The 72,089-nt window shown below is 42.8% G+C and overlaps 1 protein-coding gene across 1 annotated transcript; it reads left to right on the forward strand.

Annotated features, from left to right (window-relative positions):
• Positions 1-21,367: 21,367 nt before the first annotated feature.
• BAG3 (BCL2 associated athanogene 3) lies at positions 21,368-49,494 on the forward strand. Its single transcript, XM_024206233.2, has 4 exons — positions 21,368-21,589; positions 41,394-41,741; positions 43,736-44,122; positions 48,198-49,494. Exons 1-4 carry the CDS (start codon positions 21,413-21,415, stop codon positions 48,966-48,968), a joined length of 1,683 nt encoding a protein of 560 aa, XP_024062001.2. The 5' UTR covers positions 21,368-21,412; the 3' UTR covers positions 48,969-49,494.
• The last annotated feature ends 22,595 nt before the right edge of the window (positions 49,495-72,089 follow it).

Here is a 72,089-nt window from a genome sequence, read left to right on the forward strand (position 1 = left end):
CAGTGAACATGAGCTATTCAAAGGGTGTGCAGGCCATGTTTAGGCAAGATACACTTGAGCTTGCTATACATCATCTCAAAAACTTGACTCCTGTCTTAAATAGTTATACTTTATTAATTTTTAACACTGAAGAGTGATAAAGTTATAATTCAGCTGTTGCCCATTTGAACATAACACAGAAACTCAGTCAGGGCTGTCATAGTCCATGTTAGGGGCATTCTATTCAGTTAAGACAGGGAAATTTGTGGGGAAAATTGTATTTCATGTGACTGAAGTCTCTTTGATTTTTCAAGGAGAGCATCTCTTGTGTGTGAAAATTCATGATTTTGGCACTCACAACAAGGAAAAACATCCTGGCCCCTTTGTCTGCAAACTTATTCTTACAGATGGTAAATTTGAAGAGATAAACCTTTCTGGGCCTTTAGAGTATGTCTATGCTGCAATAAAAGACCCGCAGCAGTGAGTCTCAGAGCTTGGCAAGGCCTTGGCAAGGCTTGGGCTGCACGTCTAAAAATAATACCGCGGGGAGTGGAGGGAGGTCTTTTGGAGATAAAACTTCAGGAAAAAAAATCAGAAGCTGACTTTGAACATATGGGTGTCAGACTTACCAGGATCTAGTAACCACCATTCATCTGATTTCTTTGCACTGCTGGAGCAGTGCAAACTGGACAGCCCAGGGACCAGGAAATGCCTTGAGGTCAACTTCAGCACTGCGCACTGAGCATTTTCACAGCTGCATGTCGCCACTTAAATTCATTACATAACACTTAGCATTTTATGGCTTCAAAACACTATTCACTCATTCATTAATCCAACAAGACTCCTTCCAATTAGGTAAATAAGTATAATTAACTCTGTTTTACAGATAGGGAAACATACAAAAGGCTTAAGTGAATTACCTGAGCTCACGCAGCAAGCCAGAGATGGGACCAGAACACAGAATGTATTCAGCTGTTCTATTTAAATGATTATCAGTTTGTATGGTGTGGTTTCTTTCTCCATTCCCCCCTTTTAGCTGGAACAAAGCTACTGAAAATCAGACGCACAGAATCTTCTGTGTGATTGAGATCCTTATTCAGGAATATCTCTAATCTCCTAATTAAATAGTGACATCTGTGAGAAAGACTTCTTCCATTGTGGATATATCATCAATGTATCATGCTGAACCTTCGGCAGCAGAAGGCAAGCAGAGTCTCTAGGATGCTCAGTTGGTGGTCAGCAGACCAATGCTTCAACGAATCAGCTACTCTGACTAATCCATGCCAGTTAATTCTGTTTCTGGGACTAAATAAGTAGTTAACATAGTCCCGGAAATGTATCAGTCATCCAGTCCTACACGCATTGGCCCACACGTGTAATATCAGTTGTCCAGCACCACTGCACATTGATTCCAATGGAAAGCTGATAGAGTCCTGCAAATCCGAAGATATTCATGTGTGCAGATGTGGTTGTATTGTTTACCATCTTTGCGGATCGGATGCAGATCCAAATGTTTGTATCTGTGCAGGGCTCTAACGGTGAGATAGAAAGGGTGCTGATGCAGATACATATAAATGGTGGAGTGCGGATCGCGGGTCGGACAGAAGTTAATTATTGTGGATGTGGATCCAAATTATTGTATCCAGCAGGGATAGCACAATAAGGCCCACTTGGGGGTACCTTCACTGGCTATAGACTCTACTGGGGGAATTTTATGAAGAAACTTCTTGATTTCTCTCTTTATATGTGCAGTTTATATTATAAAACTTGTTTGGCTTCTACGCCCTCATTTTTAATTATATCCTTACCCATGACAGGCCTGGAAGCTACTTTGCAATTGTGAAACTTTGGGATGAGATGATTTCCCAGCTCTGATATCTTCTTAGTTTTCACCTCATCTCTAAAAGTGAAATGTTTGTTGATGAAACAGACACATTTCTGGTTTATGGAGGAAACTGACCCACTGCGAGGAGTTAATGTCTTGATCAAGACCTCGGGCCGGAGGCTGCACCCCTGACACTGTCCAGTTTGCACTGATCTGCTGAGTCAAAGGGGACAGAGAGATGCCCCAAGAGAGAAACCTGGAATTCCCTTGATGTCAGGGGAATCCTCAGGTGGCACAAAGCCAGCATAGCCTCTACACCAGTGGTCTCCAACGCGGTGCCCACAGGCGCCATGGCGCCCGCCGGAGCATCTATGTGCGCCTGCGTACTGGCCAGTGGACGAGCATCCACCGAAATGCCGCCGCCAAACAGCGTCATCCAGAGGCGTCGCCGCCGAAATGCCGCCGGCAGCATTTCGGCAGCGACGCCTCTGGATGATGCAGCTTGTCGGCGGCATTTCAGCAGCAACGCCTGTTGACGTTGCCGCTTCTCGGCGGCATTTCAGCGGATGCTTGTCCACCAGCCACGGTCCGCGGTGGCTTGTCGTCTGGCGCCCACCAGACGAAAAAGGTTGGGGACCACTGCTCTACACCATCTGCTTCCCCTCAGGCATATTGAGTGAGCTGCAGATAGGAGGGGGTAGAGTCAGAGTGTAGTGCACTCTTGTGATCCCCAGCCAGGTGAGTGGTCTGTAAGGGAACACTCTAGCAGGCATAGTAGCGGGGCTACTCTAAGGCTACATCTACACTACAGGGGGGAGTCGATTTAAGATACGCAAATTCAGCTACGTGAATAGCGTAGCTGAATTCGACGTATCACAGCCGACTTACCCCGTTGTGAGGACGGCGGCAAAATCGACTTCTGCGGCTTTTTGTCGGCGGCGCTTACTACCACCTCCCCTGGTGGAGTTAGAGCGCCGATTCGGGGATCGATTGTCGCGTCCCAACGGGACGCGATAAATCGATCCCCGAGAGGTCGATTTCTACCCGCCGATTCAGGCGGGTAGTATAGACCAGACCTTAGACAAACTGGGGACTAATTCAACACCAGGTTAATCCAAGAATCACCTTTCCTTCCACCCAACCTAAATCCTGTACCAACTGCAACTAGGCTGGACCTGGGGATCTGGCCCCTTCTCTTAAACCTAATTACTTTTGTAGATATTCCCTTCCCAACTGAACAATCCTCTCAAAAGACACCACGTACAATGAGATATAACAAAGCTCTTATAATCTGTGAGAGCTCATAGTAATAATAAAAAAAACTAGTGCCAAATCCTGAAGTCCTTACATTGGTTTTACTTAGTCCTTATTCACACAAACTTCTATGGAAGCTAATGGGAGTTTACCAGAGTAACTATGGAGTAACAACAGAAGGGAACTTGGACTTGACCCCTAATTAGGAAATTAAACTCTGTACACACATCCTTCTCCTCCTCTACTGCATACAAAATGATCTCTTTTTCTTGATCACACTCTTAGAAATCAGAATGCTTGATTTAAATAAAATATCTTCTGAGATCAAATTTATGCTATAGCTCATTCCAGTTAAAGGCTGACATTTCTCTAAAGCAGTGGTCCCCAACGTTTTCCGTGGGATGGGTGCCGGACGACTAGCCGCCGAGGACCGTGGCCCCCGGACAAGCAGCCGCCGAAATGCCGCCGTGAAGCGGCAATGTCAAGAGGCATCGCCGCCGAAAACTGGCGGCATTTCGGCGGTACCGCTTCTTGACGTTGCCGCTTCTCGGCGGCTGCTTCTCCGGCGGCTAGTAGGCGGGCACACATGGATGCCCCAGCGGACCCCTGCTCTAAAGAGTTGGGGCCGGTAGCCTGTGATATTTCACCTTTGCAGTACACGCACAGATACACACACCTCTTCTGAACTAATTGCTTTCCTAAACACAGGTATGTAGTAAGTCACAGCTGGGTCAGAACATGGAACTGAATATTCTGAGCTGATTAGCATTAGTGCACAAGAGAGGAGGAAATTAATTTGCAACTGTCTGAAGATTAAAAAATGTAAAAACACAAGAAGGGCTCAAACTGCTGCCTGCAGGCACTGTTTGCCTTTTGACACCAATTATCTTTTGCTTTGAGGAAGAAACTTGTCTACAGAGCAAGCTAAAACAAGAAGAATCATAACTCTTCTAAGTCATCTGGCCATGATGACAGATAGCAATGAAAGCTGCAACTTGGACAAAGAAAATTACCATTGGATCTTATGGTTTAAGTTCATGTTCCTCCAGACATCCCACAATACATACCAGGAGTCTGTGGAGAAGACACAGGATCTTTGTCTCCTGGTTATATCTTATATTTTGATTTTAGTAAAGCTTTTGACACAGTCCCACATGACATTCTTATAAGAAAACGAGGGGAAATGTGGTCTAGATAAAATTACTCTAAAGCCTGTGCAAAACTGGTTGAAAGACTGCAATCAAAGATTTCAGAGTAGCAGTCGTGTTAGTCTGTATCCGCAAAAAGAACAGCAGTACTTGTGGCACCTTAGAGACTAACAAATTTATTTGAGCATAAGCTTTCGTGGGCTACAGCCCACTTCATCGGATGCATGTAGTGGAAAATACAGTAGGAAGAAATATATATACACAGAGAACTTGAAACAATGGGTGTTACCATACACACTATAAGGAAGAGTGATCAGTTAAGGTGAGTTTTTATCAGCAGGAGAGAAAAAGAACTGTTTGTAGTGGTAATGAAAATGGCCCATTTCCGGCAATTGACAAGGAGATATGAGGAACTGTGAGGGCATGGGGGAAAGAGTAGTTATCAATGGTTCTCTGTCTATGTCCTGAGTCTGGTACTATTCAATATTTTCATTAACGATTTGGATAAAATGGAGTGGAGCATATACTTATAAAATCTGTGGTTGGCACCAAGCTGGGACGGGTTGCTAGAACTCTTTGAGGACAGGATTAGAATCCAAAACAATCTTGGTAAATTGGAAAACTGGCCTTAAATGAACAAAATGCAATTCAATAAAGACAAATGCAAAGTACTACACTTAGGAAGGAAAAAATAAAAATGCACAACTACAAACTGGGGAATAACTGGCTAGGTGGTAGAACTGCTGAAAAGGATCTGGGGGTTATAGTAGATCACAAATTGACTATTAGTCAATAATGCAATGCAGTTGCAAAAAAGGCTAATGTTGTTCAGGGGTGTATTAATACGAGTGTTGTATATAAGACATGGGTGGTAATTGTCCCACTCTACTTGGCACTGGTGAAGTTTCAGCTGGAGTACTGTGTCCAGTTCTGACTGCCACGCTTTAGGAAAGATGTGGACAAACTTGGGGAGAGTCCAGAAGACAGCAACAAAAATTATAAAAGGCTTAAAAAACCTGACCCATAAGGAAAGGTTAAAAAACTGGGCATGTTTAGTCTTGAGAAAAGAAGACTGGTGGGGGATCTGACAGCAGTCTTCAAGTATGTAAAGGGCTGTTATAAAAAGATGGTGATCAATTGTTCTCCGTGTCTAGAAGGTAGGACCTGACATAATTGGCTTAAATTGCAGCAAGGGAGATTTAGATTAGATATTAGGGGGGAAATTCTAATTATAAGGATAGTTAAGCTCTGGAATAGGCTCCCAAGGGAGGTTGTAGAATCCCCATCACTGGGAGTTTTTAAGAACAGGTTAGAGAGACACCTGTCAGGGATGGTCTAGATTTACTCAGTCCTGCCTCAGTGTCGGGCGCTGGACTGAGGTCCCTTTCAGCCCTACATTTCTATAATTCCATGACTGTTTCCAATACCAATTTCCTCATCATTGAAAGTGTTATTCAACAGGAAGTATAATTTAATAAGGAAACATCTTCTAGAGCCTTTATGCCTCTAAAGGTCATTCCACCAAAAATAAACATCATGATTATGGGTACGTCTACACTTACTTCCTGGTTCGGCGGCAGGCAATCGATCTTCTGGGATCGATCCCGGAAGTGCTCGCCGTCGACGCCGGTACTCCAGCTCGGCGAGAGGAGTACGCGGCATCAACGGGGGAGCCTGCCTGCCGCGTCTGGAACCGCGGTAAGTTCAGACTAAGGTACTTCGAATTCAGCTACGTTATTAACGTAGCTGAATTTGCGTACCTTAGTCCGAAGTTGGGGGTTAGTGTGGACCAGGCCTTTGACAGTGTAAATGAAAGTTGTCTGTGCTTTGGTATCTATTGCTTCCAATAACAACCCCTCTCCCCAAGACCCAGATCCCACAAATTACAAAATACCTTTTGAGATGCAATGTTGTCCCCATTTGATCACAGTCTACAATTTGGAAAAAAAAATAACTTGGATGCAGAGTTAACAGGACCAAAATGTGATCTGCCAAAATCAGTGAGCTAAGTATATTAATAGACTGGTGCACTTTTGCTTTCCTGAACATAACAAAAAAAAAATTGCAGGACCACATGATGAGTTTCTGCCTTAACAGAATTCAGGCTCTTTCTGTAGCATTAGCCTAGTCTCAAATATTAGCATGCTCACAGTTCTTTAATTTATTGTTTTGTTAAACCCAACTAAAACAGTCTCACAGCACATGATCCCCTGAAAATCTTGGTTCTCAGTAGCATATCGGCAGAAATATTACTACAGATCTATTTCCAACTAACGGAATATGGACCAGATCCAAAATAAAATCTCTTATTGCAGTGTACAGCTACTAAAATCCTAATGGAATGGGCCAATTCTAATATGCTCAGAGCTTAGATGTAGACTGCTGTAACCTCATGTGCTTGACTCTAGTTCCAAGTAATCCTTGCCAAATGTGCCAACATCTGGCATATTATTTCTCCAAGTCTGATCATAAAATGTACATCTGATATAACCCCCATCCCTTTGAAACTCTCCTGACACTTGATCTGGATATTGATCTTCTTAGCCCTGCTCTTCAAAATTTCCCCATATCTTTGGATATATTGTTCCACTGATTTTTAAGAACTCCCCATTGAAGTCAATAGTATGATATGGCACTGTAATCAGATATGCTCTTATTTGATTTTATTACACTGTTCAGGACCATTCCCCGAACTCCCAGGTTTACACTAAGATAAGTTTAAAAAGAGACTTGTATAATATGTAATATTTATCAAATGGATTTGTTTCTATCATGTGAAGTTCATATTTGTTCTTGCAATTTTTGTTAATTATGAAAAATGTTTGTAGCATCCAAAATGCTGTACTCAGTTCAAATGCCTTAGCTATACTCCTTCCTGATTAATCCTGCAGTTAAAAAGTAACTGGTGGTCCCGTTATTCCCATAAGTAATACTATAAATGCAGCATATTGGGCCAGATCCTAAACTGGCATAAATCAGCCACGATTCCCAAAAATCATGCTGAGGAACTGGCCTTGTGATTTCCGTGCTGGATCAGGCAGAAAGAAAAGCTGGGCTGTGAGGGAAAAGGCTTTAAAATGTACACAACACAACGGCTTACAAAATAGAAATGGGAGCTCAAAACGTTTCTGGCATTGTTCTGTGTACACTATAAAAGCAGCTGTGTTAAGAAAGCATGCAGGTTTCTTAGCTAAGCACTCGAAAGTCAAGGAAAGCCACAATTTCTAGTTATCCAGGTGTAGCATCTTTACTACTCCCTGAAGAGGCACGGGGTAAAGTTACATGGAACAGCTTATAGGATTGGGGCCTCAAAGTCTTGATCCTGTTCCCATTGAAGTCAGTGGCAAAACTCTCATAGATTCAGTGGTGCAAAATCAGGGCCTTAATGCGCTAATACTTCATTCAGTGCACATCTTCGGAAATGCACAGTTATAGAACCTGCCTTCTGTGAATACTTGTGTATGCAGCTAAATTAGCCAAACACACACACACACAGCACCCTTTCCTTCCTAATGCTCAGGGACCATTACAAATATCACTGACATAAAAAAATTACTGGGCATGCAATTTTCAAAGTCTCATAATTCAGTTGTATTACAACCCATGTATACTTCACACTGGGTTATTTCTCTGCCAAACTTAATTTTCTTCCCAGCCATTATGGTGCAAGGGCTTTTTTTTAAAAAAAATCACCATTTTTATTTATTTATAACAAGGAAGATTATTTTGAAACTTCTTTTGTAACATCTGAATCTTTTTGGCTCCAACTTTAAATAAAAAAATTCACTTTCAGGCAGAGATAAAATTTGGTAAATTTCAATCTGCTGGTCAAAAGATTTGGAAAATTATAAATGACTGAAAAGATACAATGGATATATTTAGCAGCTTTAACTATAGCTTTTACTAGGGCTACAACTATAACAAATATTCTCTTCTTTTTCCCCTTAAACTTGGCCTTTTGTGGAAGTTCCTCTTAAATATATTTTGGGTTCCTTCCCTTGTTATTGACTAAGGTCTTGTCTACACTGAAGGGAAAAGTCGATCTAAGCTATGCAATTTGAGTTACATGAATAGCGTAACTCAAATCGACGTAGCTTAGATCTACTTACCGCAGGGTCCACACTATGCGACGTCAACGGGAGACGTCAACTCCTCTTACTCTTCTCAATCAGGTGGTGTACAGGAGTCGACAGGAGAGCGATCAGCGGGTCTCCCACTAAATCGACCGCCACAGTGTCGATCCTCCGGTAAGTGTAGACAAGCCCCAAGAAACTGAAATTGGTGGGACAAGTAATGTTGAATATATTCGAGGGCAGATCCTCACCTGGTGGTAAATCAGTATACCGTCATTTTGTTCAATACAGCAAAGTTAATTTACCCCAACTCTATGAGGATTGGGTTCTCTGTCAGTGAGCTGTGCACTGCTGTACAGAGTTTTTAAACACATTTTTCTGAGAACGGGGCAATTCAAGAGGAGGATGAAGCAGTGAAAAAAATGAACGAATGTTTGCATTAGTCAAAATGATCTTGACAAACTGAAGACATCGTCTGAAATAAATAGGATGAAATTCAATACGGACAAATGAAAAGTATTACACTTAGGAAGGAATAATCAATTGCACAAATACAAAATGGGAAATGACTGCCTTGAAAACAGTACTGCAGAAAAGGATCTGGGGGTTATACTGGATTACGAACTAAATATTAATCAACAATGTAATACTGTTGCAAAAAAAAAAAGTGAACATCATTCTCTGGGATGTATTAGCAGGAGTGTTGTAAGCAAAACACAGGAAGTAATTCTTCCACTCTACTCAGCGCTGATAAGGCCTCAACTGGAGCATTGTGTTTAGTTCTGGGCACCACACTTTGGGAAAGAAGTGGAGAAATTGGAGAAAGTCCAGAAGAGAGCAACAGAAATGATTAAAGGTCTAGAAAACATGACCTACAAGGAAAGACTGAAAAAATTGGGTTGGTTTAGTTTGGAGAACATGATAACAGTCTTCAAGTGCAGAAAAGTTTGTTATGAAGAGGGTGATAAATTGTTTTCCCTAACCTCTGAGGACAGGACAAGAAGTAATTGGCTCAAGCTGCAGCAAGAGAGTGTGACACTGTATAAAAAGGAAGTTGACCATTTACACTAGTGTTGTTACCACTATCACACAACTGCATTAAATCTTGTACAAAATATGCCATATCAGGTATCACTGGAAAAGTTGTGATCTGTTGAACAGTGATATCTTATTGAAGTGGGTATATCATCATTGGGTATGAAGTGATGACATTTTACTGTATGCTTGTTATTAAACATGTTGTATTCGTGGGTACACATTTACATCAAACTACCCAGCCATGTGTTGATGGGCCATTAAGGAGAATCAACTCTTCCAATGGGCCCCTCCCGAAGACATCTCAGACCATGTCTATACATACAGCGCTGCAGCGGCGCAGCTGTACCAATACAGCATCACACTGCAGCATGCGTGGTGAAGACGCTCTATGCCTACGGGAGAGAGCTCTCCTGTCAGCATAAAAAAAATCTCCGCCAGTGGCAGAAGCTGTGTCAGTGGGAGAAGCTCCCCTGCCAACACAGTGCTGTGCACATGAGCGCTTATGCTGGTGTAATTTATGTTGCTCAGGGGAGTTCTTTATTCACCCCTGAGTGACATAAATTATGTCGGCATAAACTGTAGTGTAGATAGCCTCAGAGAGCACAGAGAAAATGGATACTCCATGACTCAGCAAGGCATGCAAGAAATGTGACCTATGACTCCATGTTTGAGCCAGTACTTTTCTGGGACTATAAATTGGGGATGGTGACATCACCTCCTTGCCTCATTCCTGCTCCATGTTTCTGGACTGTGATTTCTAACAAAAGGGAGCTTTGAACAATGGACTGAGGATCCCAATATTTAGGAGGAACTTACTGCAAGCTAGCAAATTTAACATCACTGCTGTTACACTGAAATCAACTGTAATGTTTATAATTCACTTTAACCTTTTGAATAGCTCTCTTCTCTTTTTTATATTAATAAACCTTTATTTTTTAGTTTACTAAAGGATTAGCTACCAGCATGGTTTTTGGGTAAGCCGCTGAGGATGTGTGGCCAATGGAGCCGTGCCAACAGACTGCGGTAGCAAATAGCCCAGGGGAACCAGACATTAGTCCAGTTGTGCTGCTAGGAAGTGAGTCAGTGTGTTTCGGCCGTCTGACCAGGGGATCTGACCTACTCACCCTAGACCAGAAGGCCTGTGCCTTGTTTGTGGCCTATCCCAGCCAGGAGGCTCTGGGCCCCTAGACTGTGATTGCTGTCTGCTCTAGCCCAAAGACTGAATCTAAAGACAGCTTGCTGCTCTGCTCCACACAGAGGTCAGAGCCCCAGACTGTTACTTGCTGTCTGCCCCAGCCAGGAGGATTTGGGCTGAATACTGCTCCTTGCTCTGCCCCGCCCAGGGGGCCAGAGCTATAGACTGTGTGTTGCTGTCTGCCACTGCCATGGGCTAAAGACTATGTATTGCTTGGCCCTATCCAGAGGGCCAAAACCTCTACACCGTTTACTGGCTGTTTGCTGTTTGACACAGTAAGGCAGAATGGCTGCCCTCCTAGCCTGATAGTGAGGGACCACTGAAGTCAGTAAAGGTGAACATAATTTATTTGGATTGTAAATAGCTGATAAATTCTATCATAACAGACTATTCAGCAAAATAATCACTGTGTAAGAAACAGTCTTGTTGGGGATTAAAAACCAGTTAAGCACTGAAAAAAAAATCGTACTGTGGACTGGATTTTAGAATGGATTGGATCATGTTACCACCATTTATAATAACTGTAGCTCTGAAAGCTAAGATAAGGGTAATCTGACCTGCATATTTCAGTGAGTAAGTTAATTACTAGGGTCAGAAAAACATTCTTCCCCTATGTGCAGCAGTGAACAATCAGCCAGGTGAATTATCAAAGCTTTTGTCTGCCCCTGAAGCACCAGGTATTAGTCACTGCCAGAGATAGGGTATGGGCCTTGGTGGACCATTTGCCTGATCCAGTATGGCATCTTATGTTCCATTGGCAAGAAAGTCTAGGGAAAACTGATTAAAGAGTAGGTGAGGCAGACCTTTCCTGGTCAGAGGGCCTTCTGCAAGTGCTAGATTTGCAGTTCTGCTCAACCGACTTCCACAGCACATCCACTTTGGTTTCTGAAGATTATGTAGATTGAGATTTCTTGTGTGGATTCCCTAATTGCTGAAGGATCCTGATTACAAGTCACTGATAATAATCACTTATTTATACAAATCTGTTTTTTTTTTTTTTACAGCCAGGTCTACACTTAAAATGTTGATTGACCTACCTGTCTACTAAATGTTCACCCCACAGAGTCAACATAAAGGGGCCAGAATCCACTCTGGTAAATTCAACGGGACTCTTATGAAAGTGTAATGTGATGTCCCTTGGTGGTTTGTCACCAGTGGGAACTGAACCCTAGATTTGGATCTAAAAACATGTGCCTCTATTGCCTAAGCTTAACAACCCAGCTATGTCAGAAACAAGTCAGGAGCTGACTCATTTGAACACCATTTCTATTTCCAAACCTCAGCCAAACAACCACCCCATGCCCAAGAAAACCACCATCCTACCCCAACCAGAGCTTTGACCCTGAAAAGGGTCTTAGAGACTCCAACAAGTCAACTAGGGACTTCACTATTGCTATTGATTTTGTGTGGACGGCACTCAGATACTACAGTGATGGGAAGCCGTACAGAACCTTGAGACTCTTAGCGTATGTATAACATGCCTCTGGTGGCTGCAAGCTGAGGAGGTGCCTGGGACGCAACTTGTGGTAGCTAGTGACCCAGGGAAGGTAGTAGAAGCTTATGCCTCAACCCCTAGCAGGGAGTTCCAGTGGAGAGGGCGGGGCCGGGTTTCCCTACCCCCTCCACGGGCCACCAGGCGTGACTGCTGTCTGCTCTATGTCCCAGCTCTGAGGCACAGGGGCTATAGACTGTTTGTTTTGCCCTGTCCAGGGGCTACAGACGGATCATTGTTCTGCCCCATCCAAGGGGGACAGGACTCCAGTTATGAGTGTCAGTCCCAGCCCAGAGGCTCAGGGGCCATGGACTATTTGTTTACGCAGCCCCCCCAGGGGACCGGAGCTCACCTTACTGCAACTCCCTGTAGTAGCAGGAATACCCGACGATAATGTGTACCAACCCTGCACTGGGCCAACGGGGGCGGCCTGGCTCGGCACTCAGAGCCCGTGTCACATGCTGGACTGCATTTTTCTGGATCAGCCTTTCTAGAGGCACCACTTTGTATCCATTCACAAAAAGAAGTCACTGTTTACAACTGTGCCAAAGCAGCAAAGCAGAGGCCAGAGGAATAGCAGGGACACTGGCAGCTTCTGAAAAAAGATTTTTAAAATTTACTGCAGTAATAGGTAGATCAAGATTTTGAACTTGGTGGAAAAGTTGAGAGAAAGACACATACATTACTGTTGGGTCTTGTGCTTTCACATGTGGCCTCCTGCTGTCACTACTTTTAATGATGCTGAAAGAAACCTCTCACTTTCCCTTTTCAACTGGTTTTCATTTAGGACCTGTGTCTTTCTTAAGGCAGAGATATCACCACTGTTGGGCATGCTCAGCTCCTACAATAGCTTTGGCTGGGACAATCCAAATGTGCAGTAGTCTCCTGGGATGGCAAAAACAATTCCTAATTATTTTAGCCAGTTGCAGTATGAGTATAGAATACCAATCTATCCACTAGGTGGAGGCCTGTAACACTAACCCGACGCTGGGAACCTGCTCCCTACATCTCCTAATTTCTTATGAAAGACGGCAGATTTTCCTGATCTCTGTGTAGGCAGAAATACCTCCTCCTAAGCCAATAGTTGACTGAGAGAGTACAACCCAAATTATCCAAGATGAAAGGGACACCGTCAACCTAAAATTAATATAGTGTAAACAAATACATTAATTGACCTGTAATTAATAACACCTTACATTAGTAAAATGAAAGAATTTCAAAAATCCAGAGTACTTTTCACTGCCAATGCTGTTGGTTTACTTTTTGCATTTCTCTGAGTTTGGACAGTCAGTTTCACTTTGACTTCATAAATCTGTCAGTTTTACTTTGTTCGCAGGTTCACTTTCAGTATCTGAGTGCTATAGTGAGTGGGCTGCAAACGCCGCAACGCCATGTTTGTTTGTTTTTTAAATTGCAGTGGAAACAAACATAGGAAATATTTTGTATAGCTCTTGGGATATTTTCTACTGGAAAAGCTTGATTATACAAAAAAAAAAAAAATCTGAAATTTGGGGCTAAATTTGAGCTGACTGTCCCCCTTGTGAATCCCCATACGCTCTGATCAGGGCAAGCTGTGTACATGCGCTGTGATTACAACATGCAGGCCTGAACAGCTTTGTTCCTGTGTAATATGTATACTTGGGTGTCTAGTCCCCCTTTAGTGTTTGTGCAGTTCCCATTAAAGTTAATGGGAGTTCTGTTCAGGCATTAATTCTTTTACAGCTTTACTCTTGTGAACTGGGAGCATGATTAGAAGTACTAGCATTTCAAATGAGGGGCGCCATATACATGTTGCAACAGAACAGCATGGTGACAACAGACCCCCTAAAGGTAGTGATTTGTATTCATAATTATTCAGCATTGCAGTGGTTGTTTGTAAAAATAAACAACTAAAGCCAAATTGTGCTGCTCTTAGGAACACTACTGAGAACAATGGGGTTACCTGGGGCATAAATGGGGCAAAATGTGGCCTTTACTGTAGACCAGGAAGACATTTAGAACAGTTATGCATCTTTTAAGCTATTTCAAATGCAGGGACAAATCAGCTTGATGTCCCTTTAAAAAGAAATGTAAGAATAACCTGTATATTGTAGAGCTGGATTCCCCCTTAAAACCCCATAGAAGGGGATTAAGGGGGTTTGAAATCTCCAGGAAGACCCTTCATGTATTTCCTTCTCAAATATTGTGTTGGAAAGTAGGGTTTGCCCCCATGGAATGAACCACAGAGCCATCTCTTAAATCAGCAAGGGCCAGGGCTGTTCATGCAAATGCTTCATCTTTCTGCACTGGCTTTGCACTACCCCACTCCCTGACAATGTGATTCTAATGGAACCATGCGTCTACAGTATCCCTATGTCAATAGCTGCCACTTGGACCCTCTTAAAGTGACCGTATGTCTTGATTTATCATATGTAGTTCCTAATGTCTCAGGAACTTCTTTCAGGACAGAATTTGTCGTGTCTGTACCAGGAACAAGCTGTCCAGAAGAATGAGTGTTCACTGTGATGAAAAGTGTTTGAAGTGATGGAGACTGCCCAGAGAATAGGTTACAAGAGCTGAAGCAATAGAGATTAGCAATGGAATAAAACTAGCTTTGTCATTTTCTGTATATGTTTTCTGAAGCTGTTTTTAAAGAGATTTAATTTTCTCAGTGGCCTGCTTATAAGGCACACCAAGTGAAGTGTTATCTGTAGAACCCTATGGTTCGAATCAATGCTGCAAATGGGGCTGATGGGGCACAGCCTTAAGTCTATTCTCCCCATGATGAGTGTGTAACTCTTACTAGCATCAATATATGGTATTCCTGGGGCTGGAAAATATGCCTAGATGTAGACAATGCAGCGGTATCCTGATTAGCTAAAGGTTTCAGGGGACAACCAAAACCATCAGATAACTAGTGGTTCAGTTAATCCAGGAAGCCTACCTGGAGTTCCCCTCAGTTCCAGGAAGCACAGCAACTCCTTTTTAGCTGTCTATCCTTGGTGCTAGGAGCACTGTCCCTCTTCCTCTTCAGCTGGCCAGCACAGTAAGCTTCTGGGGACATACTGGATCATCAGACTGATACCAGATTCAGATTAACCTTCCAAACCTGATTCTAAGCTACAAGGAGCTTTCTTTAGTTAGCAAAGGACAAAACCCATCAATATAATGAATACGGCTTCATCTTCCCCTTCCATCTGTTCTGTTTTCTCTCTCTCTCTTTTTTCCTGCTCTCATTCACATGCTTCTATGCTGCAGGGCCTCCTCTCTTCTTGCACTTGTTGCCTGACCTCTCATCTCCTTTCTCCCCTGCTTTCTTCCCCATGCTGCCTGGCAGCTTGTTCCCCTTCTCTTCTGAATGTGTTCTGCTCTCCTTTTTCTTTTGACGTACTTCTCTTTGATCTGGTCCCCTCCTCCCTTGCACACAGGGCCGGCTCCAGGCATCAGCGAAGGAAGCAGGTGCCTGGGGCGGCCAATAGAAAGGGGCGGCAGTCGGTCCGTTGTTGGGGCGGCACGTCCAGGTCTTCGGCGGCAATTCGGCAGCAGGTCCCTCACTCCCTCTCTTCCTCTTCGGCGGCAGCTCAACCTTTTTTTTGTTTTCCCCTTCGCCGCTTGGGGCGGCAAAAAAGCTGGAGCTGGCCCTGCTTGCACATATTGCCCAGTTCCTTTCTTTCCTGATTATTTCTTTTCCACAGGCAGCTGCTGATGGTGGCTGGCAGCTCAACAAGGAGTCTGTCCTGGAAAGGACTCTTTTTTCTTTGTCTTTTTCTCTTATATAGCAGCAAACTCTAGGACTTCCCCTGGCTCCTCCTCCTCCTCATTTCCAGCTGCTGAAAGCAATAGAGATTAGTAAAGTAATAAAACTAGATACCTGGATACATGGAGAAGCAGAAGGAAAGAAGGGGAAGCCAACACCATGTGATCTGACCCGCCTACAATGAGCCACCAAAAGGCTTGGCCAACTGACTTTACTCCTTCTTGAATCATCTTCCTGTGGCAGTATTGCCAAACCCAAGCATGGGGCCACATTTTACTTTCGGTTACACTAGCATAACAGCCTGGTTCTGCAAATATTTTAAAAGAAGGTTATTTACTTTACAGTAAATGGAGTTTTTCAATATGCCTTAGCCCTCACAAATTCCCCTGTATATGTGTGCACCTCACAAGAACAAGCTGGGAATCTTTTAGCCAGTAGCGTCCGTTGGGGCTATGCATGTGCCGTGCACCCCTTACAGAGAAGGCATCTAGAAGAACTTGTTACTGTAAGGTAAGTAACCTATTTTTCTTCTTCAAGCTTTTGTCCACATGGATCCACTCTAGGTAAGTGGCTAGCAACTACCTTCCAAGGAGGTATCTCATTGAATCTCTATTAAAGTAATGACTATACAACAGCTCTGCAAAAGTCAGCATCTGATCTACAAGCTGTGATAATGGAGTAGTGAGAGGAAAACAGGTACCTAACTCCAGGTAGCTGCTCTACAGATTTCAGGAATAGTAACCTCTCTTAAACAAGCCACAGCTGTTGACTGGTACCTAGTAGAATGAGCCCTAACTTGGAAGAGGAAGTTTGTGCAGAAAGTAGGCAATCTTTAATGCAGTCTGTAATCCATTTAGAAAGTATTCTGAGAGGAAACAGCTTGCCCTGTAGACTTATTAGTAAGAGTCACAAAAAGTCTAGGTGATTTATGAAAATACTTCATCTTAGAAAGATAAAAGGACCTAGCCCTGTATACATCTGGTCTGTGGAGTTTAATCTCCCCAGGAGAATCATGAGATGTAAGGGAAATCACTAGTAAGTGTATAAACTGGTTCATATGAAAGTCCAAGACTATTTTTGCCAAAAAGCATTGGTTATGGTTTGAGTGTGACTCTGCCTTTACGAAAGACAATATATGGTGGCCCTGCCATTAATGCTTGAATTTCTCCCACCCTGTGGGTCAACAGCTACTAGAAACGCTGTCTTAACAGAAGGATGAAATAAAGAACATGTTGCCATTGTCTCAAATAGAGGGTCCATCAACGATGTGAGTATTACATTCAAGTCCCAATGGGGCAACGATTCCTTAATTAGTGGAAACACATGAATTAGACCTTTTATAAATCTAGATACTGCAAGGTGAGAAAAAATTGAGTGACTATCTGCAAGTGGACGATATGCTGATATAGCAGCTAAGTGGACCCGGCTGAAAGTCTAAAGACAATATAGAAGAGTCCAAGGGTTCTTGGGTGATTCTGGATAGACCATGAAGAGAAATGTTTCCACTTCAATTAATACATCTTTCTAGTAGAGGGGTCTTTCTCATGGGCAGTGCGTAATGGAGGCTGGGGAGGCTAAGCCTCCCCAAACCTTGCACCACCGGAGGAGGGGGACAGTGGCAGATTTGGGGCCCCTGGAAAAATATCCCCCCACCACAGCCCTGAGGCTGGAAGAGCTCTTGGGGCCATGGCAGGGGCACCGAGCTTTTCCAGACTTGGGGCCACAGCGGGGGAGAGGCGCAGAAGCGAGTGGGGGCGGAGCCTCGGGAGGAAGAGGCAGAGTGTGGGCATGGCTGTGGGGGAAGGGGAAGAATGGGGGTGGAGCCATGAGGGAAGGGGCAGAATGGGATAGAGCCATGGGTGGGGCCATGGGCAGAAGGGGCAGAATGGGGGAGGGGCTCTAAGCTTGGAGCTCCAGCCAGGGCCAAAGCTGAGAGCTCAATCCCGGCCAGGGCTGAGCTCTTAGCCCTCACCATGGCCCCGACCAAGCTCTCCCTCCCTCCCCCACGCCCCGACTGAGCCACTGGGGGGTTTAAAACAACAAGTGGGGGCATGGCCTCAACCTGAAGAGGCAGGGCCTTGGCCAGAAGAGGCGAGGCAGAGGGCTAGCCTCCCCAAGGGGAAGCTTCATCCGCCGCCCAGGGTCTTTCTGTTTTGTATCAAAATATCTTTGTACAGCTGCTGAGCAGGATCTTTCCACAGAATTCAGCCAGCCAGATTCCATGCTATTAAGTGTTGAGATTCTGGTTCAGTTGAAGCACCAGGCCTTGTTTCTGGGAAATTATGTCCAGTAGATTTATAAAGTGGAACTGATTGACTGCTGCCTCAGATTTGAGTACCAGAACTAGCGCCCAGACTGAGCTTTGTCTTAGCAAAGCTTCTCAAAAATTCTGGGGACTAAAGGAACAGGAGGAAAGGCATAAAGCAGATCATTGTCCCTTTGGAACAGAAATGCATCTGGGATACAACATGGGCTTACTTCCTCCCAGGATAAGAACACTGTATATTTCATATCCACGTTGGTAGTGAACAGTTGTCTCAAATGAAGACCCCAGTTTTGAATACCTGATCCAGTTCATGATTGTCAGAGCTTTTTCTGCTGAGGTGATCTACTAAATTGTTTTGGGAACCTGGCAGATGGAGAGCTACTAGGTTGAACAGATGTCGGGTACACCAGTCCCAGGGGTATATTTCTTTGTGACATAACAGGGATGATTTTGCTTGCCCCTCTCTGTTTATATAGAGCATAACAGTCATATTGTCCATCAGAATATGAATGGTGATCCCCTCAAAGGGGGGAAGGAATGCCCGGCAGGTTAAATGAATGACCCTGAGCTCTAGTATATCTGTGTGCAATTGAGACTGTGCTCAGGACCACGTGCCTTGAATTCAGAGAGAGTCCAAATGAGCATCCCAACCTATCTTGGACACATCTGTCACCAGAGTCCTTGAGGGGCAGTGGATGAAACAGAACATGTTGGTAGACATTTAAAAGATCTATCCACCAAATGAGAGGTGATAGGATGTGGTGAGAAACTTCCATAGGTAGGTTCCATGTTGCATTTGTTTGGCTCATGACTGTCATTAAACAGTCCAGAAGATTCGGTGTGGCAGGTTTTTTTATTGCAGTGTAGACATACCCTAAGGTTTCCTGAGCCCAGCCTACAGCTCTTCCACTTTCTCTCTCTCCTTTTGCACTTCCTTCCTGTACCTTTGTACCCTCTGAGTTCATGAGGTAATTAGCTTTTAACTCTCTCCAGTTTATCCTCAATCTATCAATTTGGCACAGTTCCCATATTCAAGTGTGAGTGCTGGATCACCTGCTGTTGCCCAACACCCTGTCACAATATTGATATGAGAAAGATGGAGGCCTCCGCCTAGAAAATGAATAAGGTCTTGCTTGCTTCCTCTTATGGACCAAGAGACCAGAGCATCGCCCTGGAATCCTTCAGATCATAGAGTGCCTCATCCATTTGAGAATTAAACAGATCATAACCATAAAAGGTAGGTGTCCAAATAGTGGCCCAAACTTCTTTAAGAATTCCTGATGACCTCAACAAAGATGTTCTTCTCAGAGAGACTGCAGTGGCCATTGATCTGGCTGCAGTGTCAGAGGCATCCAATGAGATCTTCAAAGCATTTTTTGTTACAAGTTGGACTTCTGAAGCCTCTTCTCTCAGTTCATCTCTGATCTCCTAAGGAAGTTCCTTAGATAGTTGCAGAACTTTGTCCGCATTCGGTGCCAAGCCGAAGCCCATCAGTAGAGCTCTGTCCCTTCCTGCCTTGGGTAGCAGGAACAACTGACTCACCTGAGGAGGGATGAGCAGGCTCTGACTGTTTGCCAGCAGCAGGTGCTCTCTTAAAAGCAGATCTTATGTCCTGTAGTGACATCTCTTGAAGTCAGGGCACTTGAAGAAACTGGCTTCACAGGAAGAAATGGTTGCTCTTGAGGAGGGTACTGTGGAGTCAGACCTATTTCACATAGACTTCTATATAAAAAATAACTGTAGAAAGGCATCATAAGTACTCTGTGTGCACTCAGAAAAAGAGCAAAAACTGGCTCACTTATTAAGTATGTGTGATTCTCCCAAACAACAATAAGCACTTTCTTAAAGTGTGCATCATTAGCAGGCACAGCAATCTCAGAGACAGGACAGATTTTGAAGTCCAGAGACCTGCTCTCCACCATCAGACCTATTTCTTGGTTCCAAGGCAAGACTAAAAAGGTTTTTTTGTTTTTAGCCAATGGGCTTAAATAAAACGTATCAAACTCTACACTAAGCTATCTATCTAAGCTATCCACTATAGTCCTAAACTACTTAAGAGCTACAAGGAAGCAGGAGGACACTGTGGGATCCGACTTGCTACCGTGGTTGGTGAGAAGGAATTGAGTGGGGGTTAGGGCTGCTCCACAATTTATACCTTTCCTACAGCGGGCGCAAGAGTGTGCAGGGTGTATGTATGCACAGCCCCAATAGACACAGCTGGCTAAAACATTCCAGGCTTGCAGCACGCATGAGGTGCATACACCTACAGTGGAATCTGCGTGGACAAAGGCATCTCAAAGAGTAAACTTAAGCATACACGTAAGCATTTCCAGGATCAGGGCCTGAGTAGCTCCTCTGAAGTGAATAAGTTACACCTTGTAAATGAGAGAAGAATCAGGCCAAGTACTTTTATCCCTTGTGCACTGGCCACAATGAAGTTACTCCTAGGATGAAGTTGGTCCAGTGGGGTTGCATGGGTGTGATTCAGAAGAGAATATGTCTGTTTAAGTGTTTTAGATGTGTAAAATGTTATCTATTAGAAACTGCTGGTTTATTGCTGTATGCAAAGGCACCCAGCACCCAGATTATTAATTATTTACATTATGGTAATGCCCAAAGACCAGTGGCGGTGCTAGGCATAAGCAGACCAAGCAATTGTTAGGGCCCCGGGCAGCTCAAATAGGGGTCCCTCTATTTGCTTTTTATTAAGGCTAGGAGTTGATCACAGCAGTCATGGATTCTGGGATTTTTACATAACCTCCACGACTTCAGCCCCAAACGCTGGCTGTCAGTGTTGGGGGGGGGAATATTCCTGTTTATGGCCCCCAATTGGCTAGCGCCACGTCTGCCAAAGCCCCTGTCCCTGATGAGGATTGTGCTGGGCTCTGTGCAATCACAGAATGTAAGAGCCAGTCCCCAGAGAAAAGGATGGGATGTAAACATCTGTTACCTGGAACACATGACTAAGAAGTTCCAAGGGTGGGACAAGGCTTTCAGCCGCTTTTCCCCTGGCTCTGGCCCAGCGGCCCCAGAGAGCGCAGCAGGCAGGCAGGTCTGGGGGTGGACAGCGCTCAGGGCTTTCGCTAAGCACAACGCGCGTTAACAATCATGACGGGGCCCAAGGGTGACTCAAACAGGCTCTCTCCGCCCAGCCGCCGCAACCAAGTTCTGCTCGACGCAACCAGAAGTTTCCAGCCGAGCCGGCCAGTTGCTCTGTCTCTCCACCTCCTTCTCCTCCCCCCTTCGGCTCCTCCTCCGCCTTGCCCCTTTGCAGCTATTTCCAGACACTTCCACCCCCTTCGCTGCCCCCTCCCTCCGCCCAATGATTGATAAAGGTGCCGGCCTGGCCGGCTTCCCCGCCTGACTCTACCGTGCATGTCACAGCGGCCGCTGCTCGAGCCGGAGCATGAGCGCCGCCACTCACTCGCCCGTGGTGCAGATGGAGGGCAGCGCCGAGCGAGAGCCCCTGCCGCCGGGGTGGGAGGTTAAGATCGACCCGCAGACCGGCTGGCCCTTCTTTGTGGATCACAACAGCCGCACCACCACCTGGAGCGACCCGCGGCTGCTGGCGGAGCCGTACAAGGTGCCCGCTGGGGAGCCACGGTGGGGCGGGGGTGGGAACTTTGTAGTGAAGGGCCCGGAGCTTGCTCCCTGCGCAGCGCCGGGCACGGCAGAGGGCAGAGCAGGGGCGGGGGGGGGGCGAAGGGACGGGCTGCCGAGCCTCCCCATGGTACATGGCCATTGCGGGGCGGGCAGCCTCCCCCCCTCGGTATAATTGCGGGGGGAGGCGCAGCCGGGCTTCCCCTCGGTACGTGGTAAAGGGAGGGGGGGCAACAGGCCTTCCCCTCAGTACATGAAATTCCGGGGGGGGGGGCAGCCGTCCCTCCCCTCCCTACATGGCAAAAGCGGGTGGGGAGCTCGGCCAGCTGGCCCTCCCCTTGGTACGTGCTAATTTCGGGGGGAGATCGAGGGGCAGTGGCAGAGCCGCCTGCCCTCTCCTCAGTACATGGTAGTGCAGTGGGGGTGAGGGGCAGTGGCAGGGCCATCTGCCCTCTTCTCTCCTCAGTACATGGCAATGCAGTGAGGCCAGGAGCTGCCTTTTGTCTCTGACGCACTGCAGTCCTTTTTTTGTGCATTAAATCATTTGATACCTTAGCCCTGTAATGTTTATTTAAAGTTGGTTAAGTCCACCCAGCCTGCCTGGGGAGACACAAACTCTGATTTATTTTTCAGATGTGTATAGCTTAAACAATGGACATCACTAAAAAAACCCTTCCTCGTCAAGGGTTTTTTTTCCCCTTACTAACTATCTCAGTAATTTTGCTCTCTGGTTTTGTTTGGTTTTAAAGCTTGCTTACAGGAAACCTATCTCTCACTCCAAATATGTCCATGTAAAGAGAAGCAGCTGAGAGTTAGAGAGCAGGCATGATTTTTCTAGGTGCCCTCATAAGTGAATCTTTAAAGTAAACATGTCTTGGTTTAAAGAAATGCTGAATTTATAGTGTCCCTACATTTAATCAGAATTAGTGTTTTTTTGTTAGATTTAAGCAATAACCAGGAGAGACAGAGCTGGAAACCCCCTAGATGAACTAGGAAGTTTTTAAGAGCCTGGTGGAAAATAAGAGTTTATTGTCAGATGTTTGTTTACTTTGTTTTAAGTTCCGATATGCTAACCTTTGTCCCTGCCTTCATTTTTGACACCATATTACTGATGGTCATAAAACATTACTGTCATAGGACTAACACAGGGCCCAATTCTGCTATCCTTACACACTGAGTTCCAGAATTAGGCCTACATAGAACAGGGCTGTACAGAACTCTGCAGCACATCAGAGGAAAGAAAGCTCCCAATGGAATATGGAAGGTGCTGTTCAGGCCAGTGCTGAAAGAAGTTTGGTTGGGCTCTGTGTTACTGTATATTGGACTGGTAGTCTGAACACCTGATTGCTTCTGCTGCGAGGGAAGGTTCCTGACACTTCAGAAATCAGCTAAAACTTCCAACTGTTGCCTTAAAATTGGTGCAGTGCTGGTGGTCTGAGGCTTGTAAAGGTATCAAGTTATTGTAGAGCACCAAAGCAGTTCAGTGGTTCTCAAACTTTTGTACTGGTGACCCCTTTCAAATAGCAAGCCTCTGAGTGTGACCCCCCCTTATAAATTAAAAACACTTTTTAATATATTTAACACCATTACAAATGCTGAATGCAAAGCGGGGCTTGGGGTGGAGGCTGACAGCTCGCGACCTCCCATGTAATAACCTTGCGACCCCCTGAGGGGTTCCGACCCCCAGTTTGAGAAGCCCTGAGTTAGATCATCAGGACAGCATTCAGTTCAGACTAACCCTGCAGGTAACAATTGTTTCACCATTTTATCAGCACACTGGAAAGTCTTAGGGCCTTGTTAGTGGACAATATTGTTGTCTGTGTTGATATATAAGCAGAAGCCCACTGTAACAACATTTATTTGTTTTTTAATTATATTTGAAATACATGTAAAATAGACAATTCTGTAGAGGTCTAGAATGCATTTTTATAAACCAGCCCATGGAAAGTATTTTTTTTTTCTTTTTTTTGACTAATGATCACCATTTTTTGTGCAATCTGACACTCGTAACCTTATTCATTAATGTAAATATTGGAGCTTCAAACACTAAATGTAACAGGGAATACTCTTTTAAATTCTTTAGTTTTAGAATGATAATTGAATAAAATTTGTTATTACACAGTTTGTGAATGCAGGTCACAGCTGAGAACTCAGAGTACGAGCAATGCAGTACTTAAGGGAAGCCAGAGGGACTGATTTTTCCTCTCACACTGGTGTGAATCAGGAGTAACTCCACAGAAGTCAATGGAATTACATGGGTATAGAACCAGTGTGAAAGGAGATTCTCTGTATTTAATCCAGATTTTACAAAACAATTTTTTCATTTGTTTTCATTTTTGTAAATGTTCTTCTCAAATTCTTTGATGGGCATTGTTTAACTTAATGACAAAGTAAATTATCAGGAGGTAGCCGTGTTAGTCTGTATCCACAAAAACAACAAGAAGTCCGGTGGCACCTTAAAGACTAACGGATTTATTTGGGCATAAGCTTTTGTGGGTAAAAAACCTCATGTTTTCAGATGCAGTAAATTATGTAATTTTTGTACTATTCTGAAGATCTCAGAAAAATATAAATCAGCCAGTATTAAACAAATATTATATAAACCGCTTTAGTTCATCTTCAGACAGATTGTCTGCATAGAGTAATGGTGTCGCAGTCAGTGTTGACACTACTGTAAACAAATAATATTGATAGATGTTTTGTGTAACAATAACACTTTCTTGAAGAGTAAAGAGTGCAATTTTTTAATGACCTCTGTTATAAATTTGTCATCTCTTGGGAAATTAACAAATGTCTCCTCTAACTTGTTTAAGATAAAAAGTCAGATTTAAGCTGCTTTTGATAATCATCTGAAAACAGGAAAATTTTGAATTATAGTGGATCAGAGTTCTTCCTTTGTGACTGAAACAAAATAAATTCCAACCTTATCTGATGTGAAATCTGTGGTAAGGGAAGGTAACTCCCTAAAACCTGGCAGGAAAGGATTATCTTACAAATCAGTTTGGAAGTAGTTTTGGGGGGAAATGTACAAGCATCTATATAAAAAGAAGAAACAGTTGCACCTACCTTTGAAGAGATATTATGAAAGAAATTTTCCTAATAGGAAAACTTGGAAAATACACCTCTTCCCCGATATAACGCTGTCCTCGGGAGCCAAAAATCTTACCGCATTATAGGTGAAACCGTGTTATATTGAACTTGCTTTGATCCGCCAGAGCACGCAGCCCCGCCCCCCCGGAGCGCTGCTTTACCGCGTTATATCTAAAGTCGTGTTATATCGGGGTAGAGGTGTACTCTCAAAACAGGCATTTACATGCTTTGGAACTTCTTATCAAGGTCAAGGTTAATGCTTCCTGAGAAGGAAAGGAAAATTGTTGATTTAATGTTCTATTCTGTTCCTGACAACACTCACAAAATCCAATTGATTTCAATACAAGTTTTGCATGAATGGCCTGATAGGGCCCTTGGAGTGTGGGCCTGAATTTAGAATTACCTATTCAAATTAGGGGGCAGATTCTGGCACCTTCACTCTGATTTAGGTAGCATTATGTTTCACTAGTAGTCCTATTGACTTCACTGGAACTATTTGTGGAGTAAGGTCATAAAGGTTTTAAATTCTGGCCCTCAAGGGATATTGTGTGTCCCTAAATAAGAATTCTGAGCTGTCAAATTTGCTACTTAATTGGCATAATTTAACAAATAATCTCTGGCTTTCACATTCAACTGTAAATACAAAAATATTTCTGGAGTGGCATTAATTATGATTCTTGTGTTCATGAATGACTGAGATCAGATTTTGTATGTAGGCAGGAGGAGGAATACTTTCAAACAGCTTCCTTGTTTTCTCCCTCATTTACCTAGTACTATTCAAATAGAAGAACAAGTTTTGTTTTGTTCTCAAGGTTGAGTTGAGGAGAATAAGAGCTGAAATGTTCATTCTTTACCCTGCTACACTTGGATAATACAAAAGAGACAAAATGTTTTCTGAGATTTCAGTGATGCCTTGTTCTTTTGGAAAGCTCATAAAAGCAGACAGTGAAACCGCTGACTGTGGATCACCCTGGTATTGGTGCTAAAACATCAGTTTATAATTATCCACATCTTCTTGATGATAATTCATCCCTTTGAGTGACCTGTGCAGTGAAATTAACTTAAAGTACTACAGCAGTGAAATGGAACACAAAGTGTGAAGTCATTTTGTAGCTAACGGAATAATAACTTTTGTGAGACCATTAGTGATAATGAAGCCCCCTTATTTCTGTCATGTTGGGCATGATTCTCCTTTCATTTATTCTGGTTTTACACTGGTGTTACTTCATTGATTTCAATGGCGTACTAGACCTATTATCCCTTAAACCCCTAATCCGGGCCCCCTTTAAGTAAATGGAATAAGGCTCTCGATTACCAGTTAACTGTGGAGTACAATACACGGCAGCAACCACGTGAAGATGTTCTGGTTACACTGGTCTACAATTTTTGAGAAGTCGTCTGCTTCAGAGATAAAATGTGCTATTTATTATGTATTTTGATGTGCTGAATTCAAATATGACAATTAAAACAACTGATTGGCTACTGTTTCTAAGATATTTAAGTTTTTACATTTTATGTCTATGTATATTGTGTAGATAGTAGAGTTTTAATCATAAATTGTAAACCTAGGTCTTTTCATGTGTTTATGGTTGCTTTACATGATAATATTTCACCTGTCCTGTTTATGTAACACTTTAAAAATCAGCAAAAGGGTTATATAAATAAAATTTATTATGAAACAAAAGGCAAAAAAGTATTATGTACATAGTTTAGTCCTATTCAGTGTCTACTCGGCGCTTCTTGGCTTGTCTCTTGTATTCATTAAATGGAGCATCTCTTGTCACTGTCCAGCAATAGTCTGCAAGCATTGATGGGCTCCATTTGCCCTGATAGCGTTTCTCCATCGTTGCAATGTCCTGGTGAAATCGCTCGCCATGCTCATCGCTCACTGCTCCGCAGTTCGGTGGAAAAAAATCTAGATGAGAGTGCAAAAAATGTATCTTTAGTGACATGTTGCAACCAAGGCTTTTGTATGCCTTGAGGAGGTTTTCCACCAACAACCTGTAGTTGTCTGCCTTGTTGTTTCCGAGAAAATGTATTGCCACTAACTGGAAGGCTTTCCAGGCTGTCTTTTCCTTGCCACGCAGTGCATGGTCAAATGCATCATCTCGAAGAAGTTCACTCATCTGAGGACCAACAAAGACACTTTCCTTTATCTTAGCTTCACTTAACCTTGGAAATTTTCCACGGAAGTACTTGAAAGCTGCTTGTGTTTTGTCAATGGCCTTGACAAAGTTCTTCATCAGACCCAGCTTGATGTGTAAGGTTGGTAACAAAATCTTCCTTGATTCAACAAGTGGTGGATGCTGAACACTTTTCCTCCCAGGCTCCAATGACTGTCGGAGTGGCCAATCTTTCTTGATGTAGTGGGAATCTCTTGCACGACTATCCCATTCGCAGAGAAAACAGCAGTACTTTGTGTATCCAGTCTGCAGACCAAGCAAGAGAGCAACAACTTTCAAAGCGCCACAAAGCTGCCACTGATGTTGGTCATAATTTATGCACCTCAAAAGTTGTTTCATGACCAACTGGAATTGATGGCAAAACATTGCCATTATGCAGTAAAACAGCTTTAAGACTCGTCTTGGATGAATCACTGAACAGTCTCCACTCATCTGGATCGTGAACGATGTTGAGGGCTGCCATCACACCATCGATGTTGTTGCAGGCTACAAGATCACCTTCCATGAAGAAGAATGGGACAAGATCCTTTTGACGGTCACGGAACATGGAAACCCTAACATCACCTGCCAGGAGATTCCACTGCTGTAGTCTGGAGCCCAACAGCTCTGCCTTACTCTTGAGTAGTTCCAAATCCCTGACAAGGTCATTCAGTTCACCTTGTGTGATGAGGTGTGGTTCAGAGGAGGAGGATGGGAGAAAATGTGGGTCCTGTGACATTGATGGTTCAGGACCAGAAGTTTCATCCTCTTCCTCTTCCTCGTCTGACTCAAGTGAGAATGATTCTGGTGCGTCAGGAACCGGCAGTCCTTCTCCGTGGGGTACTGGGCGTATAGCTGATGGAATGTTTGGATAATGCACAGTCCACTTTTTCTTCTTTGACACACCTTTCCCAACTGGAGGCACCATGCAGAAGTAACAATTGCTGGTATGATCTGTTGGCTTTCTCCAAATCATTGGCACTGCAAAAGGCATAGATTTCCTTTTCCTTTTCAACCACTGGTGAAGATTTGTTGCACAAGTGTTGCAGCATATGTGTGGGGCCCACCTCTTGTCCCGATCTCCAATTTTGCAGCCAAAATAAAGGTGATAGGCTTTCTTAACCATAGTGGTTATACTGTGCTTTTGTGATGCAAAAGTCACTTCACCACAAACATAGCAGAAGTTATCTGCACTGTTCACACAAGTACGAGGCATCTCTGCTCACTTTGGCTAAACAGAAATGTGTCCCTTTGCAAAATCAAACACTGACAAATAAGAGCACGACACTCTATGATTTCTAGAGCTGATATAGGGCAATTTGTTCAGCAGAGTGATGTAAGCTTCGTTATGATTGCATCATCCATGACTTCTAGGAATAACATGATGCAATTCATATCATGTATGACGCAATACCAGCTTCAGATTGCATCATTCATTGTTTTGCCTAAAAAGCAAGTACTGTCCAAATCCAGTCATTGATTTATTCATAGATCCAGTCAAGGATGCATTTTGGCTGTAGAGCAGTGTTATTTTCATTATTTACTATTGCCCTCTTCCCCCACATATATGAAGAACAGACAATATGTTTATGCAGTTTACTAGGCTTTGTGGGAGGAGTGGTGGTTGTAGGTAAGTCTCTCAACTTTAACAGTTTATGGCCCAGTTATTTGTATGGAATCATGGAATTTGTATGGAATGGAATGTCAGAATGGATTAGGGACATTGTCCGGAGATCAAGGAATATAAAATCTCCAACTAGACTGAAATGAACAGAAGAAAATGTTTTTGGTAATGACTGAAAAGCATTTAGAGTATTAAGGCAAGTTCTTTAACAGTTATTTTCTCCTAGGATACTAACTACTAATTTATTGAATGAGTTGCTGGTACTTTCAATAGGTGGACCACATAACTTATTACATTTCTATTAGAGAAGTGTTTTCCAACAAATGCCATTGCTTTTCCTTTAGTTTCTTTGTTATAATCATCTTCCCTTGGGCATGTATGTCATTTGTTTTCCTGAGTAATTAATGTCATAACTCAGCATGGCTTTTGCCAAGATTATTTGTAACGGTGGATCAGTCTACTACATTGTTCAGTGGGAGCCCCCGAACTTTTGAAAATGGAAATGGACCAAATTTAGCTGGGGAGGATGGTTTCAGGGAAGGGCTTGAATGCTTTCAGGAAAGGGAACACATAGACAAGGCTTAAATAAGTGTTAACTAATGCCCCCACTCCTGTGTATTCTTTTTACATGGACTACTCCCCTTTGATGTTTATTTTAACTAAAGATGGGTCACAGGTGTTAACTGCAGAGAGATTCACTGAACAGATGTGAGGGTCATCAATGGCTCAGAGGCATAGTAGGTTGGGGATTGTGGCTATCTTTCACAGTTACGAATCCCTAGATGCCTGTCACATTGAATGGCATTGAATGGCATCTGCCATAAAAGTAACGCTTCTGAAAGCGGCCCTTCTAGCAAAGATCTCACATCATTGAACAATGCTGATTGCCTTGAAATGATGCAAACAAACTGCATTGCTTAGAAAGACCAACAGGCGTATGCAGCTATCCCCCAGGTGCTCGAATTACCAAAGTCTCCCGCCCCACCACTATAATTAATTTCTGATTGTATTTATCTTTCTCCCTTCAATTCCTCATCAAACTCCAATCTTGGTTCACTAGACCCACACATGGGTGTTTTTTTCAAAAATGCTCAGCATTGACCTCACACTTTTCCCATTCAAGTCAATGGTAAAATTCCCACTGACTCAAATAAGAGAAGAATTTGGCCGGTGGTAAACAGTTTTGAAAATCCCATCCACTGGTTCTGCTTCTCTGTTACCTTGCACCTCATACCATCTCTTACTCCAGTCAAGGTAAGTGCACAGTGGTTGTAAAATGCTACCAAATTTTATTTTGCAAGTGTTTTACACTAAGTTTGCACTGGTGTGAGTGACTACACAAGGCAGTGGAGAATTAGGGCAATGAAGATCCACAGATTCACACCTCCAAGGGTGTAGAAACTGTATTTTTTTGAAATCCCTAAATTATACAGTTTGGAACTGGATTAATAGTGATATACCCTCTTACCTACAGGTGTAGGAAAGATCTGTGCCAGTGTTCCTCCTAGTGAGGAGTCTTGTCTTTAACACCTACAACTGATGCACAAGCATGACTGTTCATTATGCCTATGTGATAAACAGCATTGTATTTGATTAGACAATAGTAAACCAGGTGTAGAAAAGTTTGGGCTGGAGGGGACCTTGTGAGATTAATTAGACTATCGCTCACACTGAGGCAGGACCAAGTATACCTAGACCGTCCCTGACATTCCTGTGTTTCTTTCAAACATAGATACCTATCGGAAATGAGTTTTGATGGACTAACAGTACCATTCTTCTATGTTATGAACCCCCCCTTCACTCCTCTTCCGTGGCCTCAGTACTACATTCTTGCCCTGTTTTTACCCTAAATTACACCTCCTGATTCTGCTTCCAAAGAAAATATAAAAATAAAAGGGGCTGCAAGCCCGAGAGGTGTCTAAAGAGAGGCTTTTTTTGCAACTGGTGCTAGGGAAATCTTATCAGTAAATAGGGTGCGGCATAACAAGTGTTTTTACAGTGCGGAAAAATAATCTATGTGGATGAAGTGCTATTTTAGGAAGTGATACCAGAGGACTACCCTATGCACAATTAAATCAAGATGAAAATTCAGGCAGTAGAGATGTCCTGTGAAGTGAATGACTGACTGGTCACTTGTTCGCTATTTGCTTTCCTTTCATGAGTGGCAGCATGTTGCTGTTTCTTGAGATTCATACCGTCACCTGTGCTCTGAGTTCATGGGACACAGCCAATATTTGGAACACAGAAAACAGACTGGCCACCTGCTTCTTAGGGAAAATAACGTAATGAACAGAAGTAGCTTGATAGAGCACGTTGTCATTCTCATGATCTTTGGCAAGAAAACTCCTGTTGGCAGCGTCTTAGTGGGCTTTACTTCAAATTTATCCCTCTCTCTCTTTGTGGGTGTCAGTGTTTTCTCAGAACATGTTCAATTCAGCCCAACTGACGCAATCTTCATGCAGGCCAACTCCTACTTATGGACATAAAGGGCAAGTGTCTTCATGTTCTGTGGAAGGCCAGGATGTGATAGCCTAAGAGGAATCTGCTTGGTGAGCAAGAAAATTATAGCTATAATTCCTAAGATAAGATTAGGTCATAGAGTTGTGACTTAACAGCTAGAAGCATAGATCTCTACTTTTGAACTACATAGAACTTACTCATGGTTAGATTGTTTCCTCGCTTTTTTGGATGCACATCAGCACATTGTCACTATCCATCAGATAGCGTATACATTAATGGAATACTTACAAGGTATATATTAACTACTTTGGTTAACAGAAAAACAAACCATAAGCCTTATTTGCCTGCACATGTGAAAGGCATGAAATAAAACCCCAGCATTAAACAAATAAAACATCAAAAGCAAGCAGCCTGTTCTATAAATAATGATGTGACTGATTTGATGCCTTATTAAGACAAATTCATGAGACTAAACATGTTCATGAGTTATTCTATCTTTCTTCAGTCATTAGCTAATGATGCCTCACTCAGTATATATGAACACTGACTGTAAGTGAGTGAGAGAATATGAAAATCCTGAGTAGGTGAACTTCTGAGTTACAGCAGTAGAAGCAGTATGCTCCAGTGGATTGAACACTGGACTGGGACCTAGGAGATGGTAATTCGGCCTTAAGAGGCTATGTGACCTTGGTGAAGTCAACTAACCTCTCTGCCCCTCTTACCCACCTTTGTAAAATGCTCTGAGAACTATGAATAAAAAGCACTTTGTAAGTACTTATTATTATTAATCCATGGAAACATAGCATCGCTGAGGAAACTGGTTAGATTAAAGCTTTTAATTAATATTTTAAGTAAATTACTGTTGACCAGTGGTGCCTAAACTTTTCCTTTGAGGGGGCTGGCCCAGGCCCCGCCGCCCCGCTATGGTGGCACACCCCACAGTTTGGGAAACATTGGTGTAGACAGTCTGGGGTGTGCTGATTTCTACTTTTAATAAAGACTCTTAACACTGATGAGTTAGCTAGCTAGATCAATTGTTATACAATTTGGGGGGAGAGGGAGAATATTGGTTTGGCTATAACTTAATTCCAAGAGGGCAAGCAGTCAGGATTTGAGTTGCAGCCACTTCCTATAAGGTAAAAATATTCTCATGTAAATGGAACTGGTGCATCCTCCTTAATTCAGAATATGAGCTACTATTATCATCATATAATGACACTTCTGTTTGAAAGTGGAATAGACATATGTACAAAGAATACTAGGTTACTAAAATGTCACAATCAATTTTGGCAGGCACTTTTCAGTTTATTTTACATTGTTCTCCTGACCTGTGGGACTCCTGGCTCCCTGAAAACATGGGACCAGATCCTGCAACTCTCACTCATATGAAATAGAGCTTAATCCTGTGTTCATGGACTTCAGTGGGTGCCGAATCAAATCCATAGTCTCCCTGAAGCCAGTGGTGAGGGTTCCAGAGCGGATTCAAGGTCTGCAACATAACTGAAAACTTTCTCCTTTGGTGACCCTATAAGAGAAATCCCAGTGGTTTCTGTGAATGTTCATATAACACAGACACATACAGTACATACATTTCCTCTTAGTGCCTATCTGTTTCAACCTCTCTGTAAGAGCTATGGAAAAGCTAAGTATTATAATTAATATGTAAGTCTTAGAGGACGTCTCTTCTTTAGAACACAGCTTAGGAAAATGTTATTGGCCGTGTGTTCTGCAAGAAGCAAAAATGTTGCTTTTCAACTTTTTTCCTGTAGATCCTTGTAGCATTGTACATTTTGGAGTTCAGTCCTACTCTTCTTACTCATGCAAATCGTTTCCGATTTAAGAGACCTGCTATAATGACGTGCGTTATAGTTTGCATCCAGCATATTCTGGAAAATTTCAACATCTGTTGATAGAACAATATGGAAGAGTAAGGAGTGACTGAAAGCTCAGGCATGACCTCAGGATTTGACTAATTATGATAATTTTGGCCTCTGAGGAATGCTCTGAGGAATCAGCTCGATGTGTTGGCCTTACCTCATCCTCCACACCAGGAAGAGAGGGCTGGTGTGTAGAGGTTGTCGTCATAAGGATTCTTTCCCTTCCGTCATGCCCTGCTTGCTGAGGGAGCTCATTTAAAAGCTGGGAGTAAGGTTGAGAATCTTGATGTCACTTCTGACCATACCCTCCCCATCGGAAGCCAAGAATAGGATGTGGTGGCATGAAGCATTTGTGCTGGCTGCACTTTTCTTTATCCTGGTGATGACCTCACAGCAGCATATGCCCTCTTCGCCAAGAGGTGTGATAATTGTAATTGCCCTTTAGCAGAGCTACCAGCACTATGCATCTCTTTCACTTGCAGCTTGTTTGAAATGCAGGAGCACATTTTCCTTGCTGGTTAGTGCAAGCATTATATGATCATGATTGCTCAATGTTCTTTAATGTGGTTGCCTATAAAGTGGTGGATTGACTCTAACTTGCCACTGTTGATTTTAAAGCCATTTATGATGTAGGCTATATTTAAAATCTCTGAACCACTTTCTGAAGGGTTTCTGCATTCACATTCCACCTGCTTTTCAGGTCCCTCCCATCACATATAAGAGAACAGATGGTCAGGTTTATCCTATGCCTTTAAGACCACTGTTGGACCTTACTTTTTAACCTTCCCTTTTATTAATTTATCTTGGCCTCCTCTATTTTTAGTTTTGAGATGATTATTTTTAAATTATAATGTTCATTTTTTTAAAGTACTAAATGTTAATTTGCCCATCCCCTACTGGGGATGGGGACTTTATCAATATTATTATTATTAAAAATAGTTGCATACTCTGTGGCACATTTTACCTTTGTAGCAGCGAGATGAGAGAGTGATTCCTTTTAGTCCATTATGCAGCATTGGTGCACAGGACTTGGATTTCTGCTTGCTTTATTTGAACCAGAAGGGTCGTGAACTAGGTTTTTAATCTCATTGTATTTTGTTTAATCATTTCTTTTTATACATGTGTCTTGAATAGGGACTCTGGCATGTGTAAACATCCGTGTTCAGACATTGTTTATTGTAAGGCAAATAGCACATAAGAACTGATTATAAAAAGTACTGACAAGCATGACTTCTTCCTAAGCTGAACCCTGAGACTGAACATCCTTTAGAGGGGTTCCCATGCTCTCACTTTCACGGTACTACAGTGAAAATTCTGTGGTTGCTAATTCCCCTTCTCTTCCCCCATCTCAGTATCCTAGCTGTGATGTTGTTCTTTTTATATGCTAGAAGATTCCTGTGTGTGAGATGAGAAACTTCAGCCTTTTGTGCATAGCACTGTGAATTGCAATTTCAGAAGATCCTTTTTGACTTAAAAACCCAGTTATTGAAATCTCTGTTCTCTTTTAATCACTTACTATGATTTTGAACAATAATTAAGGATATGATTCTGTTACGGATTCCATGACTTTCTGGGACCTCCGTGACTTCTTTTGAGGCAGCCCCGGGGCCGCCAGAACCACTTACTAGCGGTCAGCCCCCAGGCCTGCTTGAGCAGTGATCCCGGAGTGGCTGGGGTTTGGTCAGCCCCCCTGGGGCTGGAGCGGCTGCAAGCTCCAGCAGTGCTCTGTTCGTCTCCTCTCCCCTACCCTCCCCCCCAGGGTATTTTTAGTAAAAGTCAGGGGCAGATCATGGGCTTCTGTGGATTTTTGTTTATTGCCCGCTACCTGTCCCTGACTTACTAAAAATACCCGTGACAGAATCTAACCTTAATCATACTAAAAGGCCAGCTGTGCAATGGAACCAAAACCAGTTTGCAATGATTTAATTTTAAAAAGCCTGCTCTCTTTCTGGGATAGTGTCTTGACTCCCTCTGGATAGATTTTAAATATGTTTTTTACATATATATAGATTTATTTTTATGTTTAAGGACTTCTCTTTTCACTAAGAAAACCTTTTATTTCTAGAGATTCTGAATTAGAGGAATAATCAAGGATCTGATGAATTTCATATTATCATTTAGATCTCATCTTATTTACTATGCTAAGGTCCAAACATCAACGAGAGAACAGAATTGGACCTAAAAGTAAGTAGTTTGGGGCAGATCATTCTATCAGCAGACTGAGGTCATGAAAATTCAGAGTTCTGTGCTGGGTGACTAGTCAAGAGAGGACTGATGCCTCTGGCATCATTGTTCCCTTCCCTATACTGCACAATAGCCTTTCTGTAGAGATGACAGAGAGATTCAGGTCATCAGGTGTGGAGGGGACAGATGTCAGCAAATCATTTCACCTCTCACCCTCCCCTCTACCAACCCTGCAGTAAATTCCCCCTTCAGTTAATATTACTGAAGGCTATGGAATTGTCACTTAGCATGAATTCTGGGGGCATCAGAGAGAGGACGGGAGAGTCCACAGTAGAATGAAGCTTTGCTACTATCGGGCCATTACAGGCAGAAAGCCAGGACAAAGGCTGAAACTTCAACATTGATGGTCCTTAAATTCATTCTCCACAAATGTAAAAGAAAACAGCAGCTGTGAAAGGAATACATGCAAACAGATTTTGGGTCCATTGTATATCTGGGGTGAAATCCAGGCTCTGCTGAAGTCAATGACAGACCTCCTATTGACTACAGCAGCGCCATGATGTCACCACTGGACTTTATGGTTCAAAGTGACAGTAGATGCTCATCTCAACAGAATAAATATTGAAATAATTGAGTTTTTAAGTGGAAGAATCCTTTCAAATTGTAATTCAATTGAAATAAATGAGAGTTGGTACTTAGCACCTTCCAGGAGTGCTCAGACTCTTGTAGGATTGGGCCCTTAAACTGGTCCCTTTACCTAGAAGAGGTATCTCATCCTTCTCTTCAAAGTGCCTTTTCCAACAGAATTTACATGGAAAGATCTTGCATAAAGGACTAATGTTTAAAATTCTCCTGCATTACTCTGGATGTGAGATTGCACTGGCAGTCGTAGACCCTGAGTGGAGGGCCAAACTTGGGGGCCATATTGCAAGGGCTGATCTGTAGTTACGGTTTTATCGTGTATTGTGGTAAGGAGTGTGATTTTTGGGGTTTTTGTTTACCAGCATAGTTATGCTTATTTTGCTTCACCAAACCACAATAAACTATACTGGCATAAGCACTTTTATACCAGTAGAGCTGCATCTACACTAGTTTTTTTTTTTTTTTTTCCATTTTAACGATGCCAGCTTAGTTAAATCAGCAAACTTAAGCATAGACAAGGCCTTATTAACACAAGGCCATGCTAAGCTACTGAATTAGCTGGTTGCTGATACCGCAACCCATGCAAAGAGATTTTGGAAGACCACAGGGAAAAGGGAGTTATTTTTTTTAATGTAAATCCATGTTTATTTTTATATGAAAAGAAAGTGTTACCTATGTTTGCACCAGGAACAATAGCTTCAGACCAAAATCAGACACTTGTATTGTAAATGATCTTCCAGTATTTCTAGTTAATTCAAGAAAAGACATTATTTACAGTTTGCTTGTACTTTAATGATTAAAAAATTTTTGTAGTGGTTAATTATTTCCATGCTGCAGCTATTTGTTGACAATGCTAGTTTAAAATTTTATAGCAATGTGTGTATCTTTTGTTTTGACAACTGAGAATTACTACCATTTAAAAATCACAAATCAGTAATAACAAGGTTTTAAAAAGCTTTCTGTAATCAGTTTTTTAAAAAACGGAAATTAATGCACTCAATTTGATGATTTCTAGATGTTGTACAAATGTTAAGCCTCCTAACACCGCAGAGACAGGAAATTGTTTTATAGACAGGAAAACTGATAAAGGATAAAGGGAACTGACTTTGTGACACACAAGTCAGTGGCAGTTGGAAAACAAGTTACATCAGTAAGATTGTGATTGCAGCTAGTTACGTAGACTTCTTGGTGATGCATCATACATCACATTTTACTTTATTATCCGAGGTGCAGTTGCAAGGGCAAGTCAGAAGCATAGGGAGAGATGAAGAGTGGGGAGGTAATGAAATGATAGGGATAAAATGAGGGAGGGGGAAGAGAAGCTGGACTGAAGAGAAGATGCTGCAGCTGTGCCACTGTAGCACTTCAGTGTAGACACTCCCTATGCTGACGGGAGGGTCGTTTCTCACATCAGTGTAGGTAATCCAGCTCCCTAAGAGGTGGTAGTCATCTTAACAGAAGAATTCTTCCATTGACCAATCACTGTCTAAACTGGGGGTTAGGTCAGCATAGTTACATGTCTCGGGCATGTGGATTTTTCATACCCCTGAGAGATGTAGCTATGCAATGGAAGTTTCCAGTGTGGACCAGCCCGGTGTCACCGACTAGTAAGCTTAAATTAGTATAAATTAAATGCTAAAAAGAATAATCAGGATTATAAAAAATAGTTGTAATTGGATGACCTTCCTTATGTTTGTGATCTATGTAATTCACAATTCAGGCTACTTCTGGAGGCAGAGGGGGATAGAGAATTTTGTTGCTTTTGTGAGAGGTGCTCAGAGACTAGTGTTGAAGGCCATATAAATACCTTCCTAGATAGATATATACATACATACATATACCTAGCTACAGTTTTTATAATTGACCATGAAGAGAATTTGAGTACAGGGACTAACTACATTCGTAATTTTCCACAAGATGTACTTATATTTATTTACAGCTGTAAATATAATGACAGATTACAGGAGTACAGTTCATGCTGTTCTGTTTAAGGTGGTGTCAATGTTTCCATTATAAACCCTATTTTCAGGGTTTATAAGCGTGCTATAAAATTTCACTCCAGGCAAATCTTTGCATTTTTAAAAAAAACCACACAAACACGCCTCTCAGCCTCTTTGTTCTTGGGCTAGTTGTTCTGCATTTCCAACCAGGGCCTGAGCTGTGGAGGCAGGATTTGTCAGATAGCTGAGATGGTTCACAAATTTAGACAGTCTAAAGGGCCTGAAAATAAAATGTGTAGGACCCTAACATGATCATCTAGGATGAGATAAATCCTATGGAGCGTGGTAGTGATAGAGGAAACCTTCACAAGGATTCACCTCATTCCAGATTGCTCTGCTGGGGGTTGGAATTGAGGTTGCAAGGCCCACCTCCAAACCTAGCAGACTTCTGAGATTCCAAGGAAGATTTTGCCTCTGTACCGGCCCCTAGCAGCTTCCTGATAGGGTGTCTCAATTGGAGCCTTGCCAACAGGGACTGCCCTGCCATAAATATTCCATGGGAAAGATCCAATACAGCTTCAGGAGGCATCTTGTTTGGGGTCCTCCTGGCCCACCCAGGCTCTAACCCAGAGGTAGGCAACCTATGGCCTATGGCCAACCAACGGCGGCACGCGAGCTGATTTTCAGTGGCACTCATACTGCCCGGGTCCTGGGGGGCTCTGCATTTTAATTTAATTTTAAATGAAGCTTCTTAAACATTTAAAAAATCTTATTTTCTTTACATACAACAATAGTTTAGGTATATATTATAGACCAGGGATCGGCAACCTTTGGCAGGCGGCTTGCCAGGGTAAGCTCCCTGGTGGGTGGGCTGGTTTGTTTACCTGCCGTATCCACAGGAAGTGGCAGCCAGCACATCCCTTGGCCTGCACCACTTCCCGCAGTCCCCATTGGCCTGGAGCGGCGATCCGCGGCCAGTGGGAGCCGCGATCAGCCGAACCTGCAGATGCGGCAGGTAAACAAATCAGCCCGGCCCGCCAGGGTGCTTACCCTGGCGAGCCGCGTGCCAAAGGTAGCCAATCCCTGTTATAGACTTATAGAAAGAGACCTTCTAATAACGTTGAAATGTACTACTGGCACGCGAAACCTTAAATTAGAGTGAATAAATGGAGACTCGGCACACCACTTCTGAAACGTTGCCGACCCCTGCTCTAACCTCTCCATAGCACTGATCTCATACCCTGTGGGTCATCTTCTTTCCTCCTGTGAACCTTGTAGGACAATACCACAGAAGTGGACAAACCTCCCTTCCACGCTAGAGTGGGGAGATCTGCACGAGTCATCCCAGCTGGATAGTATAATTCAGGCAGACATATCTAGCTACCTGTAGATCTCTCTATGGCAGGGGTTCTCAAACTGTGGGTCAGGACCCCATTAAAATGGGGTTGCCAGGGCTGGCTTAGACTTACTGGGGCCCAGGGCTGAAGCTGAAGCCCGAGCCCTACTGTCTGGGGCCAACGCTGAAGCCCGGGATCGAAGCCCAAGCCCAAGGGCTTCAACCCTGGGTGGTGGAGCTCAGGTTACAGGCTCCCTGCCTGGGACTGAAGCCCTTGGGCTTTGTTCCCCAACCCCCCGCCCGGGGCAGTGGGGCTCAGGCAGGCTCAAGTTTCAGTCCCCCCTCCTGGGATCGTGTAGTAATTTTTGTTGTCAGAAGGGGGTCATGGTGCAATGAAGGTTGAGAACCCCTGCTCTATGGTAAGGGAATTTTCTTCAGAAGGATTGTGTGGAGCAGCTGCTGTAAACCAGGCATGGAATCTAATGACTCAGCCTAATCAGCAAGGTGTTTCTTCCGAGCACTGAATCATCTATTTTCCTGACTGCTAGGCAGCATGGTTGGCTTCACTCACTTGGCAGAAATTCTGCTTTGCACATGGCTTCAGTTGCTACTTGCTGACTGTTCTTGATTTTTCAGGTAAACTCAGTTTGCCGACATAAGCATATGTCCCTCCAGTGCCTAGAAGGGAATTGCTGCCAGTAGCACTAGGAACACACTGTGTTGATCTAGATTTATATTTGCAGGGGAAATCCATTGATACAGCAGGGAGGGTGAATTGGTGAAGAGGACCTAGTTGTTTGTACTAAGAGTCCAGCAGCCCCAAGACCATCCATATGCAGGTGCTGATTCTGTTCTTGCATCTGTTTAAGTCTGAAATAATAAATAGTTACACTAATATAAAACCATTGTGAGATCAGAATCAGATCCATAGTCTTTAATTGTATGCAGAAGCTAACCTAAAATTATTTTTCTCTGAAAACTTTCTGGGCCTGGTTTTCATTTCTGACTTCAGTGGAATTTCTCTTAATTTACACCAGTGAAAGACAATTCAGGCTCTCTGACTCAAGCCCCTTCCCTCCTGGAAGCACTTCATATATACCTCTACCCCGATATAACGCTGTCCTCGGGAGCCAAAAAATCTTACCACGTTATAGGTGAAACCACGTTATATTGAACTTGCTTTGATCTGCCGGAGCGCTCGACCCCGCCCCCCCGGAGCGCTGCTTTACCGTGTTATATCCAAATTCGTGTTACATCGGGTCGCGTTATATCGGGGTAGAGGTGTATGTGGTCTCATTAACTTTGTTAAAAGAATAGAATTTATTCTCTGCAATTCTATAGCTTGCTGAGTTTCTCAGTACTCGTTGTTTTAAGGAGACACTGGCATATGGGAGGCTCACTCAGTATCTGATTGGAAAATAATTAATTTTCATTTAGTGAATTGGTCTGCTTCCATATGACTGTGCTACATATCTAAGTAATTTTTATGGTTACAACAACACTTAATACTACAATAGAAATGTTAGAAATCCTATTATGTTCTCTTATTAAACTCTCCCTTTACTGAATAATGACATTACCCTCTGTGTGGTAGAGTGCCTGTTACATGATCTTACTCAAATACATCTGGAACTTGGCCCTTAGGAGGGCCTCAAAATAGAATGACAGTTGCAGGAAGAACTTTATTAGAGGACTTATGAGGGAGCTTGGTACAAACCACTTCCATCTTATGCAGAGTATTAGTATAAGCATAATCCTGCACCATGTAGACTTATCTTCCATTCCCTTTGTTAGATTTCCTTTTGGTATCCTCCCTTTATTACTCTCTTCTTTTGTTATTCTCCCCTTAGCAGCTATTGCAACTGAATCACATTTAGCTGAAAGCAGATACATTTTTCAGTATCCAGCATCAAGAACACTCTTTTAATAGCCAGTGGAAAGAACAATACTGACGAACATTGCTTTTCTGATAATCTCCTGTTTTCTTGAGAATTCCTTTGTCTATAAATGGGCTTGATTCTAAAAGTTGCTGAGGGATCTCTTTCTGATCTCGCACTGCTGTAAATCAGACATGTCTCCACTGAAGTCAGTGGAGTTACACTAGTATAAAGCTTCTATGTGTCAGATCAGAATTGCAATTATGAAATGTGAAAAATTTGGATATGTTTAAGCTTAAAGTTGCTGTCTATCAGAAGTGAAAACTTAAAAATATCCCTAGACAAATAATTTGTTCATCTTTTTTTCCCTACTGCACACAATTCTGAATGATTAGCAGTTGTAGTTATCCTCTGCATTAGAATGTGATACCAGTTGCTCATGCAAAGGAATTTAATTAGAAATAAAGGAAGTTTTAAAGTTCTGACATACAGTTCTTTCATTGCTTTGAAGATGGAGGTTTAAGATTACTTGTTCTTATGAGTTACATTGGTCCTAACTTCTAAACTTTTCCCATGTGGTGTTTTTAATTTTTAGGAGGGCCAATCATCAGCAAATGGTCCTTCTCCAAGGCAGCCACAAGTAAGAGAAGGAAGCATGGGATACCCTCAACTTCGTGCTGGCTACATCGCTATTCCAGTTATGCATGAAAGTGCTGAGAACAGACAGCAGCACCCGTATTACTCTGTTCATCAGCCTGGCATGCAACGATACAAAGCAGAAACTGTTCCCACCACAAAGCGGGCACAGTCACCTTTAAGGGGGGCCTATGCCCACTCGGAATCCCCTGCTAGAGGACCAGCTGAAGCTGCTCAGACAGATAAACAATGTGGACAGACAACAACAGCTGCAACAGCCCAAACTCCAGCCTCACATGGGCCTGAGGTAACTTGTCAGTAGTGCTGGGGTGTGTTTTGCATTACTCTCCAACATTTGTGACCTAAAATGGCATTACAGCTGATTTATCCCTCAAAAGGCCAAAATTACCATAGAATTACATTTCCCCCCCAATACTTTCAAAGTATTAATACAAACATAAAAATGCACTTTTTAATGGTTCTGCTGACAGTCACTTCAATTTAAATGCTTTACATTTTATCTAGCATCACAGTGTCTCACTCACAAATGACTGTGCAGAAAGAATTGCACATAGATTGATTCTGTCTCTTGTCTCAGAAACAGAGGCATATAAAGCCCGATTCTCCTCTCACACTGGTTGACTTAATGGAGTTATTCCTGATTTACACCAGTGTAAATGAGAGCAGAACTGAGCCTACGGTGTTCTGTGACATAACTATGAAACAATGTAAGTGAAAAAGCTAAAAACAAACCAAACCAGACAAAAAATAAAGGCTGCTATTGTTTAGTTGTTAATAAATGAGACCATTTTAGAATCCACCAATCTGCACTAATTGCAGCTGAATATTTTTAAAGTGCATATTATTTTTAAATGTATATATCATTTGAATTCATTCTAAAAAAAGCTTTAAAGATGAACTGAAAAATAATTTTTCTGCCTATGCCCTTTACTAATTTGTTACTATATATTCACAAAGATTTTTCATAAAAAAGACTCTGCTTGCTTTGTATCTCAGATGTACCAGGACTTGGTTTCCTATTTTCTCTGGAGAGCCAGAGTTGAGATAATATCCTCACAACAGACTGAAACCTGAGCTTGAGTTTTCCCAGCCCTGAGTTGAGTGGGGAGTGAATGTTGAATTTGAGCCATATTACATCTTTTAACTGAGTTTGTACTCAAATAGTGGCAGGATTCACTCTTCATATGATTGGCCCATACACCACATGATTTTAAAATTCTGTGTTTTGTCCCTGAAGCCCAGGGTGGCACATGATAGAATAATGAACCAGCTACTGGGTTTTGGGTTGTTGTGGGTTTTTTGTTTTTGTTTTTTGGTTTTTTTGTTCAGTGTGGCCAGGACCCCTAAGCCATATTTGTGTAACCACTTTGGCCAGTCCTCTTTCCTCTCAGTACTTTGTGCAAAAGGACTTTCAAAAGTATATTGCCCCATGTAATGTTGATGACACTCAATGTGCATGTCTTCCAAGCAGTATCCCTTATTGTAGCACTTTGGGTCAGCTATCCAGATTCTCAGAATTCCTTGATACAAACAGTAGTTGATAGGGATACACAAAAACGGTGTGGCCACAAACTAGAGTGTGTTACCTGTAACAAGAGAAGGCAACTGTGCCTTTAAGTGTGATGTCGCCAAGGTCTTATTTTCCTAAAATATCCAGTTAGTGCAGTTCCACCGATAGTACCAATGGTGGAAGCACTGGTAGACAAGGTGCCACCAGCATTTTAACTGTCATGTTACTTAGACTAATTCTGAGCAGTGTTCAGACAACAGTGCATTAAAATGCTAAGACCACATTAGTATTGCTACCACCAGTGGAGCTGCACCAGTGGGAAATTAAGAAAGTCATTCTAGCATTCACACCCCTATCCTAACAAGATACAAAAGCACAGGAAGAAGTCCTAGTGTGGCAAAGGCAACATTGTTTATGTGACTGGGTTTTTTTTCCCCTTCGTTTGCTTAACTTTTTGCCCCACATCTAACCAGTTTAAACAAGAACAAAGTTTCAGATAGAGTCTGATTAAATGTCCCCTCCCTCCTCAGGGAATGCTGCAGCTCAGGTTTCACCTATTACAGTGATGCTTTCTCACTAGTTCTGCAGTTGTCCAGCAAAAAACAGGGAAACCAAATCCTGATGTGCAAACAGATTCCACCACTACTCCCCACTGTCTCTCCCTATTTTGGGGGAGTGGGGGAGAAACAAATGTTAAGGCTGCCTTTCAACATATTAATAAAATAAAAATGTGAAACAATTAACACTAATTAATAATCTTGTTTTTACAGCAACCTCATTCTCCTACAACTTCTGACTCACAGTCAGTTTCCCCTCAGTCATCAGGTAGACCCAGTGCAGGAAGCCATCAGGTCCGTCGAGGTTATATTCCAATTCCTGTGATCCATGAGGAAAAAGGCCTCAGGCAACCATCACAAGTATATCATCAAGCACAGAAGACACACTACCCTGCCCAGCAAAGTGATTACCATGTCCACCAACCAGTGTATCACAAAATTCAAGCTGATGAGCTGGAGCCCAAGCCAGCACGAGAGCAGTCCCCATTCAGAATGTCTCAGAAGAGTTCATCAAGTCGTGAAAGTTCACCAGCCAGAGTTACCACTCAGATACAGTCCCCGGTTCCCATCAGAGTACAGACAGTTGTGGACAGACCCCAGGTATGTGGGATGAGCAGAAAAATCTGATTTTTCTATAGTAATTGTGCTTTGTGTTAATAATGTTAAAGATCTGGATTATACTAATAAGCACATAGAATTTCACACATGTAATTCCAGCATCAGATTCTCAGCTCATGTAAATCCAGTTTACACCAGCTTTGAGGATCTGGCCTTCAATATTGTTGTTGACAGTGCTACCATGTTACTGAGGCACTATATTCTCATCAAAGCTAGCATTTCACACAATAGGGTGCTAAAATCCTCATTCTCACATGGGAAACTGTCAAAATTAGAGAGTAAATGAAAAAGAAAAGTTCAGGGATACTCTAAATCAATTCTGATTGAAACCCAGAACCGGATTCTCTTTTCACTTGCACCCTATGTAAATCTCAGTCAGTGGTGTAAGGGAAGTATACGTTAGAGGAGAATCAGGCCCATGGGCTTTATAGTAACAATGCAACTTTGTCTCATTCATCATTGATTACAGCAGCAAATCCAGAAAGTAACCATTATTTATCATGATAAAAGGAGATTGATAAAATCTACTCTACAGTTTGTTTCTACATACAGTACTTTCTCTAAACTTGATTCATTAAGGGACAAATTGTCCAATTCTGCCATTTGTTCAAGACAGTGAAATTCCACCACACAGACAGTAATTTTCTATAATATAGTACCAGCGTATAATATCCTAGACAAACTCTAAAATATAATACTGTTTAGTGCTTGTCATCCAAAAGATTTCACAACACGTTACATTCACTAATTAGGAATCACAGCTTCTTAGTCAAGTGGGTATTATCATATCCATTTTACAGATGGGTAAACTCGCATAGTAAGACACAGGACTAGAAACTAGGAGTGCTGACCAAGATTAGCGCTTACTAGACTACAGTGCTTTTTACATGCCTTTTCTGAAGCATAGTCACATGACAGTCAGAGTGGCGTCTGATTTAGTGAAGGGAAGAACTACATTTTGATTAGATGCATTTCCTGAAAAGAGCTGTATTTGTTTGATTTACAGTTAGCAATTCTGGAACAATACTTGGGGTCAAATTCTGCCCTCAGATACAGTTGCTCCCAGTATCTGAAGATAGAATTAGGCCACTTGTACTGAATATAATTAACATGCAAAATGTAAAATAATATTAAGCTTCCTACTGAGGCCACAAAGCAAGGACATTTTGAGTCGATTTGACTTCAGCATTAAACACGGGTTGACTTATTCGAGGATTTCCATCACTTAAATCTGTAAAATAACCCTAAACCTCTCAAAGGTGGGCTTTTCCCATTGAAGTCAAAGGGAACAGAATTAGGTCAACGCTGAGCCCTTTTGAAAATCCTACCTAGAACATGAACAAAATAGTTAAAGGTGGTTGGGGGAATCAAAACCCAGAATTAATGACATGTACAAAGTTTCACTGCTTGCTTTGTTTTCATTTTCTTTTTTTTAGGGCCAAACCTTAAGGCACTTAATTAGACTTTATCCAGTCTTTACTCAGGCAAAAATACTGTCCTCAGTGCATCTCAGCTCTGAAAATTGGCCCATTTACTTAGGTGCCCTACATCAGTATTTAAGCACCTAACCTTAGGCACCTATATCCAGAATAATTGGTCTAAGAGACTTTCCCATTGCCACATCATGAATCAGTGAAGGAAATGGGACAAGAGTCTGACTCTTGTGACTCCCAATCCTGTGTCCAGACCACAAAGCCTTGCTACCTTTGGTTTTTATGGCAATACATTGTAATTTGTTTTGATGCCCTTTTGTCTCATTTTGACAAGTCTACCTTTGTAGTGCTATCTCTCATCTAGATACATTGTAACAGGTTTTGCATCTTAAACTCCTGTTGTAAGCACTCCACAGCAGAAACACTGTCAATAAAATAAATGTTACCAAAAGGTTAAAGATCTTGGAAGGTTACTTTCAAGTCAAATCAACAGAGACAAGAAAGTGCATAGACTGTTAAAACCTGACAACTCCTACACTTCCAGAAAATACTATCTCAGGCGGTGGCAACACTACACACCTTACAGCCGGGTAGCTGCAGCACTGCTAGTGCAGACACTCTAAGCCGATGAGAGAGAGCTCTCCTGTCGACTTACTACTCCAGCCCCTGCAAGGGATGGTAGCTATTTCGCTGTCCATGCTGGCACTTAGGTCACTGTAACTTACGTCATTTAGGGGGGTGGCTTATTCACACCTTGAGTGACTTAACTTATTCCGACGTAAGTGGTAGTGTGCACATAGCGTCAGTTTGTTAGAAATTAAGAGTGAAATTTTGACTATGTTGAAGTCAATGGCAAAACTCCCACTGATTTCAATGGGGTCAGGATTTCACTCTAAGGGCCCAATCCTGCAACCCCCCTTGCTAGGGCCTCTCATTGAAATCTATTGTTTCAACATGAGTTCAGCATGAGGAAAGCTTGTAGGACTGGGCCTTAATATCTTCGAACTGGTTTGTATAATAATCTCTAACAATTTTACTTTGAAAGACAGTCCTTTGAGTAGGATTTTTCAAACAGCAAAATGCAGCACTCCTCTGGAAGGATAAACTGCATTCAAAGTGTTGTTTTTAAAAGTACAGGAAACTAGATTTTAGGTAAAATTTGACTAAAACATCTAAAACCAGGGCACAAGAGAATGGAATAATTTCAACTTTGCAGATAAAAAGTTTTATATTGAGACTACATAGAATAAGTCACTGATTCCTCTTGTAAAAGTGACAGTATTCTACAGTAGTGTTCTAAATAAAATACTCAACACTAATCTATGGTCAGGGATTGTAACTTCAGTGTTGTAACTATTCAAGGTTTTGTGTCATAACTTGATAGAAGCTAGGCAGAGGCATGGCCAGGCAGCTCTGAGTGCTGCCTCCACCCAGAGCACTGGCTTTGCAGCTCCCATTGGCTGGGAACCACGGTCAATGGGAGCTGCAGGGGCGGTGCCTGCAGTTGGAGGCAGTGCGCAGAGCTGCCTGGCCATGCCTCCGCCTAGGAGCTGAGCGAGGGGGATGTTGCCATTTTTGGGGAGCCCCCCCAGGTAAACGCCACCCAGAGCCTGCCTCACCCCGTTCTGTGCCGCAACCCTCTGCCCCCTCCCACACCCAAACTCTGCTGCTGCTGGGGTGGGGACGCGCGGAGGCAGGTAGGGAGCCTGCCAGCCCCGCCAACCCACCCCTCCTCCAGCACCAGTCGGGGGTCCTGGGGCATGCACTGCCACCCACACCCCTCCCCCGCATCACCCAGGCTGCCCTCCCCCAGTACCCGCAGGGCCCCCGGGCAGCCCCTCCTCCCCCAAGTCACAGGTCACAGGCCGTGAATTTTTGTTTACTGCCCGTTACCTGTCCGTGACTTTTACCAAAAATACCCATAACTAAAACGTAGCCTTAATTATAGAATATGATCTTACTAATTTCTTGTAGCTGAGATCCACCAGATTCCTTCTTGCCCTTGGTGCATCCCCCCCAGGCCCTATGCTGAGTTGAGATTAGGGGGTAGATGCATGGCCCAGGTCTTGCAGAATGGATAGGGGGACTCTGTGCTGGCCCATTGCAGTCCATGTCTGGGCCCACTGCACCTCCTAAATGATGCAAGGGGATTGGATCTGAGTAGGAGAACAAATCTCCCAATGAAAAGACCAAGTTAAAGCTAATGACCTTTGGAAATAGTCTTAGGTTGGTAATGGCAATGTTTGCAAATCTGGATTATACCAGTGTTAGTTGTCTATTAAGAAGTTGGTGTTAATACTGATATTTTAAGCAGCATCTTTCAATTAAGCCTCAGTATGATGGAAAAGATTTGAGACCTAGATTTTTCCAAAGGGACTAGTGATTTTTAGGTGCCTGAGTTTTTTTGATACCTGACCTGAGACACCTTAAAAAGGCCTGATTTTTCAGAGCATTGGTGGTCATCACATTCTGAAAATCAGGCCTGTTTAAGGTGTCTCAAATTGGGCAGCCAAAATCACTAGTCAGCTTTGAAAATCTTTTGGCCTGACAATTGTAATTTTTGTTTACAAATGAAGTAGCACTGTTTTCATGTCTCACAATAATAAACTTTCCTCCTTCTTCAGGCTTCTCAGCAACAAATCCCACCCCAAGAAACACTACGTGAAAGCATACCTGAAAACAAGGCAAGCCCATCAGGAACTGAGATGCCTTCATCTTATATCCCAATTCAAGTCTTTCACAAAGAACCAGATTCTAAACCACCACCACAGAAACCTCCACCCACTGCAGAAAAGATTGATGAAAAGGTTGATAAAAAGATTCCCTGTCCTGCTAAGAGTGCACCTCCAGAGGAGTGGCTTGCTTCTGAAGAAACTTCACCACAGAAGATGATGGAAGTGGAAGAGACCCAGAAGCATCCTGGTGTCTTGAAAGTAGAAGCAATTCTAGAGAATGTTCAAATGCTTGAACAGGCAGTTGATTCTTTCAAAGGCAAGAAAAATGACAAAAAATACTTGATGATTGAAGAGTATTTGACCAAAGAGTTGTTAGCCCTAGATTCAGTTGACCCAGAGGGTCGTGCAGATGTGCGCCAGGCCAGGAGAGATGGTGTAAGGAAGGTCCAGAATATTTTGGAAAGACTTGAACAGAAAGCAGAAGACGTCCCAGAGGTAGTTCAAGTTTATGGACTTCAGTCAACCTTGATGGAGAATAATAAGCCACCACAGGAAATCATGGAGATTGATCCTGTGGCGGACAAAACCAGGAAAGATACAAGTAACGAAGATGCCAAAAAGGAAACCAAAATGGAAACGCATCAACCTGAAACTAAGGAAGAAGTATTTACCAATCTTGCCAGCACAACAAACACAGTTAATAACCCAACTGAACCATAGCCACATACTGAACTTTAAAGCTCTCAGACTTTATAACTTGAAGTGTGTTTTAAGTGAATTTTAAGTTGCATGCATTTCAGAAGCTTTTCATCAATTGGTTTTTAAATCAACATAACAGCTTGGGACACACACTTGCGGGGGGGAGAGGCTATAAAGAAAATGATGCATTTATCCTATATTCTTACACTTTATAAAGAGACATGTTTCAAGAACGAGTCTTGTTCTTAAGATACTTTTGTGCCAGCTGGATGCAAAAAATGCCTCCGGGTTAACATTGATACATGTTGTATTTTAATGTTTCTTCTGCAGGTAATTTTTGTAAAATCAAAGCCCTGCCTCACCAGAATATCAAACCCTTCTACAAATGTAGCCACTCTAGCAAAAATATTTTATTTTTAATGTTCATAAATGGGCACTTTAAGTAAAGATGCATAGAAAGTGTGTAAGAAATTGTAGAGCTATTTATATGTGTGAAGGACTTCAGTGCTATATTTTAAAAGGGAAATAAAATAATATAGAAATCTGACTTAGTCTTTTGGTTTATAAACTAGAAAGCTGAGTATTTGGAAACAATTACTGCCTTCTAAAAATAGATATTTTTTTTAATATCCTATTTTGGTTTAGGTAATGTCTGCTTACACCTACTTTCTGATGAGGGCAATGACTTGCCTTCGCCCAACTCCCTCTTTCCGCTGTATTTATCAGCTGTCTGCACTTTTTGTTGTATGGAGACTTCAGATTTGCTGCTTGACCTGCTAGTATTAACAGAGTTAGTGCTTTTAGACTATATTTATATGAAACCTTGCCAAAGCAAATCTTGTCACTATACAGTCGTCTCCACTACTGAAGTTCACTATCACTCCACCCACTGTATTCACATCCAATTTCTATAACAGCAAATCAATGGGATCAACAAAAATCCATCTTCTGTTCAGTGAGTTTATTTCAGGGCCAGCTACACACATTGTATCTGGCAAAACAATACAATGCAAACACTTTTCCAAGCAATCAGCTTTCCTGTATAATTTAACAAGGGGCCTAATTATTCTTTCAGCTACAACCATGTAAATCGGAAGTAAATCCACTAAAGGCAGCAGAGTCCGACCACTGCAAGTGAGAAGAGATTCAGGCCCAATGAGTTTTCAGCTGTCTATTCTCAAACTGTCTATGACTTGTTCTTTCAAATTATAAAATGGACAAGAAACAATCTTTTTTTATAAGCTAACATTTTGTATTTCATCTAGTGTAAATGATTAATGTGAAATCAATTGATCGAAGTTGGAAGGGGATTAGATAGGCAATTAAGATTGTGGCATAAATTAAATCGATTTCAAATCCTGGTTATGAAAGGCTTGTAGCCATTAAGAATTTGGAGTTGTCATTACATAATTTATTCCAACAGAATTATGTAGCCTGTAAATTGCAGTAAACAGGTCTCTTAAAAAAATCAAAGCTAAAGTCTATGATCTGTCTACTGACTTTTTAATCTATAGGCAGATTGTTGATGTTTGCTTTAGTTTCATTTTGATAATCAACCCCACCACATAAATATGCACAACAATTTGTAACCAGTTGGCTAATCTTAGCTTTATGACCAGCACTGTAGTCATTCCGGTAAAAGAGGTGCAAATTAAATTAATCTGCCTGCATAATTCTGGCAGGAACTCACTTCAATGGCACATCCTTCTGCAGGATTACATCTTTGAGGAGACATACCTCTGACATCATAAAACACAAATATTTAAATCAGGGATGCTTCTAGAAAATCAACTATAAACAAGAGTCCTTCAAGTTAGACTCCTCTTTTTTTCTTTCCCCTCAGTGGGACATTAAAAAGATCTTGATATTAAATGTCATTGATTAGCTAGCTGAGAAGGTAATCTGAGAATTTAGGCTGTTGTCATTACTGAAGCATATTATTTCTTCACTGGAAGTTAGATACATTAAGGTTATAATTACCTTTGAAATAGAGGCATTACGCTGCCTATCAAGCATGTAATGAGTCATGTAATGCTATTTAAGATTATTCAGAGTATGCAGAGTCAAAACTTCATGACAAATATATTGACAAGTGGAGCAGGAGCCAGACTTTGATTCCCCTATTCATAATGAATAGCACTCTATTCCACACATAATTCCATTAATGTCAATAACACTACTCATGGTATTGATCATCTGGCTGTAGTCAGTGGTTCTCAAACTTTTGTACTGGTGACCCCTTTCACACAGCAAGCCTCTGAGTGTGACCCCCCTTATAAATTAAAAACACTTTTTTAATATATTTAACACCATTATAAATGCTGGAGGCAAAGTGGGGTTTGGGGTGAAGGCTGACAGAACCCCTGGGCTATATCATGAGAGAACGATCTGTCCTGAATGAGGGGCAGGGCATTGTGTTGTCCATGTGTAGCCATCTCCCCCCCAGTTCCCCTGCTGCTTAAAGAGGGAGTAAACTGCACCAAGCATGAGCATATGCAGCCTGACATACCAGCTACCCAGCATAGGGGAGGAGGTGGGGAGGAAGCCAAACCACCCATTCCAAGTCAAATTCTGTCCCTCTTGCTCACTTGCAGCTCTGCAGATCCTGCTTCAGTTCCTAGGTTAATAGCCATGATGATGGTAGCCAGCACAGGAGAGTAAGGGAGTGCCTTACATCCCATCATGACTGTGCTATCATACTAGGGCCAGAGTGTGACCCTGCTAAGTGATTAGTTATGGAAGTTTGCTATTGACTTCCACAAGCAGCAGTATCAGGTACTTATACACTTGCCCTCACCACTCAATCCACAGTACACTCCAAGTAGTGCTATGCTCAACAAACTGGGAATGTGCGTTGGAATGCAGAGTGTATGCGGTTATTTATGTTAAAGGGTTACTCTGCATGTGCAATAATCATTTTCAAAAATGAAAATATCCAGAGGTTTTTCAGTAACAAATACAAAGTTGCCTAGTATTTACTATCAACTACTGGCCACTACATTTAATTTTGTTAAAAAACAAAACCAAACTCTCCAAAACAGACCCCCAAATCTGAGAAGTTCCAGTATGCTTCTCCCCACCCCCCAAAAGAGTAGTGATAAGAATATATGAAGCCTGTAGACAGAATCACAGTCAAGGCTTGGGCTATTTTCTGATTGCACTATCTTGTCCAGCCAGTGATATTTTAAATGCCAGTAGTGGCCTGTTCTCTATATTTAAACCACCACCACAGACAGGCATTGTGTTTCTCATAAATATAGCCTTTTGACTATTTACAAATGGCTACACCGTATACTCCCAATCTACCCTGAACGAGGGGCCGCCTGCAGTTAATGCTGCCCAGGAGCAGACTAGGGAGCACATTGTGACACAATTCATCGCCTAGTTCCCCCTTACTCCCCAGAGGGGAAGTAAGTTCCACCAGCCCTTTTCTTAGTGCCGATTATTTCCTTGCCTCCATGTTTGTTTAGTTGTGCTTGGAAGCTACTTCCACTCCTCACCCACAAGGAGGGGAAGTCTCATAGCTGCATGGCAGTCTACTACAGAAAGCGCTCTCTCTCTCCCCCACGCTATGCCCCAGGATGTGGGAAGCCTTCATAGGGGACCAAGGGGAACACTTTACATCTTACTTCCCTGCCTGAGGATGTAACATTGGTCATGATTTAGTATTTTTAATGTGATAACTCAAGTAGAAGTCACGTGGATTTTAAAAAAAAGTTGAATGTAGCTGGCATTTAAAACTATATTTAAAAATAGTTTTAGCCACAAATAAAATCATCCTATTAACACTTTTCCCTCCTATTTGTATTGACAGAGAGATCTCAGCATGTCCATATGAAACAAAAAGTCTATGCAAAAGACTTTCCTCTTAAAAAGGGATCCAATGCATGAAGAACATATGAACACCATAAAACATGTTCTTTGTGCTGCCTCGGAAAGCTGTACCTCTTTAAATCAGATTCATTTTAGAATTTCTTGGCAGTTAACTCTACAGAAGCAGCACATTCTTAATACTGTATTCATGTATCATTCCATAGGCCACTATGCAAATTGAACGGTTTGTCCACTGTTCTGTAACACTAGATACAAATGTAATCATATGCCAATGAATGGAATCCCAAGTGGGAGTTATTTTAGGAAAGGCAGGAGCCTAGTGGGAAAACAGCGAACATGTCCTGACTCCCTTTGTCGAATACTTTTCTTTCCTTGTTCTAGAATGTTTCAAAGTAATCAGTAATTTCAAAGACTCAAAAAAGAGAGGATTTGGGAGTTAGTCCTGCATTTCTTGCACACTCAAACTAACACTGTGGCCACTGGGAATTTGGGCATGTGCAAAATGTAGGAGCAGGCCTGATCTTCTGGAGCCCAGTACTGCTAGGTGCTGAATACCCACAGTCCTTTGCAGAACTGGAACCACTTTAGGTTTTTTTCCCAAATAATGTTACTATTATGATATTACCAGTTTTCAGAAAAACAAAGGATGGACACTCTCAAACCGAGAGTTCAGACAAAGTTTCTACACATCAACTATCAATTCACTTTGAACAAATGCACAGGATCCTAATATTCCATTTTTTTTACATCTGAGAACAAAAACCACTTATTTCCATGCTCACTCCACATCCTGTTGACATAAGCACTGATTTTATAAAGGGATACTGCGTGATTTGGGATTGATTTGGACTATGGAGTTTTTCAACATTTGGTCAGGAGTTCAAATCCTGGCTGGGATGAGAGTCTCCTACCATCACCACTATGCAGTGGTTGTACAGTGTTCTGTGAAATGAGTCAGTGGTCCGATTCTAACGCCACATCACACACACACAAAAACAGTTAGAATTTGCATTAATTGATACCCTCGTTGACAGGCTCAGCAGAGAGGCCACCAAATGAACAGACCTGAAAATGAAATAGCCACTCACCCTTAGAAATAGTGTCTCCACTCAGAGTTGAAGTGCATGGGCAGCGCAGTATGAAGAATCTTGCAGTGTTGTATCTGTTCAGTGGCTAAATAAAGGATCACAATCTCCAGGGCTTCACAAAAGTCATTTTTAAAAATTCATGGGTATTTATCTCAGTCTTAAATCAAGGAGGAGAAACTCATATTTAGTAACTAAAAGACTTAGAACTGTATGCCTGGTTGGTATTTTCCAGCAGCACTCAACAACCAATAGATCTTATTTGCATAAGAGTCCTGATTTATTGCTTTTAATTATTTGGCAGACTCCAGGTGCCCAACATTTCCATCTTGTAAAGGTAGCTCAGTTGCATTAACTCTCTTGGGAAAATTTTCCCACAGGGATGGTAAGCAAACAACATACATCCCCCTCAACCATGTTCCCTCCACACCTGCAGATCTAGGACAAGATATATGAAGAGGGGTTGGACACCCCCTCCTACCTGGAAAACAGGGAGATCTCACTTGCCAAGGGTCATCTCCACACACAGATCTGGGGGGAAGAGATCTAGCCAGTAGTAAGGACCACAGGATTTGGACCAGTGGGAGTTTTGAATTTTACCTCAGTAAGCACTGAGCATAAACAGAGTGGTATCAACCGCCAGACATACTGTAACTGTTGCTCCCTGCGGATTACCGGAGAGATGTCATGCAACAACTTAAGTAGCCTGTTAGGCATACCACTACTCAGACAAATGTTTCCTCAGGCACTAAGACTAGGTGGTCTCCAGGAAGCACTGCACCAACTTCCATCGGTGCCACGTTCTGTCCCAAGACATCCTACCTCTTCTACCTATTCTTCCCAACTGTCTTCTCAACTGCCATGGAACCTTTCCCTCCCTCCTGGATCACCAGCCTCCAGTCAGAAGTGAGAAGACCAACAACTAGGGTGACCGAACAGCAAATGTGAAAAATCGGGACAGGGGGTTGGGGGTAATAGGAGCCTATATAAGAAAAAGACCCAAAAATCAGGACTGTCCCTATAAAATTGGGACATCTCATAGACTCATAGACTTTAAGGTCAGAAGGGACCATTATGATCTTCTAGTCTGACCTCCTGCACAACGCAGGCCACAGAATCTCACCCACCCACTCCTGTAACAAACCCCTGACTTATGTCTGAGCTATTGAAGTCCTCAACTTGTGGTTTAAAGACTTCAAGGTGCAGAGAATCCTGCAGCAAGTGACCCTTTGTCACCCTATCAATAGCAGACTCATCAAGTGGCCTTTTGGGTTGAGAGCGAAGGCATATTTAGGCCTGACAGAAGCTTGCTGTGGATTTTAAGAGTCTGTTCTGATCACAATTAACAGCGTAAGCATAAGTAGAACTGTGTATGTGTAAGAAATTGCAGGCTAATCATGTTTAGTGTTGTGCGTGTGTAAGAAACTGCCGAGTAATCATGTTTGTGAGAACAAGAAAAGACAAAGTAGCTAAAAAGCTAGAAAACACAGGTTTGAACTAACACTAAACTTGTACTGACAGGGGAGGAGAGAACATGGAAATGAGAGACTAATACATATGTATAAGAAAAGATGAAAAAATTATAAATAAGTTTGTGCAACAAAGGGAAGCTGAAGCTGTATTGTCCGATGCTCGTGGGGACTGTAATGAGATTCCCACTTGTAAGTGATCACTACTCACCGAGTGTTTTGCCTTAATAAATATTTGTTAGACCCATCTGCTGAGTAAGTGAACCCTTAATCCAACACTTTGCTGACCTATTACTGCTCAGCAGATTTATCACAATATTATTTCAAAAAGGTTAAGGGATCCATGATCAGTGCTTCGGTGCATATTCCTCTGTCCTGTGCTGCTCAGGCATGCAAAGGGAGGAGAGACTATCTGCATACAGTTCCTCTGCTGGGTGCTCCCCAGCAGCAGTGTTCACTTCTGTGCCTCGCTCCCGGCAGGAGAACATGTAGGGGACAGGAAGGGAGAGTGGCCATAGACACCTGTGCAAGTTACCTCGGCTCCCAGGCTGCTTTAACCTGCAACATGGCGGAGACAATCAGAGAATTGTAATTGGTTGTGGGTTCTCAGTTTCTACACCCCGCCCCAGCCAGCCCTCCCAATCTCCCCCCTGGTTGCTCTGGGTGACCATGTTGGGGAGGAACACCACCTTTTGCTAGGCACTCCTCATGGCTTAGGCAGAGCCAGTTGAGTTCCTTTCCTGCTCTCTTTGGGGCTCCCACAGCCCAGCAAGGCAGCCGCAATGGAGCAGCTAGAGCTATTCTCTATTTCCTCTTCTGCAATGTAGCAGGCAGCCAGCAAAGCAGCTGCAGCAGAAAAGGGGCAACAGAGCTGCTCCTGGGGCTTGAAGTGAGGTGGTTGGAGACAACTAGGGAAGCAACAGAGGGGTTTCAGAATCAGGATTCTGGTTTCGGCCCTTATTCTCCGCTGAAATACTCGAAGACACCAGAATTTTGTACTCTGCATTCTGCACACACACACACACACACACACACACACCCCACATACACATACTAAATGTCCCAAAAGGGAGAGAGAAAAACGTTGGCAATAAATGGTGGAGAGGCACATATACCTGATCAATTTTAACAAGTCCTTATTCTGGTTCCCGTAAACATCCCCCAGCCCTAAGGTTTCACCAGAATATGCTATTGAGATAGCGTCCCAAAAGAAAGCACACACTAGTCTGGGCCTCAGACATCCATAGCACCATGCAAAGCAGCACAAGATGTCTGACCATAGAGTAAATCCTCAACCTGAAGCATATATTTTATGATGATTATCACTACATGCCATTAGTCACCCTACACTATGGAAATATAAAAGTAATCTCTATATTTTAAAATACCAGGAAATTAAAAATCCGTAGAGCTCAGAATGCCCTATCTCTATTAGGCTGGGCAAAGGATTTCAGTTCTGCGTTAATTTACAGGGCGGAAAGGATTATATAATAATAACAAACAAATACTGCTGCCTAGATACTGCAGTTATAGGTATATTAAAATATTTAACGTACCTTAGAAACTAGCCATGTGAACAATATTTACCAGCCACCAGGAGTAATAAGTTCCCAGTCATTTGGAAGGGAGTGTATGGTATTTACTTGAAGGCAGATATAACAGCAATCATTATTATTAGGGCTGCAGGTTTGTCATTGTGGGAAAGACGTCATGGATAGCTCATGCATTTCCTGTCCTGGGGAGCTGGACCCAGAGCCTGCCCTGCTCTGGGCATTGAGACCTGGCACATGGGATGACAGCAGCACTCAGGTTTGGCCCAGTCACCCTGTTATGATCCCTCCATCATGCACCAGGTCACAACACCCAGAGTGGGGCACCAGGCCCAGACCCATGGGGCAGGAGCCACCACTGCCAAGGCTTGCTCTCCCATCCCCCCCTAAAACCAGCATTTGGGTTGCGGTGCCAGGAAAGGGTGCTGCTGTGGGTGGTCGGTGCCCAATCTGCCTGGCGAGGAGGAGGCCACTTTTTAAAGAAGTCACAGTAAATTTACTCATCCATGATTTTTACCAAGGTGGCTTTTCTGTGATTTTTGATAAAAAATAATGCCGTGGCATGTCTGCAGCCCTAATTATCATTGTATAATATTTTTAGTACAGTAGCACCCAATCAGGCTCAGGGCCTCATTGTGCTAGGCACTGTACAAACACATCTGGAGACACAGTCCCTGTCTTGGAGAGTTTACAGTCTCATACAGAAACCAACAAGTGCTGACTATGACATTAAATATTTGGGAGGGAGCATAACTAATGGTTAAAACAGAGGAAAATGCTGTCAGAGTCACTGAATTTACATTCTCGCTCTGCCACTGAATTACCGTGTGGCCTTAGGCAATTCACTGAAGTCTAAATTGTCATGCCAACAATTAGGTACCAGAATCCCTATTCCTGGTTTTCAGTGGTGCAGATCACCTACAGCACTCACTGATGTCAGTGTGTGGCTGAAAAGCAGGCTACTTTTGTTTAGGTGCCTAAACATAAATTTACAGTAAGTGCCTAACTTTAAGCATCCAAGTTTGAAAATTCTGGCCTTACCCTATTTGTAAAATGGGGCTAATACAGCTACATCACAGACATGTTGAAAGTTTTAATTAGTGTTTGTAAAGTGCTTTGAGACTCATTGATGAAAGGCACCATAAGCCCAAATGTTATTATCATGCCTTCCAAACCCACACCTGTCCCTGAGATCTAAAACTACCAGGTCTGTGATGATGCATCTTTGAGCTTCTTGGAACATCAAGTATAATTACTAAGAAATTAGGTAGATGATTCCATTGTGATGCAACTACACAGAGCTGGAGCCTGCTGTAGGCTGTGCTATGACACAAGGATTTAAAGGGCGTAGGCAGTCCCCAAATCCTTTGTAGTCAGCATAACACTTTTGTTCTATATGTACAATGCCTACCACAATGAAGTCCTGGGCCATAACTAGGGCTCCTATGTGGTACAGTGATATAAATAATATTAACCACCTGGCAAAATTATTATTTTGTTCTGTGGTAGCAACTAGAATCCCCAGCCCTGGACCAGGATCCCACAATGTCAAGTGCTGTACAAACAGAAAGAAGGTCCCGCCCTCATCTACACTTACAGACGAAGTAAATACCTTCCGGGGTGCACGTCTATACTAGGAACTGGAAGTGTGTTCAACGAACATGCCTGGCTGAGTACCTTCATCTGATGCAAGCACCAGTGCCTGGGGCAGTATTGTTTGTGGGCGACATGGATATGGTTGGCCCAACAAGCCAGTGAACAATATTTACCAGCCACCAGGAGTAATAAGTGACCCAGGATGTATTGTTATGGTTCACTGTCTAGAATCCTGCCTTGAGCTGTCAGGATTCCCAATGCATCCCCTCTCTGGTCAGGCTCATGGCCCAAAGATAAGATTTGTCCCACAATATTCGTAGAGCAGCCCAATGTGTTGAGTTAAAATAAACAAAATTTGGTGATTTCCAATAGTACCTAATCTTTCTAGGCCCATGTGTGTTCATTAAGGCAGTGACTGGATAGGGTGCAAGGACATGGGTTCAGTCTTCCTGTTCATTTATCCTAACCATCTCTTCTGAGGCTGCATTGAAGAATGTCAATGAATAAAATACATGAAGATGCTTTTTTATACTAAAACTAACTTACAGACCTAAAACTATCCATGGATCATTTCAATACAGGCCATCAAAATGGCCTTCACATGCAGGCCTAATTTTCACCTTTTCCCCCCCGAAAAAGAGAGATTAGGCCAGATTCATTCCCTGGATATCCAATAAACTGGTGGAACCTAGGCTCTGGTCCCCTGGTGGCAGAAAGTTTACAGGTCTGTCGCATCTTACGCACATTTAACATGCACGAATTTAGTTTTACGCCGTCGGCAAAAACAAAACAAAAACCAAAAACAAGAGAAAAATAACAATTTAAATACTGTTCCTGTAGTGCGGGCGATTCTGCCGCTATTACACTCAATGTAATTTTGACTATACGTGGTTTTCGCTTTACGCGCTGACCGCGGAACGTGACCCCAGCGTAAGATGAGACAGACCTGTACTAGGACTGGTAGCACGCCAGCGTAAGCTTCCCGCAACCTTGCTCTGCCAGGTCCAGAGCCAGCATATACACCTGCAGAAATGGATGTGGTCATCTCTGGAGTGGGGTGAGGATAGGCTGGCTGGGGGCTGATTCAGTGCTTCAGCCTAGCAACATCCTCTGGCAGGGCTCCTAGGGAGTCCCAGCTGGATTTTAAAATTTCCCTGCTGAAACCTGCGGGGGAAGATGGCAACACTACTGCTATCTGACGTCCCTTGGGGTGAATCTTCCCTGGCAAAGCCTGCCTGCAAGAGTAAGGGCAGCAAATTGTACCCCCTTATTATGGCTCGTCTGTCTCGTCGTGTGCGCCATTTCCATGGCTGTTTGCTTAGGTTTCTCTGCCAGACAAGTGCAAAGAAGCTTTGGGAGTGTACACTAGTCTTTCCCGGAAGCTTGCACATCAGACCCAATGTAAAGTATGTGAACATCATCTTGCCCTGAGGTTGCACCAGGATTCTTTGAAGAACTTTTTTAAAAAATCCACTCTGCCACAGGTAGTAGAATGACTTTCATTGAAAATAATCTTTTCACTCTTGTTGAAAATCTTTGACACTACATTACTGTTAAGATTCGTGGGGGGAGGGGCAGTGGTTATTTTCATTATATTTCTTAAAATAAAGCAGTAGATTGCTACTGCCTCTGGTCAATTATCATCTCAGCACCTGCCTATACTTTAGGTTAGTACAAGGGGAATTGCCAGGAGTAATACTATAAAATTAAGAAAGGAAAATATTAGGCTGAATATCATGAAGATCTCCCTGATGGAGTAATTAATTAGGCTATGGAATAGCATCTCAAGGGAGAGAGTGGAAGCACCATTACTTGGAACAGTTAAAATCAGACTGGAAAAATAGTAGAAAATTAAAGGGAAGAATCTTGTCCTGGGGGTAGTGACAAGATTATTTAATGGGGCTTTTCCAGCCTGACCGGATAGGATTCTATGATCTGCTGAAAATGGGTCAGCTATAACCTTTTTGACCCAGAGCTAGGATTTGGCAAGTGCTAATGCATTAAGCACATGTGTAAGAAATCCTGGCCCTGAGAATGAAGTAGTTTATAGTAAATTAAGTTTTCTGCATTATAATCGTGATACAAAAGTGATACAAGCTAGATATCTAGCTACCTATACATTTGGGGACAAGTCTCAGAGGTATTAAACTTACAAAGCACCCGCAGTTCCTGATGACTCCAGTGGAAGACACAGATACTCAGCACCTCTCAGATTTAGCCCATAGTTAGACAGCAATCAGTTTGAAACAGCTATTGGTTTAGGGCACAAAATTAGAGGCCAAATTGAGGTCTTAGACATTTGTCTCTAAATGCATATTTGGAATCTAGATCTCTGGCACTGGTGAATTAAGGCTGGAATTTTCAAATCCCAGCTTAAAATTGCTACAGAAACTTCCAAAGGGCCAAGGGCTAATTTACCAGAAGAAGAATCACAATCAAGTGCCAAATGTAGTTCTGATGCAACATTGCATTATTAGTAACTGAATGAAATCATGGCATTCATAAGTATCAAGGAGCCTTCCGGGAAGCCTATAGCAGCAATTAAAAGGCACATTTCAGAGTGACGAGGGGGAAGATGGCAAATATAAATTGAAAAATATTGAGCAAGGTTCTAGTTTCAGTTTCCTCATTATTATTAAATGGGGATAATAATGCCTGCTTACAACCCTTACAAAAGTGTTGTGAGGATGAGTTAACATCTACATGGTGCTTTGAAAAAGTAAAGCACAGTGGGCCTAATATTTAGAAGTGCTGAGCCCCCGTACCTCCTATGGAAGTAAATAGAAGGGGAAGGTGATCAATACTTTTGAAAATCAGGCCCTATATAAATGCTTACTGGGCCAAAGCCTATAGTCCTTACTCAGTCACTTGAATTAGAGATTTTACGGAATAAGTTCTGTAGGATTTGGACCATTAGTAAACATGAGGACATTCCACCAGATAGGAGCTAAACAGAGAAAGTTTCTCTGGTATACATAACAGAATAATATATTGGATTGGCAATTTCCATGGAGCTAGTGAGGCATCACCCACACACCCTCTCCCTCCCTCCCCATGAGTTTGGTCAGAACCTGCTGTGGGCATTGCGCTAGCTGCTTCTTTTAGGGGGGTTGGGAAGGAATTTTTCCCTCACCACCAGATTGGCCTAGGTGGATTGGGGGTGGGGGTTTTGCCTTCTTCACAGCAGGTTCTGGGAGGGCTTTGTTGTGGTGAGGCGTGAAGGGAGTTAGGCTATACATTGCAACTCATGATGTAAGTGTGGGGTGGATGTGCAGTGCAGATACTCCTTAGGGAAGGGATACAGTGACCAGATAAATGGCTTGGTAAAGGACTTTAAAAGGAGGTGTTGGTTAAAGGAACGGGGGTGTTTCAGGGCTACTATGAATGGTATGGCAGGGAGCCTACCCCTCTTTCTTATAGCCCACCTTAACCCTTGTACGAGGTGGGGATGGATGGTAAGATCCCAGCAGTGGGTTGGCTGGGGCACGTGGATAGAAAAAAAGTGGGGGCTGGCAGAAACCACCAAGATAGTTATTGAATGAACATGGAGTTACCTGCACTGTATACTTTTATCTGCCAGGTAGTCCCAGACATCTAATAATAAAGTTGCGGTCTGATTAAAACCATATCAAGTGTCTCCTCTCCTTTAGGTATAGCTAGACAACATACTGGGTTGGCAACCAATATTATAAAGGGCTAGTGTGTTTTGACTGCCTGATGTCAATTCATCCATAAGGATGGAGATTGCACCTACGTCTTATATAGAAAAGCATTCACTATTATCAAAATGCCCTATTACTCGTTATTCTCTAGTTTTGATGTGTCCCTTTGCTTGCAGATGTCATCCTGTAACAGTGATGATTATCTACTCACTCCCTGTAAGCAAATGTCTAATGACTGAACACATTACTAAATGAATTCATCTCCAGCATTTCCCATCAGAACCGTTGCCATAGTGTGTCATTTCAAAGGATCCACAGGAGTAAGCCTCTTAAACACGCTGAGTGGGATTATGTTGTTACCACTCTGTGATGTCCCCAGGCTTTTGTGGGATTCCATTACTACTCTTGCGGTGTGGTTCCTAGGCTGGAAGCACTGCCAGACACATACCAGGAGACAGGCCTCAATTTGATGTGCAAAAGGTGTAAGACAAAGATACTATAATAGACTCAGAATAAAACATAATTTTATATGGGGGCCATCTCATGATAAGCCAACAATGTATTTATTTACCATGAATAATGTGCTTTCTCAATAAGTCAGTTCCATTCATTTAAGTGATTCTTCCCTAAAATATATTATATTCACTAAGAATAATCTATGGCTTTTATACAGCAGTGCCCTTTTCCAAACCACTTTACAAACATTACAAATTGTTATATAATTCCCAACCTACCCTTGAACTTTGGTGGTTCTGATAAAATGGACCCTGGATCCAAACCACTGCTGGTTCTGATTCAACAGAATCAAAACTCTCTCTCCTTTTGCATATCCCTAATATATGCGTAAAATATGGAAGAAAACGTCACATTTATTGGCTTGTTCTCCAGCTCTTTTCTCTCTTCTCCAATGCTGCCTCCTCACCTGTTTCAGGTTAACATAAAAAATAAATATAAATCTGCATGAAAGGAAAGTTGAAGTTAATGACCTTGCTCTCTTGCTCTTCCCTCCTTAAGTGCCACACAGTCTTCATATCCCAGCATCTTTCAGGAAGACACCATACTGCACACTCACCAAGTCAGAGCTGCTAAATTGAAGCAGGAGTCATGCACCAGACTCTCACAATAATCATTTAATTATAACTGGTGAGCATTCCAAAGTTATATTTTGAATACAAATCTGTTTCTTACTGTGCTTCAGATTCACAGCCATCCACACAAGTAAGTCTAGGATTCATCACACACTACAGCTGTGCCAACATTATCCCTTATTTCTGACCTTATTCTGTTATATATAGGCTCTTTTAACCCCCTTATCACCACAGTATCCGAGTACCTTCCTGTAGTGCATTAAGGGATGTGACTAACATTGGTCACATGTAGCTTGTTCTCTCTCTGATCCTCTGCCCAGGGACAGCACTGTGTGTGCAGTGGAGTGTTTTGTTTTGATAGGGTTTGGGTACCCCTCCCTGTAGTCCCTTCCACTGGAGGGCGAGTGCTCCCCTAGAGGGGACAGGTGGTATTCTCCAACAGATTTTCTGCTGGGGACTCCACAGGAAATTACCAGCAGAAATTGTTGAGACAGTGCACCAAATCAATGCATCCTTTGCCACACTTGCTATACCCTTGTTGGCTGCCTAGCACCACCCACTTTCTGGGTTGCACTGGCTGTGTAAGGCCTGCTCCCACTCAGTGGAAGGGAGGTCGGGATCACTTTCTACTACTACAATCTCTCACCTTGCTCCTGCCCCGACCCCTGCAGATTTTCTGCCTCCATTGTCCCATAGCAGAAGCTGCCTATGTTGGCAGATGCTGGCATTGACCTGACGTAAATTTATGGCAGTAAAGCAGAGTGGAGACAGTTTTTAGTGACAGCACTTATTGCCATTTGACTATGAGTCTTTAAGTGGATGATGTGCTTCAGATATATCTTGGCAAATCAGTTCCTGGGCTTTCCAGTTCAAAACCTAAAAAACTGAAAGCCAGTCGTGTGTGTGAATGAAGTAGCATATTTCTAGTGCACTTTATTTGCTGCAGGTTACCCTGACAATGCGGACATTTAGGACAGCAGCCAAACAGTGAGAGAAGATTACTATGATGTATTTAGTTCAGTATTCATTGTCTAGCCAACAGTTAAATAAAGAACAATTGACTATTAAAACATACTTAACAAATGTCTTCTATATAATTTTATACTATGGACAAAAATACTCTTTTCAGTTATGCCATTGCAACCCCATTAACTTCAATGGGATTGCAAGAGTGTAACTGAGTGGAGAATATGGCCCTATGTCCTTATAAATCGGTGAGTGCTTAATAATTATGCTAGTAGTATAAGAGGCCTACCATCAATCAAACGTATTCTCCGTCCCCTCACGCCCCTCCCACCTTGTCTACACTGCGAAGTTGTCAAAAAAACTTTTCTCTTTCAGGGGTACTTAAAAAAGCCCCCTTGCAAAAGACAAAAATTTTGCCGACGCAAGTGGCAGTGTGAACGCGGCTTTGTCAGCAGGAGCGCTCTCCTGCTGACAAAGCTAACGCCGCTCGCGGGGCTGGAAGTATTTTGTCGGCAAAAGTGCCGACAAAGTACCGACAAAGAGCATTTACACACGCTGACTTTAGCAACAAAGCTGTGTCGACACAGCCTTGTCGCTAAAAGCTGCGTGTAGACAAGCCCTGAGACTCGGCCCTTGTGGATATTACTTCCGGGGTCAAGACAGACGCATGACTGGAAGCAAAGGATGTCACGTGACCTCTCTAAGAACTTCTCCCACCGCTCTCTACCAATCAGGATGGGTTTCACCCCCCGTAGTACTGCCCCAAGAGGAGATTTGACCAAACAGGGGGTATTCTGTGATCCATCCAGAAGTGGGTTTATGTGACCCCTCTAAGAACTCCTCCCACCACCCTCTACCAATCAGGATGGGTTTCAGCCACAGAGGACCTCCCCGAGAGTGGATTTGACCAATCGGGGGGAGTTCCAGCGTGGGGTGACCCACCCAGAGAGGGTTGTGTGACCCCTCTAAGCGCTCCCCCTACTGTCCTCTACCAATCAGAGTGCAGCACCACCCCGGAAGTCCCAGCACCACATGGAAGAGGCCATTTCGTTCCAAGAATGCGTGTTTTAGAAATCATGGAAACATTGAGAGAAAACATGGACTCCTTCACCACCCCGGTGAGAACTTCAGACTTTGTTTGAGCTCTGAGAGCCTTCAACCACCCGTGGAGGAAGCACTACATCAGCAACAGTTCCAAGGAGGAGGAGGGAGCAGCCCGGGGAGCCCTTTGGCCCAGCCATTGATGGATATGCTGGAACCTGATCCTGAAACCCAAGCACTCGTGAAGCAGCCTGATGAGTGTGATGGCCTCTCTTTGTCCACCCCTATGGAGGAAGGTGACCATGGCTCATGGGAGTCATCGGTGAACAAGGTGAATGGAAAAGACGTTGCTCAGGTAAATGAATGATTAAGAATTGCTGGTTGAGGATGGGTATAATGGGGTTAGAAACCAATCCAGGGTTGCATAAATCTAAAAACAAGCAGAGGGGGGCTTACACTGTTTCTTTTCTGAAAATCTCTCGAAGCTCGACGATGCCTTTCTAGAAGCCTTTGAGAACTTACACATTGGTAGCCCTGTGGGAGTAAGTCTATCATGCATCAGCTATTTTTGCTCGTGTCTGAGACACAGATCTCAAGAGGAAAATCCGGAAAAGGACAAAATGGAAGAATGAACCAGCTCAGACTCCCTAATGGTAGGGGTCATGGCGTTCATTTTCACAGGCGTCTGTAAAAGGGCGTGTTAAAACAGGCGATTAATAAAACTTGTTTAAATTTGTCAATATGAATGTATCCCCTCCATACTTGTGTTAGTAAAAAACAATACAAGTAACAGTCATGTCTACGCAGACGGCTCTGTTAAAGAAAATATATTACACCACCGGGGAACTTGGGAGCTACGGCGGGGTGAACCCTCTTTTTGAAACGGCCGAAAAGCATAATAAAACTTTGAATAGAAGACAGGTAACAGCTTGGCTTTTAGACCAGACGCTTACACTTTACACAAACCGGCTCTAATATATTTTAAAAGAAACAAGACCATTGTTTCAGATGTGGAGGCACAATGGCAGGCAGATTTGGTGGATATGCACCAATTCTCCAAACTCAACAGCAGTTTTAAGTACATCTTAACAGTGATAGACATTCTATCCAAATATGCCTGGGCCTTAGGCCTAAAAGACAAGACGGGTGGTAAAGTATCCAAGGTCTCTAAAGCTATTTTCAGCAAAGGTCGCATGCCTCAAAAATTACAAACCGATCAGGGGAAAGAATTTTTAAACAAACCTTTAAGCAGATTGTTAAAGTGGCATGGCGTTCACCATTTTGTTACTAATAACGAAGTCAAAGCAGGGGTTGTGGAGCGATTTAACAGAACTTTAAACACTAGGATGTGGAGATATTTTACAGCCCATTTTACAACTTTCGCTACATCGACATGTTATCTGACTTTATAAAGAGTTACAACCAGAGCTTTCACAGAACTATATGTACCAGACCCGCTGATGTTAACCCTTCAAATTCTCTGAAGGTATGGAAAACGGTTTACGGAGACAGTTCTAAAATAAAACCGGTTGTTTCCCCTTTTAGAAAAGGTGAGCACGTTAGCTATCTAAAACCAAAGGAGCTTTTGAAAAAGGTTATGAACAAACATTTACCGATGAGATATTCATAGTGGATGAAGCCTTATCCAGGGGCCAGAGACCTGTATACTGATTAAAAGATTACAAGGGTGAGACAGTTATTGGATCTTTTTACCCTGAAGAATTACAAAAAGTAAACCCCAAACGTGACAGGATTAACAAGATTGAAAAAGGTCTAGCCGAGAAAGGAAAAGGGAGAAAAAAGCAGTACTGGTGAAATGGTTGGGTTGGCCCGATAAGTTTAACAGCTGGATGGAAGCTTCTCGACTCTGTGACATTTAGACGAGAATGAAAATGATTCCTCCTGCAAAAAGAGAGAGAGAGAGAGAGAGAAATGAGCGATGGGGGGTTTTACATCACTTTTCCCAGCAACGCCAGCTCTGGGGTTTTCCCCCAAAACACCAGCTCGAACTTTACAATACGGCTAATTAAGCCCTTGGATCTCCCGGGTGCCTGGGAGGTGGGGTTAGTGGAAATACAATACCCACACAGCTGGAACACTATCAACGAAGACACCCCTTTTGAAATCACCTTTGGAGATATGGCGTGGAGTTTCATGCTATGACGAGGTTATTACTCGTCCATACCCGAATTACTGAATCATATGAACAGTACTGTGGCCCGTCATCCTGGACCGCCTGAAGTTGTCATGAACTACGACCCTGTGGGTAGAAAAGTTAGACTTAAATCCTCCAATTTTACTTATATGTTTTCTACCAGCGGGGAGCTAGCTAACATTCCGGGTTTGGGCCCCAAGCGCAGCGTCCAAAAAATCCCCTTCTCAGCAGACATCACAGGGGGTTTCAACTCCTTGTATTAATTAGCCGTATTGTAAAGTTTGAGGTGGTGTTTTGGGGAAAAACCCGAGAGCTGGTGTTGCTGGGCAAAATGATGTAAAACCCGCCGATCGGTTTGTAATTTTTGAGGCATAGTACTTATGCTCTAAGGCATCAAGTAATATTTCACATACAATTTTTACCCTCTTAAATCTGATTAGAATAAAACGCTTGTAAATCATTACCCACTCTGTTCATGGGAGATTTAGAGTTTGTCTCGCACCCTTAGCCATCATGTGGCTCCTACAATGTATTTAAGACATTAATAACTAGTCTGAATGTGGGAAGGGAGAATTGTACCATTGTAACCAGCAGAGGGCAATTTATTACCACTGATATTCTGTAACAGATGCATTTCTGTTTGGAAGAGACTTCTTCCTTTCACTACTCTGACCCTGCCCCTCAACTCTTTTCTCTTCAGATTGTTCTCTGGAGATTTGACTCCTAAACTACTAAGCTTGAGTGTCTCACTTCAGAGTAGACAAAATGAAGGATGAATGTTTGTTGGGTTAACCTCTGGGGTCCTTCCTCATTAAGAGCTGCTTTGGAGGAGCTATTATGAGGCCAGGTTAGCCTCACACATGTGTGTCAAGAGCAGTTTTTTAATACATATATTGTAAGGAAACATGATGGGTTCAAAGCGTAATTCTGCTCCACAACCACTTTAATGATCAGTGACATAATACAAGTAATTTGTGCTGATACCACGTTATGCTTCCATGTTGGAGAAACTTGCCAGCAGCATCAGAATTTCACCTCCACAGCCTACCATTGCTATGGAGGCTTCTCTTGAAACAAGCAAAACCCATTTGTTTCTCCTACCTTACTCACATCCATTATAACTCTCAACAATATGGGATCTTACTCTTACCTGGCTGCCTGAAGATTTGAAACATCTCATCTTGAGACCCGTGAAAGCAACTATGACACCAGATGCAACCACTGCCAGGGCAGAGCAAGTGGTGTTTACACCCCTACCCGTAGTAGAATCCAAGCATCATTCTCAGCTCATTACAGGTGAAATTCACCCCTGGGCAGAGGGTCAGCACAAGGCCTATGAACCCCATTAGTCCACAAAAATAAAACAAGCAGAACTTAACTAGTGCATAGGCCATGTTCTGGCACTCTGCACAGAGGTCAATTTTTCCTCTAATGAGCTGGAATGATTCTTGCATGCTGCAGAGGACCAGTGGGAGCATAGGATTCCAGCCTTCTTCACTCATGTTTCTATATTTTAATTTCCTGCAAGTACCCTCTTAAAATAGGCACGTGTAGTAGACCAGTGCTTCTCAAAGCCAGTCCGCCACTTGTGCAGGGAAAGCCCCAGGACCGGTTTGTTTACCTGCCGCATCTGCAGGTTCGGCCGATCACAGCTCCCACTGGCCGCGGTTCGCCGCTCCAGGCCAATGGAGGCTGCTGGAAGCGGCGCGGGCCGAGGGATGTGCTGGCCGCCACTTCCCACGGCCCCCATTGGCCTGGAGCAGCGAACTGCGGCCAGTGGGAGCTGCGATCAGCCGAACCTGCGGACGCGGCAGGTAAACAAACCGGCCTGGACCGCCAGGGGTTTTCCCTGCACAAGCGGCGGCCCAACTTTGAGAAGCACTGTAGACAGTAGACCACTGCCAAACATCACTCTTAATATGTAGGAGGAAGACGTGCACGGCAGCAGTATCATCATACACAATGACAGCTGGGAGTATGACAGACTCCTCTGAAGAACAGCACTGAGCAGGACAACCTGTTTATTCCCCCGATACTATAAAAGCACAATCCATTATGTAGTTATCCCTTTAGAATTACGTTATTTTGTCACTACCATGATTTACCAAGGCCAGTTCATTGTCCACAATTGGCTCGTTTTCCTTGGAGCCGAACTGTTTCCACATCAGCTTCCAAGTCACTCCACTAACGGGAAGCCTGATAACAGCACCTGAGCCTGATAAAAGGCCATCAGAGCTCAGCTAGCAGCAACTGGTCCCTGATGGCCTTTTATCAGGCCCAGGTGCTTGTCTTCAATTAGCAGCCCAGTTAGGCTCCTTCTCTTAAATTAGTCTGTCATGGGTGGCCTGGGTCCAGATTCCCCTTGCAGGGCCAGCAAGCCCATGACACTGCTCCATTCTTTTTTGATTGAATAGCTGATGTGACCCTTCCTCAAAGGTATGGGGTTGCAAATAGAGGACAAGTTAGTGGTCGAGAAGGTCAAAGGAGTGAATCAATAGTCAAAGAGATTGGAAAATAGTACGACAATTACAAGGTCACATTTCCATCAGCCTAATGATCATTTTTGCAGCCATTCCACTCATCCTGTTTGTAGAAGTTTTAATTTTGACTTCGCAGTTCAGAGGAGACATAAAACTGAAACCCTTAAGCAGCTGGTCCCATGGCATTTTGGTGTCCTATCACCATTCCAATTGGGGGTAATTAAGCAATGTCCACCCAAAATTCCTCTTCTCATCCCAATTAAAGGAGTTATTCCTCAGCAGCTCTCCTGCTGTGCCATGTAATTGACGGGCTGTACTTTGTACTTGCATAGCATTTTTGATTTTATGATTTCAAACCACTTTACAAACTTGAATGAACTAAGCCCCAAAACATCACACAGGTACCAGGTTGGGGGACACATTCTTCCAATTTTGCAGACGTGTAAAGGCAGAGCTGTTCAGTAACTCATTGGCAGAGTCAGGAACAGAACCCAGCAGAGCCGACGCCCAGCCCTATATACCAACCACACCACACTGACTGAAAATCATTGTCTTTTGCTTTCCAGAGGCAGCAAATGCAGATTGAACAAAGCATATGGGGCTAACGGTGCTACACTGATTTACACCAACTGAGGATCTAATCCATGACCTCTCCTGCTTTGGTCAGAGTTAAAATGCACAAGCATGCAGATATTGTGCTTGAATTAATTTGTATAAACATAGGGTAGTGGTATCTGTTTATAATATTCTTAGCATATTTTCAATACTGAATTTGTATTCATCCTTTTCACTTTAATTAACACTAGAGGCCTGAGGCTGAGTTGTCAGCTAAGCAAAAAATTTCAGTGGATAATGCCCAAGCTAAAGAGATTCAGAAACCTCATTTTAGAATTTTTTATTTGCAGAGGAGAAATACTACTTGGTGGCTTGCACGTTTGTTTCCTTTTTTGACATCTTCATAGATAGCGCTTCTGATATGCTGTAGGGCTGGCTGAGTGGAGAAACAGGATGACAACTATTATTTCCTGTGTGATTTGGATGTGAACATTTTTCTTTGCACTGCTTAATCATTGCTTTTAGGACAAAATAGTCTCAAAAAAAAAAATCTGTTTAAAGTCAAGTGTCTGAAAAACAGATGCCCAAAAGGAAAGGGCCAGTGAACTGAGCTCAGCAATAAATATAACTTTCACGAAGGCTTGAAAGAGGTCAATAAATTAAGACAACATGGCTCAAATTTTAAAACTAGGTGCTTATGAATTAAATAGCTAAATCCATATGTAAGGGCTTTAAGAACTTGTCTGATTTTCAGAAGTACTCAGCAGTAGCAAATTTCACTGATTTCAGCTCTTCTGAAGATCAGGCCACTGATTTGGCTTCCTAACTTCAGGCATGCAAGTTTGCATGCTTTGGTCTATAAATAGGTCATATCCTAGAAACACCTAGCAAGTCAGCCTCAAAAGTCCTGGGCCTATGATGTCAGGAAGAGCATTTTAGAGTCAGTCAAGCAGGCAAGCAAGTAGCAGGAACAAGAGTAATTAGGTTGCCTGCCTTCTAGGCAGAAGGACCTTGAGCATCTGGCTGGCTAAGAGGTATTTAGCCACTCTAAGTGCATTGGCCTGCCTAGGGGAGGAGCTGTTTCAATTGCTGGCTATGCACAGTGGACGAGAGGGGTGTGATCTGGTGGGAGGGGAACAAAGAAGTAGATTGGGGAGACATGGGGGAGGAGAAGCAGAGCTGGACTGGACAAAGAGTGAGCTCTGTCAGATAAGAAGGTTGGAGCATATTCAGAGAGAACATGTGGAAGGAAAAGCACACAAAATGTTGGGGTTATGGGAGCTCATTAGATTGATCTGGCCATCCTGCTTAAAGGAATCCTAGCTTGTACCTAATAAAATATGCTTGGTAGCCTGAGGAATAGGGAACCGTAAAGGGGGTTTTAAATTATATTTAATAAAATAGTTGGGCAAGTCATTTCCTATATGTAAAAGTGACCTTGTTTCTCTAGGCATTGATCCAAAGCCCCCTGAAGACAATGGAAACTCCCATTGGTTTTGAGTGGGGATGCTAAAAAGGTTTGGTAGAGAGGGAGGGAGGAAGGAAGGAAAAATGTGGATTTTTCACCTTTATTTAATAATGTTTCTGATCCCTGACATTTCAAAACATTTAAATGGAAATAAGTAACAGATAAACTTCAGAGCAAGAGTCTCACATCTAAC

The sequence above is a fragment of the Terrapene carolina genome, unplaced genomic scaffold, assembly GCF_002925995.2.
Source record: "Terrapene carolina triunguis isolate 2854851 unplaced genomic scaffold, T_m_triunguis-2.0 Scaffold95, whole genome shotgun sequence".
Classification (NCBI taxonomy): Eukaryota; Metazoa; Chordata; order Testudines; family Emydidae; genus Terrapene; species Terrapene triunguis.

What these genes read in the sequence shown, in the direction of transcription:
- BAG3 (XM_024206233.2), top strand. Translation starts at nt 21,413, where the DNA reads ATGAGCGCCGCCACTCACTCGCCCGTGGTGCAGATGGAGGGCAGCGCC. An exon ending in TGCTGGCGGAGCCGTACAAG is followed by an intron (nt 21,590 to 41,393) that starts GTGCCCGCTGGG and finishes TTTAATTTTTAG; the next exon opens with GAGGGCCAATCATCAGCAAA. An exon ending in CAGTTGTGGACAGACCCCAG is followed by an intron (nt 44,123 to 48,197) that starts GTATGTGGGATG and finishes CTCCTTCTTCAG; the next exon opens with GCTTCTCAGCAACAAATCCC.